Below are 72,089 nucleotides of genomic sequence, written 5' to 3' on the forward strand. Positions count from 1 at the left end.
ACTGGCTGTCTGAAGAATCAGGAAAGCTGCTGTCAGTGCCCCAGCTGGGGGCCAATGTCCTGGAAAATTGACCCTGTGAGCTGGCATTGTGGTCAACATCACTGTGGAGTTTCTTAGATTCCTCCTCAGGCTGCAAAGGTCGATCAAAATACACTCAACAAGCACACACACACACACACACACACACACACACACACACACAGACACCCCTAGCAGCCCTGCACTGCCTGTGCTCCAGGGTTATCAGGCTTTGGGTCTGCAAGGCGGTCTGGGGCTGAGCTCTGACAGCCAGATCTACCATCAATTTACCTTCTGCTGCCCCAGCTTCCCATTTAGCTTTTAACGTCAAATCCTACATTTTTGTCGGCTCCGGCCTGTCTAGAGCGCTTGTGATTTCGCTGCAGGAGTGATTGCTCTTAACAAAATGGCAGCAGCCACATTATCCAAGCAATTAAAACAGAGGCTTTTTAGCCAGCCCCATATGCAGGAGGTTGGAAAGTTTTGTTGTTTTTTTTAAGCAAAGAAAAGGAGTCAAAAGAGAAAGAAGTGTGCAGAAGAGCAAGGCATAGAATCACAGAAGGAATGCCAGCCTAATTTGCTTCCCTGGACACTGACCACATGAAACACTGACTCATGCTTCTAGGTAGCAGGAAGCATTGAGGTGGTTGGCATCTAGGGGTTGAATGAGGTAAAGGATATTTCGAGGTGTTCTGGTGACCCCAAAGTGTTACCCAGTTAGACTGTATCTAGATAGGTTTGGCCCTCAGGTGTGGAAGCATTTGGAGCTTGTGGCTGATCAGATACAGGGTTCTGCTATGTTTCTGGTCAATTGGAGCTTCTGGCAGGTTCCAATAGCACAACACATGAGACACCAGAGCCTGATGCTGCTAGCTTGGTAGGAAGCAGAAGCCAGCAGAAGAGACAGTTTTAGTACCTTGGCCACAGTAAGACAAAGAAAGCTGAGAGTCTGGAGCTCTGAAGGCATGGGTAATATTGGGCTGCTACACAACAACCATGCACTAGGGTCTTTGGTTCCCTTCTGCTTGTGTAAACCAGAGAAAGCATTACACCCACAGCAGTATAGTTAAGGCCCAGATGAGAAGACCGGCTACCTAAGGAATGTACCAGTATACGGGCATGGCAATGATAACTCCTCTCTGGCTCACGCATTTAAACCCACAAGCATTCATTCATTCATCACTCTGGTAGTATTCCTTTCTTCCACCCCTAGAATGTTAAGTCCTTCTCGTGGGATAAAAATATAGACCCAGGAGGAGATTTGTAGCAAAAGGAAGAGGGAGCCATTTGGTTCATCAGACCAGGATCTCCAGAGTATCAGAAAACCAGGGCGCGCCTCCCCCACTCCCCAGTGCTATAAACAAAGGCAAGTGTCTGTAAACACAGCTCCCAGCCCACCAGGTTGGCTCAGTGCTGGGTGACCTGAAGGGAGAAAGTTCAGATCGCTTTGGCCGAGTTGTTCTAACCCCTGGCCCTCGCGTTGTTAGATGCTCGCAGAAGTCCTAACGCCACTCACACATCCCTCCCAGAGACACTTGCAAATTTGCCCACACTGGCCTGTTTGGTCCTACTGTAAGCCACCTGGTCAAAGTTGGCACCATCGGGACATCACAGGAAGCTCCATGCCCACAGGCAAGGTGAAAACATCACCCAGAGGATGGGATCCAAGATGAAAACCCTCTGGCAAGCTTCTCAATATCAGATTTTATATACGTGGCATTTCATGAAACAAATGGTTTATTATTTTTTAAAATGAGGTTCACCTTTCTTCCACCGCCCCCTCCGATTCCTTCTCTCCTCCTCCTACGCCACCTCCTCCTCCTCCTCCCATCTTGCAGTGAATTCTTTATGGCATTTCAGTTTCTCTGGTTTCTAGAGTAGAAATTCAAGCTCTAGCCAAGCGCGCAGGAGAAGGAGGCTGCAGGGACTTTCTTCCGGGATATTATGATATTATAGGACTCCAGGAGGCCAGAACTCCCTATGGGGTGAGTTCCCTGTCGGTTGGTGGCGTAGGGAGAGCGCCTCCGGTTCCCCTGGGCTTCGGGGCCAGGAAGACTACAGACATTGCACAGTTAATATTGAGTTCCTTGTAGCTCCTTGTAAATCTAACCCTCCCTTTAAATCTGTGGTCTTGTTCACGATTTCTTACTTGACGTAAAATTCTTTGTTACCTCATCATAGACTTCCCCCCCCCCCCCACACCAAGCACTCTCACATCCCCAAACTGAGCGTGCTCAAAGGAGAGTCTTCTGGTCTAGACTACAAGCAAAAGGATTTTTTCCCTTTCCCCTCTTCTCCCCACTCCTTGGATGAAGGCCATATATATGCATATATATTACTAAACACTGTAGATGATTTTCTACATCCATAACAATGCTTGTGATCCTCCCGACACCTCTTTCAACAAAAACTCATTCCCCAAACACAGCCCCTGCCCCACGGATGTCATCTGGTTGACTTCAGGAAAACAAGAACACCTTTGCATCTTCAGAGCCAACTGCCAGCCTTTCTCCCACCCAGACTCATCTTCTAAGGACCACCAGAAGGGTTTCCAACACTCTACAGAGTCTCAGCCCTCAGGCCCCATTTTCACCAAGGACCTTCTCTTTAAAGCAACCTCCACAAGCTCCTGGACCTCAGTCACATGGATTGATAGGAAGCACTTAAAATAAATAAAGTTACAAGCAATTCTGATAATTTAGTTTACTTCTGAATATTTTAAATATTATGAAAACAAGTATAACAGCTTTGTTTTCAAAACTTTTGAGGTATCAACCATTAAAAGATTAGGGTTTTTGTAAAAAAAACACACACAGTGGTTTATTGAATACTTACAACGTTTACACCTTCAATATTAATTAAATTCCACATAGTTTTAGAGGACGGAAGTGCACAAAACAAGTACGGTTGGAAACATTTTCGAATAAAGAACCACCACTTAGGAAAAAACAGCACTAGATATCAACCCCAACTGAAATGCTAGCGGTCCGGTTTTCTGCTTTGAAATAAAACTTTATAATTCCCAGGAATATTTATACCCAATGGCCAAGTTTTAAAGATACATTTCACATATACACAAGTGTCCGCTGTTTTTCTCTGGAAGGAGCTGGGTCAGGGGTGAGGGGGTAACGCTGGTGACTACACAGCCAAGAGGCAACATTCACGCACACAGAATCTACAATGGGATTCCTTACCCACTCGGTAGTGTCCTCTTCATATTAAAATATGGAATGCTTTTCTTCAAATATCCACTTTTTTTGGAGGGGGAGGTGGGATACCTCAAGGTGGAGGGCGGTCAAAGAGATGGGGAAGGAAATTGCACATAAATAAACTGCATGATCCAACTGCAAGAAGTTCCCAAGCAGAGTCCGAGGGTTTGCCAGGGGTCCTGGTTCTTCATCTGGCGTCGGGGCCCCAGGCCCGATCACTCTCTTTCTCTCTCTCCTCTTTCCCCAAATCATCACTGCTTGAGCTCCAGAGCCCAGACGTGCTGGGGCCAGCCCGTCCGCCCTTTGGTTTTCTTGTCGTTGGTACTCACTGTGCTTTTCAAGATTTCATTCTGGACAGAGAGGAAGGCGAGAGTGAGAAAAATGGAGAAGAGAAATTCAGAGAGAATGCATGGTCTCAGGATACTCTGGTACTTTCTAGAAGAGCTACTGTGCAAGGGGAGGGAGGAAAGGCTGAAGAGGTGGTCGTGGAGTTGGGGGTGGTTTTAGGTCCCAGCCTTTGCCGAGAGGTTCTGCAGGTTTGTATACCAGCGCTACTGCCCAGGCCTCTGAGCAGCGAGGCTCAACTACCAGATCGGCAAGTTTATAAACAACTGCCTGAGATCCAGCCGTTTATGGAGGACCGGGGGTCTTTTTCTGGATCCAGATGTAGGGGAGGTAGTGGGGGTCGGCGCTAAATCTGCCTTCTGTTTTCAACAGCAATCCCAGATCCTTGCTCTGGGAAAAAAATGGGGGTGAAAGGCGCCTCAGCATTGGCCTGGGCCTCTCTGCTTTGTCCCCCCCCCCCCCCCACACACACACACCAGCCTCCAGCTCAGTAGCATCACTCCACCAAAAAAAAAAAAAAATCGACCTCTGAAATCTTTGGTTATTTGGGAGGTCACTCGATTAAGAAGCGGTCAAAGAACCGAAGGCCCCAAAGGAGGGAGAAAATCCTGGGGACAAATGGAATCATTTTTCACACCCTCCATGCCCATAGGCCTGGCCCAAACACCACTCCGCTATAGGCACTTGGTAGAAACCTGACAATATATTTTTAAACCATATTTTTACTGGGTTCACTATAACATTGTTAAGAACAATGACCACAACAATATGGACTCCTTTTGGTCTTAAAATGAATACTCTCCTTCAAATAAAGCCAATAATACCTGTGGAGTGGATGCATGTTAGATATCACATTTTTAATGTCATAGCCAAAGAGGAAAACCTCTTTATTTTGAAGTTAAAAACACTTAATATTTACCTTTATGTCTTTCATCTCCCAGTAATTAGAGTAACCATAAAACTTTCTTAAGAGTTCAGAGTCACTGGCAACCTTCTTTTTGGAGGGGAAAATATGAACAGCAATGAAATAATTGGAAGAGAGTTTAGGGGGTAACTTATGTAAGAAAAAAAAAAGAAGAAGAAATCGAGGTGGGATCCGAGGCCAAATGAAGCCTCTAACGAATGCATACGGAGGGGGGTTCCGGGCCAGTGTGACGGGCTGAGGGAGGTGGATCTGGACCAAAAGTTCGGCACGACTATCCTAAGTGTTGGGGGAGGGAGGGGATCAGCGACAATCCTTAGAAGATCAGAAGCCTGAGGCGTCTGAACCGTTCTCTTAAGAACAGCTTCTCCTCCTCTCTCTGATATCCTTCCCCAACTCCGCACCTTTTTCCTACCACGACCGGGTTGCAAACAACCTACACGTAGGACCATGCAACTAAAGGATGCACAATTAGAAACACCGAGGGAGCAGCCATGCCAGAGCGAACCCCACCATCCCCAACCTCCTTCCGCCCCAGGTACTGACCAACTCCTTCTTCCTCTTCTCCTCTTTCACGTCTGTCTTCTTGATCTCCGCTTTGAAGGCCTCCGCCTCGCCGTTCTGGTCATCCTTGGCCAGCAGGTCCATGAGGTAGGCGATGTAGCTGGTGGCCAGGCGCAGCGTCTTGATCTTGGAGAGTTTGGTGTCGGCGGGCACGTTGGGGATGCACTCACGCAGTTCGGCGAAGGCGCTGTTGATGCTCTGAGTCCTGCGCCGCTCCTTGCGGTTGGCGGTCCCTCTGCGCTTCACCGGGCGCGGCCCCCCCAGGCCCGGGGGCCCCGCGCCGGGCGGCACTCCCCCATAATGGGAGTGGTCCAGGCCAGCGCCGCCGCTGGCATACTCGGGGCTGTAGGACAGGGCCATGCTGTAGTCGGGGGGCGACATCTCCGGGTGGCCGATGAGCCAGCCGTGGAAGTAGGGGTTCTCCTCGTGGCTGCAGCGGCTGGCGGCGGCGGCGGCGGCAGCGGCGGCGGCGGCGGCGAACGGATAGCCCTCATGGTGCACCACCGGGTGGTGGGGAAAGCCCCCCACTAGACTCATGTCGCCCTCCGCGCCCCTCCAAGCGCCCCAGCGCGCGCGCAGCCCGGCCGCGCTCTCCGCGTGGGCCCCGGCTTCGGCGATCGGCGCCCTTCCCCACCCCCCACCCCCCAACCCCCGGGCCCCGGGGCCGGCCCGGCAGCCGCAGAGGGGGCTGCTGCAGCCCGGGCCCCGGCCCCCCGCCTGGCCAGCCGGGCCTGCCTCAGCCTCGCTGCGGCCGCCGGCTCCCCATGGGGCGCGGCGAGCTGGTCCCGGCACGGTGCGCCCCTGCCCGCCGCCGCCGCTGCGGGGTCCCGCCTGGCTCTACCGCTCGCGCACCGGCTCCCGCTCCCCGGGTGGCTGCCGAGTGCAGGCACAATCCTCTGGTGCTCATGCAAAAGAGCCCGGGCTTCCGCGAGGTGGTGGCGCCGAGTCGGGGGACTCCGCGCTCGGGCCGCGCTCTGGGCTCCGAGGCTAACCAGGAATCCGAGGGCGAGTCCGAGCCCAGGCTGGAGGAGCCGGCCGGGCTCTGCGGGGAGGCGGCGGGGTCGGCGGCTGGCGGCGAGGCTACCTCGGTGCCGTGCGACCCTCCCCTTCCCGCCTCCTCCCCTCCCCCCACCAGTTCCAGCTGGGTTCTTGGGCGCTTATTGTTTTAATGAAATTGTTTGGTGGTTGCAGTTTTGGTTCTTGGATGTGATTGTTAGCTGCGAGTGACTTGTCCTCGCTTCTCTCGGGGTCTGTCGGAGAGTTTGTTTTCACAGAGGTCTCAGTGCATCCATTTTTTTTCCCCCCTCAGATCCTCTCCTTTGAGGGCCACAATCGGAGGCCCTGCAGGCGCCTAGGACCTCGCAGGCGGCGGCTTGAGTTCTCCGGGCGGTGGCCGAGGGAGCTCCGGGGTGACGGCAGCGGTTCTCCTGGACTGGACGCCGGGAGGGGAGCAAGCGGGTTTCCCCAGCAGGATCTCCACGGACAGCCACATCTTCAGGGCCGCTCGGGTTAATATATGTCGTCAGAGGCCCCTCACGCCAATCCGGGGGCGGCGTGGGCGGCGCCTCGCGCGCAAGGCAATAAAACTTTTTGATGTTCGCGTTGCTAATTGCCGGGGTCCTCTTCTAGGATTGGCTGTTCGCTCATAACCATAAGGTAATTAAAACAAGGGAAAGGGGGCAGGGTTAATTTTTTTTTTTAACCAGCCAGAGGTTAATTCAAGTGTTTAACAGATGCTTCACTATTAAAAAAAAAATCCCCCTCCCCCTTCAAGTCTCAAATATTGAAGAATCTCAAACCAGGTATAATATCACTGCACTTTCTTTTCTAGACCTCTGTATGTGTGTGTTGCCCAAAGCAGGAAGGCAGATACAGCTTTTCCAAGGATTTTCCAAGGGAGCCAATCGAGGCAGGAAAAGGAACAGGCGGCCTGGTGCGGTTTTGCGTGAGAGCCTATTGGCACAGAAGGGCGGCTGGGAGCGGGCGCACGCGTCGGGCCGAGTTGGGTACCCGGTGCGGCTGGGGAAGGGTGGTCCTTTGACCTGGCACAGGCTGGAGGCGCCTGTCTCGATGGTTCTTTGCTTTCTCACTCACTCATTTCCATCAGTTTGGGGGTGACTCAGGTTGTTGTGACAACTTGTAGTGATCGCATTTGAGACCACCTCCCCCCTCCAACCCTGGGGGACGAACAGTCCAAACTGGTTGCAAATGCTTTCATTTCCTTGTTGTGTAGGAATGCCAAGCATCAATCGAAGACTCTGGACGTCCACTTTCAAAGTGCGGTGAGACTCTGCGGTGTGGCCAGTATTGGTGTTCCCTTGGTTAACAAGCCTGTTTGGTAAGTAACTGAATATTTTTTACAGCGTGTTCAGAGCTTATTTTCCAGTTTTTATGAACAAACATATAAATATATCTCTGCATTCCTGCCTCCCCATAAAAGCGGGCATCTGTGGAAAGCAGGTTTAGTTATCGGAGGGGAACTATTAAACGCCACTTTAAGAGGCAGGCCGGGAGGACGGCTCGTGGATGTTTAGACTGCAGGCCAGTGGTGATCTTGAACGCACTTTGATGGAAAATGGATCTCCATCTGTAAGTCACTGGGCACTCGGACAGAGGCGCCCGCCTGGTGTGAGAGTCCTGGGAAAGATTTTTCCTCGGTGAGGGTTGGGATGGTTCAGGGGTAGGAGTTAAAGTCATCGTGGAGTCGTGGACTCCCCCTCGGGGAGAGGCTGGTGTGTATGCAAAAGGATTTAGCCCACCGGTGGAGTTCGGTGTGGAAAAAGAGTGTCAACAGGAGCTCGCGGGCTGTAAATTAAACACATGGAGCGCAGGGTGTGTGGAAGCCGAAGCGGCCAACGCCGCCTTGGACCAGGCCGGTGTCAGCCTAGGGAGGCCAGTGTGACTCCACGGGTCTCAAGCGCTGCCCTTCCGAGGCAGGCAGAGACCAGATCCCGCAGAAGGGAGCCCAGGTCAGGGACTCGGGACCGACTTTGTGGCTAAGGGGCTCCTAAGGGGTCAGTTCCAAGGGAGGACACAGGGCGCGGTGGTGCTTTGGAGTTCGGGTTGAGTTTCTACCCTTCACTATCTCTGGAGCCCCGGACAACAGCACCACGAAAACTAAAATTAAAGGCATATTGTTCCTGGGCGGTCGGAGAAGGGAGGAAACAGGGATGAGAAAAGCTTGGCTGGAAGTCCAAACCGATCTATGCTTCCGCTCCCTTAGGGGTCTCTGCACACCCCGGCAGAAGGTAGAGCAAAAGGAGTAGCTGAATCCAAATTTGTTGACTAGCATTAGGGGCTTGCATTTGGTAGCAGAACAAAGTAGCGGCCTACAGCTAGACCTCTCAGCGTGAGTGGGTGCGCAGTTTGGGACACAAGGAGACTGTTTTTAGGAACTGGGACACAAGGAGACTGTTTTTAGGAATTTCGTAAAGGCAAGAATACAAGTAGTGTGGCAGGATTCTGTTTACATATCACCAGGAGGCATCCCCTAAATGTGTAAATACTGGTAGTTCAATCCTCCGACATTTGTACATGAAAAAATCTGTTTATAAAATATCACATTTAGGCCTTGGGTTCGGGTAGACTGACTAGGACTGAGTAGGTTACTCTTGATCTAGGGACCCATAAAAAAATTTAGGGAAAGTATTTGTTTGGTTGTCTTCAGGAAACAGCATTTAGGAGATTAAAAGAAGAAAGAATCCTGACGATCTGGGTCGGGCATGGACAAGCTACCCACTAGAGGGGTGGGGGTTCAGTTGTGAAGGGTCAGAACTTATCACATGTAGCCTTTCCCAAGCCTTTAAAATGGAAACAACAACAAAATGAGTGAATGGATTCGATTCATGGCCCCAGATAGTCTCATGGCAAGTGATAAAAGAAATGGACAACTTGGAACAGAAAAGGCTCGTAAATGATGCTAATCTGAACATCACTCCTCACTGACAGCATCATTATCAGTTAATTACTACGATCCAGGGATCGAAAGCGCTGTGTATCTCAGAAACCAAAGCCCCAGCAGTTAGCGCTTTAGAAAGACAGCAGAACATTGGTGGCTTGAAAATAGGGGACAAGTGGGTAAGTTCTAGGGGTGTCCCCTACTGTAGCAAGTGATTCGACGAAGCCAGACTGGTCCTGAATGCACCACAAAATGCACTCATTGGTTTCTTTTCTTGTCATCTGGTTCGTGTTTGATCCAAGAATCCCAGGGTGTTCATCTGCTGCTGTGGAAAGCTGTGAGACGAAGGTGTCATCTTAAATTTGTCCCCAATGTAAGTGGCCTGGGATGGTAGTGACAGAGTTAACTGTAATGGTAGTGATAGAAAGAGTGTAGTCTCAGCTTAGATGTCAGCCTGAAGACCCCAACTCTTGAGTTGAGCTAGAATGGCCTCTGGTATACACTGCCCCCCAAAGGATACATATTGAGAACTCCGAGGAGCCAGAAAAGTGTGATGATGCACACTCGGGAGCTATTCTGGGTGCCCTGGGAGAAAGCCAGGGATAGTAGGAAGAAAAGCAAACTTCCTCTCCAACTCCTCGCAGGCTGAAGGCTGAGGGTCCTGGGTCTGGAGACCAGTCGCAGGGAGGGGAGGGAGCCCAGGTTCAGAGGAGTGTTGGTGATTCTGTGACCACAGTCTTGGTCTTAGTTGATGATGTACCTCCAGTGCTGTATATTACGTTTGCCTCCAGCCAGACTAACAGAGCTGGCTGGCTTCAATCATATACTTTGTGCCGCAGCCTCTGGTCTCCTTCCCTTTACTAGCACAGCTTTCCCTGGAAAAGATTCAAAGAATACTAGAAAGACTGAACACTCCATTGCAAATGATTTTAGTGTTGTGAGATATTATGTTTAAAATCAATCTGGTTTAAACTAAAATATTTTTCTTTGAACTTTCGCCTGTTTCTTTTTTAGGGGAAAATACAGATATTTTAGAGATATTTATTATTTCAATGGCAAGGGCAGTTTGGCATCTTGTGTTTTGTTCATGAGAACTCAAAATAAACTGGACCTAAAAGAGACCAGGTCATAAGGTCATAAGTACACATTTTATATTTACAGGAGTTATGACTCAAATTCTTCATTTGTTTTTCAAAATACTTTTTTTACCTTGTTTTCTTAACCAAAGCAGTAGAAATAATTTTTGAGCATGCTTCTAAATCTCTCTAGCAAGGTAAACTCCAGATCATGCCAAGAACTCAAGAAAGAATAGGAAACCCAGAAAGTGGCAGGAAAACCAGTATGATTTTGAAGATTCTGCCTCAGCCTGCCCTATCTGCTCCAAAGACTGCCTTTTGTGGCTCTCTGGGTGGCTCTCAATCCTTTCTAGAAAGGGACTGCATCGTTTTACGTGTTAGGCATTCACTCCTACAACGTTTAAAACATCCAGAACATGGTATATGGGGTGCGAGGCTCTCCCCTTAACTGGAGTTTTGTAGTTCTTCCTCTTGGGAAACTGATGTCTGTAAAGTTGGCAAAAAACAAACAAACAACAACCCCCCACCCCCAAACCTTATGCACACATCTACAAAGTAGCAGTAACTCCAATCAGAATTTTTTGACTTCTTAAAAAATGAAGTGTATGAAAAGATGCCTTGACATTTATATGGCTTTATTTCCTCTGGACAATTTCTTCTTAAGTTCTTTTTTAAAATTTAAATGGAGGAAGGGCAGTGTATTTGAGGAGTAGACCCTCTTCTCTCTGTCCTGTTTCCAGAGCAGATCTGTGGACCTGGAGCAGGGAGGGGCTAGTCCAGTTTAAATGATGATGGAGGGGATGATTGCTCATGAACTTTTCAGTTCAGTTTTGGTTAGGAAACAGTTATATCAGTGGAGAAAGTCAGGGCTTGCTAAGTGCCTGTACATTTCTCCTTTTTGCTCTCCAATTTCTCTCTGTTTCCTTCCTCATCTCCCATAAATGTACCCTCCAGCTGTGTTTGGATTTGTAAGATTAAAATTTTATTTATTTAGATTTTTTGAAAATTTAAAATTATTATTATTATTTTGCCTATGATGGATGCCGAGGCTAGTATGTAAAAATAAACTGTTGGTTTATTGTTAAATTCTTTAGGGAAAATTCAGCTATCTGGAATTACAGGCAGGAGAGCTTTCATTTTCTCCATATAATCCACGACCAGATCCCCGTATTAACCAGAAGACATGTTGCTGCTTTAGAGTGTTTTCACTGATAAAGAAGGACTAACCACTTTGACAGGTAGCCAAGTCTGTCCATAAGACAAAAATGCTTATTCAGGATAAAGGCAGCATAAGATAAAAGGGCCTTACAAGACATAGCTGCATACATATGGCAAGGGTGTGATTAGCCCTAAGAAGTATGAGAAATCAGATCTTTGCTAATCTTTACTACTCTGTAGTAAAACACAGGACTTACAGCAAAAGTCACATAAGAAATTACATTATTTCATGTAAATCCATGCACAGAATTTACATCAAATACTTGCTCAATGATTGTTTTAAGCAAATTACATACACCTAGAAATATTCTTGGGGAAGTAGCATATATGTCTATGCTTAAGGCTCCGAGTTCCATCTCCAGCACTGCCCCCAAAAAATGCTTCAATAAATTAAAAAATTAAATAAAATAAAAAATGAAACAAGGTATTTTCTTCTAAGTTGGAAAGAAACCATTTGCAACACAGATGAAGAAGTAAATGTGATTTTGCATACCTGCACTACTGAAATGTAATAGACTTTAAATGGTGTTCACTGTTGCCTGGGGTTCCAAGTAAAATATGAATGAAATTAACAACTTAAAATGTGAGGCTTTGGAGAAATCATTTATGTGACTCAAAGCTTTGTTTGTGACTCAAAGCCAGGACTTTGCCTGTGCCTTTGCAGTTTCAACTTCTGTGATTCGGCTTTCCAAGGAAAGTCCTATTTTGTAGCTTCTTTCGTAAATCCATTTGCAAGTCCATATAGATGGATTTCTTTAGGTCTGATAGTTCCTTCTGAACCTGGGCTACATTTTTCCCCCCTAAGGTTCTTGCTTATAGACAAGGGACTTGAGCCAGAATGGTTAGGTTTCAGGTTAACAAAAAGAAACACTTTTATTGTCAATATTAATGGCAAACCTCGATTTTTACAAGGGTTGGGTTGAGCTGCGTGAGCAGATCAAAAGCAGCTTGGCTCTATTTCTCAATATTCTCTGGAGCTTAGACAATTAACTGCAATTTTGCCTCTAACGAATCAATGCAGAAAGTTAGTCATAAAAATGTTAAAGTTAGTCTTTCAGGAGAGATTTTTTTCTTTTTACTTGTGCACAACTTCTCACAATAGAATACATTTGTCCACTCAACTGGACTTGAGTTTTGGAGGAAAATTCCTTAAGAAAATGCGTGTGAGCCGAGTGTGCAATGCCACAAGCCTGTCTCAGTGTGCGCATTCCATACTTGCCTTCCTGGCGGGATAAGGATCCGGTGGACTGAGGTCTCCCTGGTAATTTGGGTACACCGAGTCTCCAGTTAATGATAGATAATCAGCGTTTGGGTCATTCGGTCATTCTCTTATTACAAACCCCTTCTGCTCTCTCTGATCTCCTTTCAAACTAAATTTCACACAAACAAATAAAGCAAGGCAGGGACAAAGTTCTTAAAAAAAACAGGGGGAAATATTAGAAACTTGTGATACAGAACTCTAAACAAGAAAAGGCAAGCTAAAAGAGAATTGGAAAGAACATCTTATCAAAATGAACATGTTGTGTACAAAACATTAAAAGGAAAGGTTCTGGTTTCTGTTAAAGTGACAGAAAATTAAAATAAAAATAATTGCAGGCAGCAAAGTTAAAATATAAACAGAGAAGGCAGGACTTGCTGGATATGCACAGCATTGGAAGGCTAATTTGTTGGTACAGATTATAATATGTCTGCACTGTGATTGGAGAAGCGCTACTTTGTTCCATTTTCCAGGAGAGAATGGTCTTCTTTTTTAGTACTTGTGTGAGTGCCCATTTAAGTTAATACAGGCCAAACCCTCGAGGAACAAAAACTGGAATTGCATTCTGCTTGCAAAGCATCCAACTTCAAACGAAGAAATTGGTTGTGCACAGAAACAGGAGAATTCCATTCAGAATACACTTAGAGACTTCAATAAATGGGTGTGACTGATTTTTTTTTCTCCCTAACGGAAAGAGCAGTTCATTCTTAGGGAAGTACAACCAAAACCAGTCCTCCCTACCCTCCTGGGGGTCTGCCCTTTTCAGTGACTTCAGAAGGAAACTTCCAGATTGGTCAAGATACATCTCAGATGAGATGTATCTGCAGAAAGTGCAGGAATGCGTGACGCTAGTAGTTGGATGCCTTGGGAGAGCGCCCCTAGTGCTGTTTCCCCATTCCTGCCCTTTATAAAGTCCTTTTGATATTAGTACTATCAAAGAATACCCACTAGTTTTGCCTCCAAGCTTTAGGTTTCGCTCCTAAGGACTGGAGATCACCGTGCAGTTGTTCTAGTCAGAGGGGCAGTTGGGAGATGGATGCAGATGGTGGAGGTGTGACTTCCACATTGTCGAAACTGTGGATCTGCTACCTCTTGAGTGAGCCAGCACCTTTGCCAGGCAGCTTATCTCTCTCACATGTTGGACATTCCAAACCTCTTTGTGACTTCTAGGTTCAAGCTAAATGACACCTCCTCTGGGAAGCCTTTCTGGATAGTACTTCCTTTTTCTCTTCCCCAAATCACAGCTGCTCCCCTCCTTTGAACTCCTTTCTGGTGACACAACTCATATTCTCTGGTAGTTTTCTGGAACTCTATCACTTTTGGTGACCTGTGGATTTCTTAACAGGCAGATTGATACACTCCACCAAAGATGCTTAGGCAGCCGGTGGAAAAGAGATTTAGAGAATCTGGTGGATTTGCAGTGGGATTGGTTCCTTTATTTTGAAAGATATTAGAGCTGGTAGAGGAGTTGGGAATGGTTCATTAGGGAAAAGGCCACCACTCCCAAGGTTTTAGGAGGCCTGGTGGAAGTGTGGTCTGCTTCAGCACTAGCCCTAGCCTGGCTCCTCTGGCACCCAGAGTTTAAGACTTGGCAGGGTCACCTCTGGCTCTCCAGCATTGAACAATCTTCGTGTCACTGGGACCCTAAGTATCTGAAATAACAGGGACCTAGGGATGTGGGAGCTATATGAAATAAAGATTAAAACCCTGGCGAGACACCCACGAGATGCTCAATAATTATTCATGTATATTCTCTTCTTATTTTGTCCACCCCCCCCCTCCCGTGCTCCTCTTCTTCCAGATACCTGATGACCCAGCCCAACCCTGATGGGGGCCACAGGACCAGGTGTGCCCTTCCAGCGCTCTCCACCCGGGGCCTCTCCGTACAGTACAGATTCCCTGCCCTCGAGGAACGTAACGCCGATCAGGGATCGCCCAGGCCTCACCCTCTCAGGATGGTGGGCACCGGGCACGGAGATGCGGAGATGCGGGGTCGAGGCCTGGAGAACGCTGTGGGGGTGGGGGGCTGGAGGTGCCGCTTGCTCTGTCTTTCGGGATTTAGACTTCCTACTGTTCTGCCCGTGCTGGGCTGTGCTGATCGACCTGGTTAAATTCTCTGGGTTTCCGAAGCTGAAGAGGGCTGTGCACCTTGGTCCAGGCCAAGAGAGGTCACTGCTTTGGGAGAGGCGGAGCCCCAACTTCCCCCAGCCCATCTGCTGGGACATTTCGTTGGAGGCGGGCAGGAAGGGGTTAACCTAGGCTTCCCCCCCCCCCCTTTTTTTTTCCTTTCCTTTTCTTTCTTTCTCCGGGTCTCCCATCCAGGTCTCGAGGCCCCCGGTGCTGGGCGCCGGCCGTCCCCTTTCCCTCTTGAGGTCTCATTAGGGAAACTCTCACCGCTATTTTCAACATTTCCTCAATCAAGTGCCTTTAAATAGAGCTGCACCAACAAATTGGCGGCAAACGCGTAGATCTTGTCACGATGGAGACCCATCCAATATTTCAGCCTTGTTTGCTTTGCAATTACGGCTCGGCTCGCGGCTTGAGCGCCGCGGGGCGACTCGGCGGCCGGGCGCGCGTTCAGCTCTGCACCCCAGGCGGGTGGAGGCAGCGCAGTGCGGGGCGAGGCGCGGGGAGCGCGGCGGGGGAGCCCTGCCCACGACCCCCCAGCAGAAGGCGCTGGGCAGCGTGACGGGAGACGGACTTCCCAGGCTCCTGACCGAGCCTCTGACTTTGAATATTGCAACCTAATAAAGTGCACTTCACAAATGGAGCTCAGTGTCCTGTTCTTACCAGTGTGCCTTCTCTGCCCTCCCCTTTCCTCCTTTCTTCCATCCTCCTTCCATTCTTGCGCAGTCTCTATGTTAGTGGTTCCTCCGTTTCCCTTTCTCCTTCGCTGCATCGCGGGCTGGCATGATTTGGGATCGTTTCCGTACTCTCGTTTGCATGTGTGCACAGAGTCGCTCGGATTCTGCGGCTGGGAGGCAGTGGCAGGCCCTTGGGTCCGGGCTGCTAGGGGTAAGTGGCCGTGTGCAGCCTGTTTGGAATTCTTTCCGGACGCATCGGCCTCTGGAGGAAGCTCACCACGCCGGGAGCTCAGCCTCCATCAGCACAAATAGTAGTTCAATCAAGTCCTAAGCCTGGTATTTCACAGACAATTACATCTTGGCTACTGTTGAACAAAATTGTAATATTTACTCTGCTCTAAACTGAAGAGCACTTGTAGGGTAGAAAGAAAGCACACACAGAGAAATATAGGGTAAAGAAAATAAAACATGATAGTAAATCTATTTTTATAGATCCTCTGCACAAGCGGAGGCACCGTGATTTCAATTTCCAGCAACGCCACACACCGTTTAGGACACACGTTTTTCTTCTGGGAAGTGGGGACACACCAGCATCAGGTCCATTTCGTTGACTTTGATGGTTTTACTCCCCCACTCCCATAATATGTAACAAGGATTATTAAGCAGTATATTCTCCAATAGGAAGTTTGCCTCACGCATTCAAGAAGGAGGTGTGGCTTGGATAATTATTTTATGATTTCATTTGAGATTGAAATGTTTACCTGTTTTCCTCTCGTGCAGACTTTGGATGGAGAGGGGAAGTTGAGGCAGAGAATTTTTTTTTTTATAAAACTGAAGTGCATGATAAAATGTAGTTCATTAAGGCTTTGTAAAGTACAGATGTATAAATTACTGTCTTGGTGGTCATAAACTTAATTCATAAACACCCTAAAGCAATCCCTTTCTAATTATTATTATTATTATTATTATATTTGGTTTATAATCCCACCTGAAATGTATCTTCACTATCCTGTATCACTCTCTTATTGTAATATTTTGGTTCTCACTTATTAAAATCAAATCTTGGAGAGGATGGTTTCATAAAATTGCACAGGGACAAAGCCACAGAATATTTGAAGTCCCAATCATGTATATCACAAATCATTTTCTAGATAGTCGATTACTATACTATTTCGTGCAAAACAAAGGAGTAACTAGGAAAGGTACTATTTCATAACAATTCTGTTCTCACCAAGAGAATTGGTCTGACATATGATCCAGAGAACAAATTATACTATTATTTTCAGGTGTGTTAATCTGTTTGGTATTAAAACTGCTAGAGTGTCTTAACCAGTCACATGTTTTACTACGTCATTTTCAAATGGGTGATCCCAGATAATTACAAAATCCCACATAAAGTGACCAAGGATGAAAATAACCTTAAGGCACTACTATTCTCATATAATTGCCAACAAACAAAATAGTAGAGGGAACATAATTACTTTTTATCTGACTTATCCTATAAAGATGTGGCTGCATTCATGTCTTTTAAAATCAGAGCAGATTTCAATTCCTTTTAAATCTTTTCTTTCAACATTTTTGCAATTCCTATAAACCACAGAAACTGACAGACATGCATTTTCCACATTATTATTCATTAGCTTCTTTGCAAAGTCATTATGATAATATTCAAGAATAATTAAAATAATATTCAAAAGATCACCAAATAAGGAGCAATGATTAGATTCTATGTATTTATTTAGGTAAGCCAATGTTATGAAAATTAAAAACATGTGCCTGGCACAAAAATACTTTTTTAAAAAAACGGAATTCTTTTTTGGATGCACAATTATTATTTTTTAAGCAGACTCAGATTTCCAAATAGTGAGTTTTCACTCTTGAACAGGCATTGCATTGTTTTAAACAGTAGCTCCTGGAACAATATTGTCCTTAGTATTTTAGAGTTTCAAACAATTGGAATTGGATAAATGCTTTCAGCTGGGAGCACTTTCCTAATACTTTTGTAAGTAATAGGATTCTCTATTCACACTGGGTACAAACAGACAGTGCCCTGGACAGACTTCCTACCTTTTGCAGAATCTACCAGAACACTTGTTTTTTTCTCTATGATATTGCTTGTGATCCATCTAAAACATTTCTCTTTTAGATGTGAAGTGAAATCAGGGAATTCAGAACAAGCACCTTTCTACTTAAATGCATGGAATGATAGCTTAGAGGAATAGAAGTACAACAGGAAGAATGCAGAAACCCAAAATCTGAAAAAAAAAGAAAGTTTGCTTAGGCAAGTTCTGATTCGATTTTATTTTAAATAGGAAAATGAGGAGTGAATTCACTTCACCCAATAGACTGAATTCTGTTTCCTTCAGTTTAGCTATATCCTGGCTTCTCTAGTAACCACTGATTTGGAAAATTGTTTTTCAATGGATGATGAAGCCCAACCAAAGAAGTATATGTAAATTATATGTGTGTATGTATATATATATGTACGCATATATGTATACACACACAGGAAGATGCTAGCTTACTGTAATTTTTAATATTAAGTTAAATGTAAAGATTTTTAATGACAATACTGTTGCTGTCTCTAAATAATTGTGTAGTACAACATTTGGTATCCAGTAGTGTTATTTTTGTTTTTTCAAATGGGGTTTAAGTGGAATAATAAATTGTATTCATGAGATGATTTCCATAAACTCCAACTTGTTGAGACAAAAAAGGAAGTGAAAAAGCTTTTTTTTTTTCTTGGAAGAAACTAGGCAACATAACTCTTCCTAATATGCAGTAAATAAAACAGGAAACAACCTTCTTACATTCATAGTAATTATTTTTGCTTTCCTAAACATTGTTAGCTTCTATGCATCTTGTGCTGTTCAAGTAGAGATTATGTCTATAATCAAATTACAAAATCAAATCAAGTGATTATTTTTGCCTTATTACAAATTAATGTATCATATTAGACTCTTGAATTGCTTAGTAGTTTGAATGCTGAATTTTTCTTTATTCAGATAGAGTGACATTTAATATCACGTATAAAGTCACTTATAAAGACAAGTATGATGGCTTATCAAAGATAAAATAGTCACAGTAATGAAGTAACATTTGAATCTATGTATTGTGTTTTATCTATGTGCTTTGTTAATTATACTGCTTTTAAAATTATGACCCAGGTATTTGTAGTGGGGACATCCGAGAAGAGAAACTTGAGTCCTCAATTTGCACAGCAAAGGACACAGAATCATATAAAGTAACTTGCTCTCAGAAACATTTCTTTATAGATCTTGCTATTTATTTCTTTCTCCCACCCCCCTGCTTCTTTCTGTGTTTTATTAGAAAGTTACAGAATCAGGGATGCTTGTTGTAATTTATTGCAGGGCTTTTCTCTGCTAAAATACCTTCATATTACTTGATATCAAATCACTACATTAATGATTGAAAAGTTTTTGCAGCTGTCCTTGTACCTCCTCCCTGTCCTTCCCTACCCTTCCTGTCCTCCCAGCCTCCTGGCCTTTCTCCCTCCCTCTACCCTTCGCTTCCCTCTCCTTTCTCTTTCTCATTTCTTAACTATCTGAATATCTGGAAATAGCTGGATCACAAACTCTCTTTTTCTCATTATCTTGAGTGCTAATGCTTTTAACTGACAGCCTATACAATCAACTAAACAGTAAGCCGTATACATTTTATTGTGTTGTTATTTATGGTCTTCTTAGTGTCAGAAAGGATTTTTAAGCAGTTGTTATAACCGAGTGAAGGCAAAGATTCTGTTGTCTTTAGAGGCCCCAGGCAGATATGGGGAGATGGTCTAATATGGAGAGATGATGTCAGAATAGGTGGTTGCTGGTGACTCATACCTGTAACCCTAGCTACTCAGGAGGCGAAATCTGGAAGACTGAGATTTGAAGTCAGCTGGGGAAAGAAAAGTCTGAGAGATTCCCATTTTCAAAATAACAAGCAAAAAGCTGGACTGAGGCATGGCTCAAATTAGTAGATCACCAGCCATGACCAATCAAAACAAGCAAGCACTTCAAACTGCAGTATATGACCAAGTGATTATTTTTACTTAATTACAAAGTTTATATATCATATTGAGGTGTTAGATTACTTCGTTGTTTGAATGCTGAATTTTTATATTTAGGATCAACTACAATCTAATATCACCAAATAGTCCAAACTACTTATGGATATCTAGTTTTATGCCATTTTCATCAAATGTAGAGTAGTCTGTTAGTGCTTGCCATGTAAGTCTACTGTGGAAAGTAAAACCTTAGAGAAATAAAACAGGTTAGTTTGACAATGATTTCTAATTTTATTTTGAACCCCACCAGCAAATTGTTTTTTTTTTTTTTTTTTTTTTTTGGCCAGTCCTGGGCCTTGGACTCAGGGCCTGAGCACTGTCCCTGGCTTCTTCCCGCTCAAGGCTAGCACTCTGCCACTTGAGCCACAGCGCCGCTTCTGGCCGTTTTCTGTATATGTGGTGCTGGGGAATCGAACCTAGGGCCTGGTGTATCCAAGGCAGGCACTCTTGCCACTAGGCTATATCCCCAGCCCCCCAGCAAATTGTTTTAATTACATTCATTTGCCAATTATATAGCTACATTTCCTTACTGATACATTATATATATTATAAACCCATAAAAATAAACTAACAGGAGAATGTAAAGAAGACTTAGACAAGAAGTCTAAATATTTTAAGGTAAGGTTCAACGTCATCAATAATGAGTACAAATTCACACTTGAAATAGCCTTGTCTGCTTACAAATACTTGAGCTGATTTGCTGTTGGACTCACATCATTAGTTTCTGCATTGTTTGTGGCTGGCAAAAACTCTTCACTAACGAGGAGGAGGAGCAAGGTCAGGTTTACCATTCTTTTGTTGATGGTTCCTGCCTGCCTTCTTTGAATGGTGCTTAGATGGGAGAATCTTTGCAGGAATCTTTTAAAGTTTCTTGTTTATGATAAAGGCTTGTTTAGTTAAAATTGGATGATATAATCACTTTTTACCTAACTCAGCCAGGTAATCTGTAACATATCACAGGCTCTCTACTTGTAAGGCCCACTGGCAGCACATCTGGGTGATTTCCCTTTCCCTGAGGATAACCCACTCTGCTGAGACTCTGCTGGACACAGAAGCCTGTGTGGATATAGGTGTTCTTAGGAAAATGAGTAGGAAAGGAATTTCTAGCATAGCCCTTCCTTCTTTCTTTCTTTCTTTCCTTTCTTCCTTCTTTCCTTCCTTTCTTCCTTCCTTCCTTCCTTCCTTTCTTTCTTCCTTCGTTCTTTCCTTCCTTCCTTCCTTCCTTCCTTTCTTCCTAACTTCCTTCCTTCCTTCCTTTCTTCCTTCCTTCCTTCCTTCCTTCCTTCCTTCCTTCCTTCCTTCCTTCCTTCCTTCCTTCCTTCCTTCCTTCCTTCCTTCCTTCCTTCCTTCTTTCCTTCCTTTCTTCTTTCTCTGTTTCTTCTTATCTTTTCTCTCCCTCTCCTTCTCCCTCCCTCCCTCTCTCTCCTGCTTTCCCTTCCTTCCCCCCTCTCTTTCCTTTCTTCCTTCCCTTTTTCTTTCTTTTTCCTTTGGGCTCAAATTCCAGACCACAAAGTGGGGCTTGGGTTTTTTTTCTTCATAGTTGGCACTCTACCACATGAGCCTCACCTCCACTTCCAGCTACCTTGCTGGTTAATTGGAGAAAAGGGTCTCAATGACTTGTCTACCCCCACTGGCTTTGAACCTTTCCCCTTAGATCTCAGCCTCCTGAGTCACTAGGATTATAGGCATGAGACATCAGCACTTGGCTCATCAGTACTGTAGATTCAGAAATCACATGGTTCCTGCTGTTTCTTTACCTTGGTATTCAGAGGAAAAATGAGAAAGCCACTCAGGTAAGCTGGACTTTCTTTTTTATAACTTTGCTTTATGCTATTTTCCAATAGTAGTGTCGCTTTCTACTGTTTACAAAGCACTCAGACTGGTAAAATAAGACTTATTCTTCTTGATTTGACAATGGAAAAGATCAGCTAAAAGTGGTGTTGAGATGTCAAATAATTGCCCAAATTAAGCCAGCTGGTAAGTAGAACAGCTGGGTTAATTTTTTGGCAAAAACATTATTATGCTGCTTCTGTTCTATCATGTTAATGATAGCCTCTGGAAGATAGTTTGGCAGTTTCTTAAAAATCTAAACAGAATTGTATTTCTGAACATGTAGCTTGAATGGATATATGAAGACTTATGTTTACAAAGGGTGCTTACAGAAAGTTTATTCATAATAGGCATCAACTGGAAACAGCCCAGATATCCTTCAATGGGTAAACAAGCTTAATCATTCTACTACAGACCATGAAGCATGGTACATCTATACTATGCAATATACTCAGCAACAAGAAGAAACAATTTATTGATGAGTGTGTAAAATGGAATGATTCTTTAGGAAATTAAGCTGGGTGAATAAAAGTAAGCCCTGATAGATTGTGTGTTATATCGTTCTATTTATTAAGCATTCTGGAAATAAAATTAGGAAGTAGCGAAAAAATTGATGGCTACCATGACCTATGGAGCAGTGGGGTGGATAGGAAGTGGGTATAGTAATAGGGAAGCGAAAGAATTGAAGTCATAATGGAAATATTCTATTTCTTTCCTTAATACATCTATGCTAGACCTTTTTATATTTATTTAGTAATTGTTTGGTTTTAGAGACATACTGTAAAGTCTCTGACCAAACATGTGGAAATACCATTTGAAAAGAAGTTTGTCATTTAGCAGACATTTCTTAACTTTATCAGTGGTCATATTGTATCACTGGGAAAGGTGGATTTCTATTATTTCTTACAACTGCATGAGTATTTAGAATTGCAAAATAAAATATAAATAAAAGAGGTCAATACACCTTTAAAGGCCTCAAATACATCCCTTCCAGGACTGATCTGAGACTAGGTATAGGATAAGATTGAAAATAGGTGTGAATTTTAAGAATAATTCTCAGCCTCCTGAGGTGATAGAATGTAGTACATTCTTACTCCTATCTTGGAGAAGAAAAAAATTCCACCTCTGTGAGGAGGAGACTCTGCATAGGATTTTAAAATCCATCAGCTCATCGGTTTATGCATTAGAAGATGAAGCTAGATGGCATGAGGTCTGGTGGCCACCATCTGTTTTTGAGGTCATTAAGAAACTTTTATAAAGGGGCTGGGAGTATGGCCTAGTGGTAGAGTGCTTGCCTTGTATACAGGAGGCTCTGGGTTTGATTCCTCAGTACCACATATATAGAAAAAACCAGAAGTGGCCCTGTGGCTCAAGTGGTAGAGTGCTAGCCTTGAGCAAAAAGAAGCCAGGGACAGGCTGAGGCTCTGAGTTCAAGCCCCAGGACTGGCAAAAACAAACAAACAAACAAAACTTTTATAAAATTATTTTTCATCTCTTTCCAACTTTCAATTGTTTCTTTTCATCTCTTATTCTCTTCTATTTGAATCCCTGTTTTCTCATAATCTAGCCTTTAATCTAGAAGCTAGTAAGCGTCCTTCTTTGTTCTTTGAAGCATGTACCATTATGCAGCTCAGGCTGGCCTTGAACTTGTGATATTCCTGCTTCAGCTTCCTGTGTGCTTAGATCATATCTACCTAGAATAAGCTTTCTTATTGTTGGTTAAACTATTAACACCTTTCATAAAATGAGGATATATTGAGTAGCCACACATTGTCATATGCTTGCAATATGCTTCAGTGTTCTTATTTTTGTTATTATTTTTGAAGAGTAGTAGTAGAAAAATCTAAAGGCCTTAGCCAGATGCGAACTGGTGGTTCATGCCTGTAATCTTAGCTACTCACGAAGATGAGATCTGAGGATTAATTAGGGTTTGAAGCCAGCTTGGGCAGAAACTTCATGATACTCTTATTTCCAATAAACTAAAAAAGCCAGAAGTGGTACTGTGTCTCAAGTGGTAGAGACTAGCCTTGAGCAAAAGAATCTCAGGGACAGAGTTCAGGACCAGAGTTCAAGCCCCAGGACCAGCAAAAAGAAAAAAAAAGTTTACTTGGGGCATGTTGGGAAGATCAAGTCATAGCAATAGCACAGGGGTTGGTGTCTTGTTTCCAGGCCACCAGTGCAGAGATGGAGCCATCTGCAGACACACCTGCTGGTGCTGGAGAATGAGTTAGCCATTGTAGGGGAGCTGCCGGCATGATAAATAGGGGTTAAATTGTGAGAATTTCAGGACGTATTTTGGGCAAGGATTAAATAAATCAGGGGACTTGGTGACAGCATATAGTATCTTTGAGTGGCTTGATTTGAAACACAGAGTCAGAGAATTGAGATGAATCCCAGGTGGTCTTTGGGAGCTGGAAAAAGTCTCAATGAGTTGGTAGACTGTTCAGCTTCATCTCAGTATCTTGAAATAATCTTTATGAGATAGCTTATTAGTTGTTCTCTAAGAAAAGATTATGCCCAATACAATGGTAGAATATATATGTATATATATGCATATATATATATATATAATCTAGGAAGCACTTCATTTGGATGGTTTCTTTAATGAGAGGGTTAGAAGGCTCTACACTTAAGATACATTAAGTTCCTTTTCAAATTTTTTAATTTTGGTTTTATGGATCAGATCTAGAGTCCTGTGTATGTTTCAGCTACTACTTGGAACAATGTTCGAAGCCCTCACCTTAAAATTTTAACTGATAGAACAAAAATGTGAAATTTTAAAGTCCAAAATTGCATTTGAACTGTTATTGTCTTACAATAGTGATGGATACATCTTATTTAGGGGGACATTGGTGGTCCTGAGGACAAAGCATTTTCACTGCTTGCATTGGAATGAGAGGTGATTGGAAAGGAGATTGGTAGCACAGAGAGGGAAAAAAGTATTGCAGCACACATGGCTAGTTCCAGATGTTTACCAAGAGGAAGTGACATGGAGGGCAGGGTGAATTCTATAAATACTGGGGAAGAAACACTCAACTCAGTCCATTGAGGAGAATTCATGGCAAGGCCCTCACTATTTCCCAGGGTGAATAGGCAAAGTAAAAAACCAACCTCCTATCTAACTAAAAACCAATTAAATTCCTAAAATTCCTAACAATACAACCAAAACGTTCATACAAAACCAAGCAAAATATGGACTGAATTTATGAGATCAAGTTGATGTCAGGAAAAGAATGAGGAGCTTTTGAGAGGAAGGAGATCATCAAAGCTAAGAGAAGCTCAAAGTGGGGTTTAATAGCAGCTATCATATTGCACCTGAGTCTTGGCCACTGATGCAGCTGTTTCGTTTTAAGATGTTCGCACTCTTATTCCATTCACACATCCTCCAGTGACCTAGGAGTACAAACCCAGGCGCACAGACCTCTCAAGCTAACTGGAAACTCCTCAGAGAGGTACAACTATGGCTGGGAAAATGAATGTGTTTAAGTCCAATATAATATTTAGCTGGATTATTGTCTGATGGTAAACCCAGCAAACAATTAACAATATTCGTCTAATCTGTGAAAATCGCAAGAACTGTATTTTGTACAAATTGTGTGTGTGATAGATAGATAGATGAAGTTATTTTTAATGTTTAATAGTAATAGGAATTGGGTAGTAGATTAAACATAACTTCAATTTAAAAAATGCTTAAGATAAGAGTGGTGCTAACATTGGAGCATTACTAAACATTATGGCTTTTGAAGAATTAATTTTATTGAGTGGTGAGGTGAGTTTTGTCTTTTCATTCATAAAAAGAAGATGATTAATTATCCAGACTCGCATGAGCGGGTGTAGTAAAGCATGAAGCTCTGAAAGTTGTTCAAAACTTGCACTACCTTATACCACAAATTAGAATCATTATGACCACTAGTAATACTGGCATTTGCTATATGCTAAGCCTGTTCTAAGTGTGTTTTTTGTATTACCTCATTTACTTAAAAAAAGAATTACCCACAAAGCTTCTGTTATTGTCCTTTTGCATATGAATAACTGAGATATAAAATTACCAGTCAGCTATGAGACCTGTGGCTCCTTTGTATGTTCTCCACTGTCATTCATAATATATTATTGAGCATCTACTATATAAAAGGCATTAGAATTTTGTAGTTAAAGAGTTAGTTAAACTGAATAGGTAGATGTCTCTGCTTTGTTTGAGTTTATAGCTTATTGGACATTCAGACCAGTGGCCCACTGTATATAGAAGTTGATGTCATGATAAATTATTAGTCATGTTAGTTGGTATGTTGAGTTTGATAAAGCCAGGGAACTGACTTTACAAAGCCAGGGAACCTCATTCTGCTTTCCAGTCTGAGAAGTTCAGAGGGCTGGCCCCTGGTGATATGAATCTTAGCCTTCTTCTTTCTGCTGGTGTGTCAGGTTATAAGTTACAGGAGCAGGTCTATCCGGCTGTGATTGTGTCACAGGAAACCAGTGTCACTGTGTGTAGGGAAGTGTCTGGAGGGGCAGGAGTTGGGTTGTTAATTCCCCCTTGATTTGTTTTCTTGTATAATTGTTTGATTCTGTAGTATGACTGAGCCCATGAACTCAAGGGTGACTTCCGGAGGGGAACTCGAAGATGGCCCCAAAGCTTTCTTCATTTATTCAAAGGAAAATCTAAGTTGTTTCTATTAAAGAGAGAGCCATATCATCTTTGGCCACTTCTTAGCCAATTTTGTGTTGCTTTTTTTAAGATGTATAAACTACTTCCTTCTTTGACTTAGACCCAGAATGATGTGGAATCAGTCACAAAAGGCAGATATGAGCTCTGTGTGTGTGTGTGTGTGTGTGTGTGTGTGTGTGTGTTGCTAATATTGGGGCTTGAACTCAAGACCAAGTTACTATTGCTTAGTTTTTTTTGGTCAAGGCTGGCACTTTACCACTTGAGTTACAGTTTCCCCTCCAGTTTTTTTTTTTTTTGGTGACTAATTGGAGATAAGAGTCTCACAGACTTTCCTGTACCAGCTGGTTTTGAACCATGATCCTTGGCTGTCAGCCTCTTGAATAGCTAGAATTGCAGCATAAGCCATGGCTGTGCTTAGTTTTTAAGACTTCTATCTTGAATTGTATCTGGGATTTTCTCTAGGATAATCTCTTTATAGTTGAGTTCCCTAGTTAATTTGATTGATATTCATTCATCAATAGATCTTTCCTGAGACCTAGAATAAAGCAAACTTGAAATCCTGGAGTTCATTTGTATTTCCTCCCTCCCTCTTTTTATTTTATTTTATTATTATTATTTTTTTTTTGCGCCAGTCCTGGGCCTTGGACTCAGGGCCTGAGCACTGTCCCTGGCTTCTTCCCGCTCAAGGCTAGCACTCTGCCACTTGAGCCACAGCGCCGCTTCTGGCTGTTTTCCGTATATGTGGTGCTGGGGAATCAAACCTAGGGCCTCGTGTATCCGAGGCAGGCACTCTTGCCACTAGGCCATATCCCCAGCCCTCCCCTCCCTCCCTCTTTCTCCTTCCTTCCTTCCTTCCTTCCTTCCTTCCTTCCTTCCTTCCTTCCTTCCTTCCTTCCTTCCTTCCTTCCTTCCTTCCTTCCTTCTTCCTTCCTTCCTTCCTTCCTCAGGTAAAATTCAAGATTTCATGAAATCTAAGCTGGTATTCTATAACTGAGCTGTATCTTCAGTCCTCAATGAATTACTTAAAAAGTCTAAAAGGTAAAATGGTAATTTTAGATTCACATTAGTATTTATGAAAAGAAAGGAAAAGAAGTAATTCAAAGGTTGTTTAGGAAAAATTTTCGTGATTTCTTTTAATCTGGAGGAGAGTACTCACACTGAAATGTACAAAGGTGGTAATGAAACAATGTTATTTTTTTTCCTCTGCCAGTTCTGGACGGTGGACTCAGGGCCTGGGCACTGTCCCTGGCTTCTTTTTGCTCAAGGCTAGCACTCGGCCACTTGAGCCACAGTGCCACTTCTGGCCGTTTTCTGTATATGTGGTGCTGGGGAATTGAACCCAGGGCTTCATGTATTTAAGCCCGCGAGACAATGTAATTTTTGTGAAGACATATCCATCAACAAATACTGAGATTCAAATCTGGCCTCTTTAAATATGCAAATGTGATATCAGTATTCATACTGATGATAATGGGAGTGGCCTGTGTACAGAGTGAGTCTGCAGTTGAAGGTTCAGCTGATAAGGAGCCTGTGGTTCTTACTGCTTGTATGTGAACAGAACAAGGTTTCCCCCAGGTATTGGTTCATGAAGAAAACTATTAAAGTGATATTGAATTAATGACCTAGTTTCTCAAAAGGAGAGACTGTTGGCCTAACACCTTTCTAACTTGTAGCTGTCATCATGTGTAGCTTGTTTCTAATAGGAGCTTCTCTGGAGAAGGAAAGAAAAGAAGTTTTGTAGGGAAGGCCGTGTGATATTAATAAGAACCACATTCTGTTTGATGTTTTCTCAAATTATATGTTTCTTTATCTTACTGAGAAGTTGAAGCATTCAGAAAGAATAAATCCTTCTTTTCTATGGCCCACAAATGATCAACATTTTGGATGATCAAAACAATTTTGTCTTAAAGATATCCCCACTTTGAGCCCAGCTTTAGCTGTTGGTGCTGATTTATAGCTGAAAGCACCACTTCATATTTTTTTCTAAGCATCAAAGTCATAATGTGTTTTACAAATACTCTGAAGTGCTTAAAATCCACAACCCTCTGTATTCCTATTTTTTTCATTCTCCTCTAAGTACGTATTTAAATTGGTTAAACAGATGGTTTTCTATTTTTGAAAAAAAAAACTGCTAAGCATATTTACCTCAAGATGGAGCAGTCCTGGGTTAGATTTCATTCTGGAGTGTACTTTTACAACCATGTAATTAACCTTTGAAAATGAGGGTATGTGAAGGACCAGGAAAATCTTAAGATGATTTTACTAACACTGCTGGGGTAGACTTCTCAGAAGCAGAAATGCTCTAGGAGTTTAATACAGACTTTGACTATTTATATATTCATATATATATGTGTAAGAATATAATAAATAGAATGTGTGTATATCTTTATTGTATACGTGTGTGCTAGACAAGTACTCTACTAATGAACTACACTCCCAGCCCCAGTATTTAAAATATTTAAATACCTAAAATATTTAAATATTTTAAATATATAAAAAGCACATTAGCTTTTAAAGCATTCTAGTTTTCTCATTTTATTTCAATAAGCAAGGAGAAAAACACTTGAGGTGTGCTTTTTTTTTTTATAGAAAAAGGAGTTTGCAAAGCTTGGGGTGTTGTACCTCAGTGGTAGAGCACTAGCCTAATGTGTATGAGGTCCTGGGTCCAACATGTAGCACTAAAGAAATAAGGAATAGGCACCAAAATTTCTGGTAAGGAGATGGGAATAGCAACATAAATTAGTAAGTATGTTTTTTGTTGGGAACTTACTATAGTCTGCAGTCTTCTCCATACTATCGAAATTTATAGCCTGTAGAATCTAGCCTGAGTGAACTTCTAACTTAGAGAGGCTAGATTAATAAAAACGTTAAAAGGGGAACATAGAAAAACACAATAGGGGAGTGTTGAGCTGATTCATGATTACTTATCTGAGACACTGAGTTAAGAATGCTAAGCTAAAAAATGAAAGACCAGGCTAGGGGCTGGTGGCTCACACTTATAATCCTAGTTACTCAGGAGGCTGAGATCTGAAGACAGTGGTTCAAATCCAACCTGGGCAGGAGAGTCTGTAAGACTCTTGTCTCTAACCAAAAAGCCAGAAGTGGAGCTCTGGCTCAAGTGGTAGCCTTGAGAAAAAGAAGCTCAGCTACAGCATGCAGGCCCTGAGTTGAAGTGCCCCAGAACTGGGGGAAAAAAAAGAAAAGAAGAAAGGACAACAACTATGGGACAGAATGAGAAGACTTTATGACTCATACTTATAATCCTTACAAGTCTGAGATCTGGAGGGTTGAGGTTTGAAGCCAGCTCAGGTAGAAAAGACCGAGAGTCTTTATTAACAAAATTTACCAGCCAAAAGCAGGACTGGAGGTGTGACTCAAGTGGCAAAACGCCTGCCAGAAATAAACAAGCTGAGAGATCTCAATGCCCCGAGTTCAAACCCCAGTATTGTTAAAAAAAAAATTCACTTCTTTGAAATTTTCACTAAATCTTGAGAACAGACTAGTTTTGGAAAGGCAGATTTGGGAGACATGAAGAGGGAAGAATTCCAAGAAGTGTATTGACTCTAGACAGATATGAATTCAAATCTTGGCTCTGTTGTTCACTAGCCCTGTAATCTAGGGAAGTTATCTTTTCTGGGATTCTTCTGTGAAGTAGAATAAGAGCAACTATTTTTTTAGAATCAAGGTATATATTTATATTTATATATGGACATATATGTATATATGTAATATAATAATATGATATATGTACTCAGGAGTATGCTTTAAATACTCAGGAAATGTTAGTATTGTCAGATGGACACAATGAGAAGATTATTATAATCAGAAGGAAGGATTAATAAGAGAAATCAGGGAATGTGAAAAATAAATTGAGATTTTATTCAGTCATTCATCCATTTCTTCATTTAATAAGTTATTGAGCTCCTTTATGTGTGAAGTATGGCTAGGTGTAGCAATAAATACGAAGAAGACTTTGCCTTCAACTTCTGTTCATGTTAGTGAAAGAAACTGGAAAATTAGTCTGTGGACAATTTTTCTTTCAAGAGGGGAGGAGCTTGAAAGTGGTAGTTTTAAATTCTTAACACGGAATATCATTTTCATAACCCAAGATTCGAAAAACAGTTGCTATCTTTGGAAGTTGGACTTGAATGTTATGTCAAGGTATGTTACCAAAATTTTGTTGTAGCTCATTACTAGGTCAGAGGATCCATTCCAAGGAACGAGGAAGAGATAGTAGCCAAATTTCATCATATCATTTCAAGGAAAATTTTCCTCCTCCTCCTCCTCCTCCTCCTCCTCCTCCTCCTCCTCCTCCTCCTCCTCCCCCTCCCCCTCCCCCTCCCCCTCCCCCTCCCCCTCCCCTCTTCCTCCTCCCAGAAACTTTCCTTCAGTCTTCCAAATTCTTTAATTACGGGTATGTCCCACCATGACTACCTAAATGTTGGCTTTGAAATTATTACTATGATACTTGAAGTTAAATTACTTAGCTACTCAGGGATTTTTCATAGACAGTGAGTAAATGCTAAGTCTATATTTTTGGTGGTCCTTAGGGGTTGGATGAAGAATGACTGCCCAGAGGTAGGAAGAAACTTGGGATTCTCAGCTTCTGGTTGTCTTAGACTTTCTCCATGATCATGTGTTCTATGGAGTCCCTTCCTGTTGGCAGAATTCTATAACCAGACATATAAAACATATTGGAGGGCTGGGAATATGGCCTAGTGATAAAGTGCTTGCCTCATATACATGAAGCCCTGGGTTCGATTCCTCAGCACCACATATATAAAAAAGCTGGAAGTGGTGCTGTGGCTTAAGTGGTAGAGTGCTAGCCTTGAGCAAAAAGAAGCCAGGGACAGTGCTCAGGCCCTGAGTTCAAGCCCCAGAACTGGCAAAAAACAACAAAAAACCCCAAAATATATTGGATACACAGCAGAAGTTCAAGAAGGACTTAGAGTACATAGCTGGGGACTGCCTTCCTTCCTTCCTTCCTTCCTTCCTTCCTTCCTTCCTTCCTTCCTTCCTTCCTTCCTTCCTTCCTTCTTTCCTTCCTTCCATGTATCTTTCCTTGGATAGAGTCTGGCTCTTCAATCCACTTTACCTCTAACTACTGTTTTTCTCTGTACTTAGCATTTTTTCCCCCCAAGGCTCAGTAGAACTCAGGTGAAAGAGTGATTTTCAGGTTTGTGCTGGCCAACTACTTATTTCAATGGCCCATTTCTTTATTTCATAGTTGGCAACGTATTGAATTATTTTTCTGAACCGAGGTCAAATTACTTTTTAAGATGATCATATTTTAATAATCAGCTTAGAAAATGACACTAGAGGTGGGGACACAGACATATATGAGGGACCTAAACATGAACTAATGTCTATATCTATATCTCATTTTCTACCTGGCTTCGATACTCCCACACAGGCATCTATCTACACTGGATTCAATTTATCCTTTTTGATTTTTGTGACTATTTAGTTCAGGTGGCTAGGGCACTGAGCTAATGAGAACGAGGTCACAGGTTCAATCTTTGTGTGGGCCAGCAAGGTTAGCTTTGTTCAGTGGCCACAGACCTGGTCTAGCCAGCTGTCTAGCATATGTCTGCCCCAGGTCATAAGAGGACAGGCAGGAGTGTGTGGATGGACAAGAGCAAATCCCTCACCACCATTAGGAAAAGCCAAGCTGAGCACATGTCCTACTAATGGGGGTCACTAATGTCTCATTTAAATGAGGTTGACATTTTATTACCTCTTGCTGAGAACGTCTTTTGAACACAAAAATTAAACATAGTTTTTTTTTCTGTATGTGTGTGTGTATTCGTTTCTAATATGTGAAAAAGAGTATGAGATCCAAGATGATTGCAGGTTCCAAAATGCAAATTAATGACTTAAATATTTAAAAAGGTGATTTAGTGTAAAAAAATGGCAGGTCAGTATGGTCATTCACTTACCTTCTGGAAAAAATTCTTTTAGGCTTGTGTAATGGAAACTTCATTCCTTTTGCTAATGCTTGATAACTGTTGTTCTTACTTAAGAATTAAATCATTATATTTGTTTCTCTCTTTTAAAACAATTTTGTTTATGTGGTACCAAGGAATTGAACTCAGGGCCTCATGCATGCTAGGCAAACACTCTACCACTAAGCCACAGTCCCAGGCTTGTTTCCTTTTTTGTTTGCTTGCAATGCTAGGAAATCTAAATCAGGGCTTCCTGCATAGTCAGCCAAAGAATGAAAATATTTTAATTAAGCTTTCCCAAAATCAGACTATTAAATCTGCAAGAAGCAGGTACAGTAAGTTCCACACTCTCCAAGATTTTGGCAGTTACAGTACTCAGTCAATACCTACTGGTTTTCATTTCTAGGCCATCAGGTTTCCGTACTGATTTGATTATTTAGCATCAAGTCTGGTTAGATTTCACTTTGGGTCCCACACCAACTCCATTCTGCAGGGCTCTGCCTCTGCTTTTCCCCTAAGATGCTCTGTGTGCATGCTGAAAAACCATTCATTGTAGAAGGGAGGGCGTAGAGAACATAAAGAAAATCTGACTAGACAATAATACACTGAGAATTCTTGTAAAGTTTACCTATTAAATGAACATTACAGCCTCAATTATGGAAATGTATATTTGAAGATTCTTCAAGAGGCAATACATTTATAAAGGTAGACATTAAAAATATAAGGTATGTTGTGAAGTTTTGCTTTATTTCTTGTCTCACAAATATTCAATTTTACCTTCCTTCTATTGCCATTTTATTCATTTCTTATGTATTTGACAGAACTTCTTCATGCCAAATATTCTAAATCTCCTCCCCCTCCCCCTCCTCCTCCTCCTCCTCCCCCTCCTCTCCCTCCTCCTCCTTCCCTTCTTCCTCCTTTGTTGGGACCAGGGCTTGAATTCAGGGCCTCACAGTCTTGCTAGGCTTGCTTTCTCATGGCTGGAGCTCTACCATTTGAGTCACACCTCCAGGTTTTTTTTTTTTCTGGTTAATTTGAAGATGGAGTAACATGAACTTTTCTGCCTTAGCTGACCTTCAATGCAGTCCTCTAGGTCTCCAGCTTTTTGAGTAGCTAGATTACAGGCCTGGTGCCTGATCCTTCCCTCTCTTAATAAAAGAGCTAACACCAAAAATATTGTTTTTAATTGAGCCTTATCTATGAAATAATGTGTCTTACAGGTTTTTTTTTCATGTAAGCAGGGTAGCTTCATTGTTTTCATATATGCATACTGTTCTACTATGTTGATGGACTATACAAGTTATCTAGTTCCCTAATGATGGACCTTAGTATCTTTTCCATTACAGACAAAATTATAATTAATTACTTTAGATTACAGTATGTAGAACACATCCTTATCAATTTTTAACATTTGAATATCATATTTTGAGTCGCTATAGTATAATTGACTTATTTGTTCCTCTGCTGATGGTTGTTAAGTTTCCAATCATTTATTTTTACGGACAATATCATATGTAAAGACATATGTATTATAGGTGCAAATAAATATATAGAATTCATTTTTTGAAGTCATATTTTCAAGTAATCACTTAGTAAACACTTTTTACATTACACAATGTAATTGCTTCATCTCTTAGCTTCCCTAGTGCCTAAGTTGTATCTTTTCCTGATTATAAAACATAAAATAATTTTCTTTTTTCCCTTAATATATGGACAAACATTTGAAAGGTATGAATTCTTAAGTTTAAATGAAAATTTAAAAAATAAGGAGAAACAAAACCAGGAAACATCAGTGTAGTTTGAGAGGTAATAATTGTTCGGGGGTGGGGGCGGTCAGAGCCATACAACAAATTTATAATTGGAAAGGCCTATATAGTTTAGTTATAATGATAAAAACTTACATATGAGCATATTATGATAACCAATTCAGCTACATATTTGGCTGTGAGTAATATTTTTAAGTTACAAATAAACTTCAGACATATTGATTATTTGCTTTCCAGAAACATGGGGAGAGACCCTGTGTCACTAAGTTAGAAATCTTATGAGTGTTGGTGGCTTGAACCTGTAATCCTAGCTACTTAGGAGGCTAAATTGGAGGGTTGTGGTTTGAGGCCAACCTGGGTAGGAAAGTCTGTGAGACTTTTATCTGAAATCAGCCAACAAAAAGCCAGAAGTGGGGTCAAGTGTTAGAGCACCATCCTAGAGTCAAAAAACTAAAGGACAACACCCAGTTCCTGAGTTCAAGTCCCAATACCAGCATGCACACACATATACACACACACACACACACACACACACAGAGAAAATCTTCTGAAAACATAAATGATTAATAATAATTTTATTATGTATAATTATAAATTGATAATATTGACATGTACAATTAACAGTTGCCACATACAATTTTATTTGTACTTAATTAAATAGAACATCAACAATAATAACAATTATGTTAAACGAAGATTCAATAAGTAGAAAACAAAATATAAGTCAGAGAATGTCATCCAAAACACCATTTCTTAGTAGTTTTCGATTTGCTCTATATATCAACAATATTTTCTTGTAGTTAACTTTGCTGCTGGACATTTGTGGTTATGCATGGCTTGGATGACACTTCATTTTAAATAAAGGGGTTTAAGTAAGTCATGAATGAAAGATTGGGATAAGGTAGGACACTGTAAGCCTAGCAGCTTATTTTGGGGGTTTTGGTCTAGTCATCTATTCATTCATAAATGAATTCATTTATTTGACTCATTGATTAATCCATTTCTTTTCAGATCTCATAGATCCATCAGCTGCACATCTTTCCTTGGAGCTAGGGGCTGACACTTTGGGTGCTGCCATAATCTGGTTCTGTGTCATTTACCATGGTTGGACGTGTTGTCAGAAGAGGATACATACAAGGGACATATTTCCTCAGCTTTGCTTTTTTTTTTTAATGGGTTGTGTGTAGCCTCAGTTTAAGTGCACAAGACATGGGGAAATAGCGCAATAGAGCTGGCCTACAGAATGCCCATGGGATTGGTGGATCTTCAGCTTGTCGTTTTCAACTTCCTGGTGTAATCCTAATGCTTGTTGCTCTGTGTTTCTAAGGAAAAGGAGTATTTGTATAATTTTGAAAAATATACACATTACATTTGTTCTATGTGAATTATAAGAACTATCAAACTGCTGATGCAATGACAATAGTGTGCTTACTTAATGTGAATTGGATCTGTTGGCATATGATTTAAAAAGACAGCTATAGAATTGAAGATATCAGTCTAGACTAGATCTTTCCAGTTAAACTCTTGGCAGTAATAAAGATTTTCCTTACCTCTTGTCCAATACAGTAATTTATCACTCATCACAGGTAACTATTGAGCACTTGAAATGTGGCTAAGGCAAAAAAATAGCTGAAGTTTAAGTTTTGTTTGTTTCATTATTTTACAATTCAATTTAGTTGGCGAGCTGGGGGGACTATACTGGACAGAATAGCTCTAAACAAGGTCTGGAAATGTGGAATCGCGGCATTTAAGACCTGAAGTAGAGTGTCAAGTTTGCTTCCTCTGACACTATGACTTTACAAAGCCTAGAGAGTAACATCTTTTCTGGAGGGACTCAGTAGACTCTGGCATTACAAAGTCCTCACTCCCAGCCTGATGGATTTCTTTTTTTTTTTTTTTTTTGAATAGTTATTTATTGTCAAAGCTATGTACAGAGGGGTTACAGTTTCATACGTAAGGCATCGGGTACATTTCTTGTACAATTTTTTTGATGGATTTCTTTTTTTTTTTTTTTTTTTTTGGCCATTCCTGGGCCTTGGACTCAGGTCCTGAGCACTGTCCCTGGCTTCTTTCCGCTCAAGGCTAGCACTCTGCCACTTGAGCCACAGCACCGCTTCTGGCTGTTTTCTATATATGTGGTGCTGGGGAATCGAACCTAGGGCCTCGTGTATCCGAGGCAGGCACTCTTGCCACTAGGCTATATCCCCAGCCCCTTGATGGATTTCTTGATCATGCTATGCTTCTCTTTAGTTATGCCAGTACTGCTGTGGCTAGATCAAGTTAGAAAAATTACCTGGTAGACAGAGAAAGTAAGACTAAGCTTTGATCTTCCTATCAACTAACCAAGAGATGTTTGATAGATAATTCTAGGCTCTGAGGTAAGGAATGGGTTATTGTAAGGGGAGGGGCTGCAAAATGACATGAAGAACCCACAATCTTTAGCCTGGTACAAGGTAGACCAGATGCTCCAGAGGAGCAAACTCCAGAAAGGGCTACAGAAATTTAAAGAGATCACAGTGGGTAAGTAGGGAAAACTTCAGGGCTTTTTTTTGTTTGTTTGTTTTTGCTGGTCCTAGAGCTTGTACTCTGGGCCTTTTAGCTTAAGACCACTTTAGTCACAGCATCACTTTCAGAATTTTCTGTGATTAATTGGAGAAAAGAGTCTCATGGACTTTCTGCCTGGGCTGGCTTCAAACAGTGATCTTCAGATCTCAGCCTCCTGTGTAGCTACAATTACAGGTATGAGCCACCACCACCTGGCTCTCATTTGTTATTTTATTGTGGTTTTTGGGATTGATACAAGAACCATACTCTTACCTCCATTAGAATATCTAATATAGGAGAAAGAAGATGATACTAACAGCAATCGTGGCTATGATACAATAGTCTGTTCCACATTTTATTTTGTATTCATTTATCCCTTACAACCAATTTGTTCCAGAATTTTTTTCCTGTAGGATGGCAATTGAATAAAATTGTGTTGTTTGGTCATAGAAGGTAACAATCATGTTAGATCTTAGGTTGAAATCTGGAGAGAAAGTATTAGGTAAGTATCCTGTAAGTATAGCTATCACAAAAAACATACCAATTAAAAAATCTTTCTTAACTTCACACATGACCTTTGTTATTCTTTCCTTTTCCCCTTCGTAAACAGCTACTTTTAAACGTATAGACAGTTAATATTATCCAGAGCTCTGTATAGTGGGATTTTTTGTGTGGTGACATTTTTTTTAAGGCAAAATCTTTACTAGAGAAGCCCATGAAAGATGGGAAAGCCACTTACCGTTTTCTGCTTCTGTAGTTCTTTAAGGGTGACAGTAAATTATTTTCTGTAATCAGTTGTTAATGAATCCCAAAAGTTCCTCTGTGTGCTTTGGTAAGGAGATAAAATAATTTAGTTTGGTACCTGATTTGACCACTCATGATTGATTTGAACTGCACATCAGTCTGTGTCAAGAACTTCATGTGTCCCTACCTGAGTGGTGGTAGTTCAGAAGACTTTGAGCAGCAGTGGGCAGAAGCAAGAACTCCCATGTTATTGGCTTGCGTGTAGAGACTGAATTGGTTTGCATTGCAGGTCTTCTGGTGTAGACTTGCAGCATTATCTTCCCTTTCCAATGAAGCAAAAGTTTGTAATCATGCTGTAGTTGTGTAGACATTCTACACAACCTATAAAGGGCTGAAAGGGACTTTGGGTGCTTCTGTGTTTTGTTTAAGATGTCTGGTTTGAAAATTTGGTAATTTCTTTGGTGTTTGCTTCTGTTGCAAATGGCCTATTCAAAATATTGCCAGCCATATTTGATCCAACTTGGATAGACTGAATGATACTTAGTTCTTATTAATCTTAAAGTTTATAAATCAGTTTCTCATCCTCAGAGGAATTTTTTAAAGGATGTTGTTTCCTGCACAATTATGGCCTCCTTTGATCTCACACTACATTTGGTCTTTCAGATAAGGCAGGCCAATAACTCCTTAGCTGTAACTTCAGCAACATAGATAGCGATCATGCGTTGTGTGACATGCAATTCATTATTCAGTGGTAAATAACCTTTTCGGTCCTATATTAAATGTTTTACAGCTCATCTCTTTGTGGTTCACTGAGTTAATACAGCACTTATGGCTATGTTTGTGTTCTACAGGGCTAAATTTTTTTGAATTGTTTAATGGCATACAATATTTAAACTAAATATGTTAAGCTAGCTTTGTGGGAGAAAAATCACCATAGTGAAGTAGTTCTACGTAGATAGTTTATTTTATTTTATTTTCTCCAGTAAAGAACCCAGTTCTTTGATGTGCCTATCAATGCTCATTATTGCCTTTTTGGGTAAAGGGGGGTGAATGTAAGGAAGCAAGCTTTAGTCTTCATAAATCTCACCAGTATTTACTGCCATTCCACCATGCCTCCCTTATCCATCTTCTAAAGTACAGTTGAGTTATTTGGCCTACATAAAGACTTCTTTGGAATGCAGTGGAAAATAAAAGATTGCTTCAAGATCTGATCACATACTTTACAGACAATCTTTCTACAGTTTTCAGTTCACAAAATAAAGTGGTCTGGATATGGATGGAAGAGAAATTTCCTAATTTTGAGGCTTTGGCAAGCTGAAATTCCACCTGCTAAAAATACTAACAGTGTAGAGATTGTTGTCCAGTGGATTTTTTTTTGCAACTTTCTGTTTGGTGCTCAATAAAGCAGATTGTATTACTCTATGGGAAAAAAAATTAACTTGCTGTTGATTTGAGTATTAATCTATCAAAATATTTCCTGGACTTATTTTATAAACTAACAAAAGAGCTATTATACACTTACCATTAGAAAGTTCTTAGTTCATATTGATATTTTAAATGTCTTAATTGAGTAGCTCTATTTCCTAGCTTAATGTAGACATCACTTTCAGATTATTAGTGAAGTAAGAAAAGATTAATTTGTAACTTGAATTGGATTTTTGTTACAAACTGAAAAGCCTTTTTGTGGCCTAAGAGCTTATTTTTATCTGGTCTATGTTTTTCCTTACCATTGCTCCCTCGGTACCCACAATCCTCAAGTGAGAGCTCCCCATTACTTCATTTCTACTTTTCACCGGTAAAGCAACTACTCTGTGCAATGGTGTATATTCACTAATTCTTTATTTCCCATTCACATTGGGATACATATAAATGTTTAATATAATAATATATAATACAAATATAATATAATAATACAAATGTTTAATGAAAAAACTCACAACTTTAGCTATATGCATCAGAATAAAAGTCTGGTGAGGTACAACATAAATTCACCTCTTGCTCAAAAACATTTTGTGTGTGTGTGTGTGTGTGTGTGTGTGTGTGTGTGTGTGTGTGTGTGTTTATGGAAACGATTCAGGCTGAGCATGGTGGTACATACTTACAGTCTCAGCAACTCAGGGGGCTGAGGCAGAATTGCTTTGAGTCTAGAAATTTGAGGCTACTGTGCACAACATACCAAGAATGAATCTCAAACAAAGAAAAATATTCAAATGCTAAGATTTAGTAAGTTTTAAAAAATATTCATAGCCAGGGTAAAAAATTCAGATCAAAGACTTAAAAAACTTTTTCCCTGTGTGTTGTTTCTGTTGTTTTTGCCTCTTTGAGTAATATTTTTTAAGCTGGAGAGGTCTAAAGTTTGCTGAAACTTGGAAACTAATTAAACCAAAAAGCTAGTTTGAATGGATTCCATTCTAAAAACACAAAATGACAGTTGGCCTTCAATTTTACTCTCCTTTCTTGTGCTTGTTCAAATTCAATTAGATTTTTTTGTTGTGTGTTAATGTTTGTATGAATTCATGAACTATTAAAAACCAGACTTTATTGAGAATTATTGCAATGAATAATCCCAGATTAGCAGATAAACTTAGACTATACGGTATGAGCTGATGTTTATTCTTCAGTGCTTCTGCAATGATTAAAAAATGTAAACCTTTACCCTTCTATGTACACTCTGAGTGTAGATACTGAATACTAATAATTTCAGCAACTTACACCTACTCAGGTGAAGCTTTGTCAGAATGAAATCTATGCCTAATAAGGATCTTTCAATAAACCTTTTTTTGCAACTGTTTCGTGGACCATTTGCTGAGCTATCAGGATGCTCAAATAAAAACAAGAATTTTGTTTCTTTTTTGAGACCAGAGTTTCTCTCTGTAGTTCAGGCTGGCCTCAAATCTTCTATGTGGTCCAGGCTGACTTAAACTTGCTGCCCTTTCTGCATCAGCCTCTGAAACACTAGGATTGTACAGATCTGCCCCTATGCTTGGCTTTAGAACAAAAAGTTTAGAATTAGAAGATCTAAGTGCAGTGATGATTACTTATAAGGTTTTGTAGCTTCCTTCTGACATATTTCTTCTTTCAAAAGAGATAAGGGCTGTATGAGCAAAAAATGACATTCTATATATAAAAATAACCTAATAATGCATAGTAGTTAGTATATTTTACATTTACAGTATAAAAAGGATTTGTTATTACTATGAAATACAACTTTTTTTCCAGTGTGGTATGGATTTACTGTGATTTTGCAATATCTCATTAGTGGTCACATGATCTATGTTACTGTTTATGCCATCTGAGTAAGTGGTCACCTAAAACTTCATGGAGAAGGGCCTACCTGTCTTATGTTCTCTTTCTGGAGATCTCCATGGGTGTCTAATTCTTTACCTTGTCAGGGCTATTTACTCCATTATTTTTATTGTGGACTTTCTCACATAGACTTCCCATACCACCAGCACTTACAATCCCCTGCAAAACCAGCAGTTCATTTCCTTTCTGCAGTTACAGTGAATCACGGAGTCTGGAGGGATAGGAAGAAATGGTGTGGACAAATGGTTACTTGACCCCTACCCCCTTCACTTGGCTGGTATTTTCTACTCTCAGGTACTTTTAGGAAGTTCTCAGATTGCTCTCCATGTACTTCTTGGTCACCTTATGTGAATTTCAGCTTTCTCTTGATTATTTAAGATAGGCATCATAATCTCTAATTCACCTAACTCTGTGAACATTGAGGTCAGATGCTGTTTCTAATACCTGGCACATCTCTTTTTTTTGTTTTGTTTTTGGCCAGTCCGGAGGGCTTGGAACTCAGGGCCTGAGTGCTGACCCTGGCTTCATTTTGCTCAAGGCTAGCACTCTACCTCTTGAGCCACAGCACCACTTCTGGCCTTTTCTGTTTATGTGGTGCTAAGGAATCGAACCCAGGCATTCATGCATGCTAGGCAAGCACTCTGCTGCTATGCCACATTCCCAGCCCACATCTCTTTTTTTATTATTACTTATTATAAAGTATTAGAACAGCTTTGACATCATGTATATTTTGCCTTTTCGAGCAAAGGCAAAGGGTGCTGATGGAGAGGCAGAGCAAATTTCTCTGTCCTAATTCTGCTGGTGTTTCTGGCTGATCTTACACCTGTTCTGTGGTTTCAGCCACTGGTGACTCTGATAATTGCAGGGAAAGCCAGCTTTGGAAAGGCTGCTGAAAGTGGTGAGGTTTTCTCCACTGGTTTCTCAATGAGCCATAACTCTTTCAGATTCACTGTTCACACATGGCCTCCAAGCAGATCTGGCAGTTTCCATCTACAATGCAGGCTGGGAAAAGTAGGGTCTGGAAAACTCATAAAAGCAGACAGAGTGGTAAAGGAAAATCAATCTTCTCCTGCTTTGGACCAAGTTGATGAGAATCATTCTCCCTGATTCTCCATAAATTGGAACAAGGCTTAGGACGCTAATCCTACTGTAATACCATTTGAAGACGAACACTGACATTTGTGACATTTAAATAACAGTTGAGGTCTGCTATTAAACCAGGGCCTCCAACTGTTTAACCTTTGCCCTTGTGTACTATTACCCTTGGTCCAGTACATGCAAATGTGTTTATTAATGCATTTCAGCTTTCTGATACCACATGCTTATTGAGTTTGGCTGGATGTGCTTAATATGAACTGAGCACCAAACACAAAATTTGCTTAAAAACTTGTAAATGCACTACATTCCAAAGCTCTTTGTCAGGCTGTTTTTATATAGTTATAGCTAAATAAAAGTTGAATCAATTATCCAAAAATGTCCCTGTGGGTGAGAAGAGTATTTCCTTGAACTAAATTGAACTACATACAGACAGCCAAAGCCATTCTATTTATTTAACAAATTTTCCTAAGGACTTTCTACATAGTATTTATGTAATAGATTCAAAATACAGAAGATGTGCTCTTGGTCTTAAATATGTGCAGCTGTCTGGTAAGACCACTGGCTCAGGCCTGTTATTCTAGCTAGTCAGGAGGCTGAGATTGCAGTTTGAAGCTAGCCTGGGCAAAAAGTTCATGAGATTCTCAATGGAAATGGATCTCAATGGAAATATGATGGTCATGGTCATGTATGCTTGTCATCTCAGATAGAATAGGAAGTGTCAATAGGATGATTGTGGTTTATCCTGGCCTGGGCAGAAAGTGAGACCCTATCTCCAAAATAACCAAAGCAAAGCAAAGCAAAGCAAAGCAAAACAAAACCCTGGAGCTGTGGTTTCAGTGGTTCAAACCTTAGTACTGCCAAAAATGTGAGGAGGGAAGAAGGGAGGGGAAAAGGAGGGAGAGAGCGGAGAGGAAGGGACCATGCCTGGCTCCTCACTGCTCTAATCCTCATCACTGATGCCATTTCCTGAACATCAGAAAAATGTTCTCTGCATCTGACAGAGTTGTTCAGAACTGAGTTTTTAATTTGGCTCTTCATTAACTGAATCCTAGCTTCTGATGGCACTTGATAGACAGCCAACCCTTGAGATGGCTAAGTAGTTTTTTTTTTACCAGCTCCTAGATGGGTAAAACACAATGAGTTTCTTAACTGTCACAAACCTTGGTTTCCTCATCGCTAAGATGGTTGAATGATACTTTGCTGAGGTATTAGAAAGAACAGCAGAAAAAAATATCTGTGAAGATAGCTGACCAAAATAAAGCTGGGCATGCTATATCCCTTGATCTCCTCATACATAAAGAGCTTCCATTCCTTACCACTAGCCTTTCTGTAGTCTAATCTTTATTATAGCACAAGCTATTCTCTTCTAGTTTCCTGGCTCTAAACTGGGAACATTAGTCAGTGTCCTGAGCCTGCTCTGTTGATTACATCTAGGGGAAGGTGGTAGTGTTAGGGCTTGGTAGAGTCTAAGGATGCTACTAAGCATTCTAGAATGCATAGAAAACCTGACTCCTTTCTCTGCAGTAGGTGACACATTCAGTGCAAAATATCCACTATCTACATCGTGCTTGTGATCCTAGGACTCTGAAAAAATAGACTTTCTTTTCCTTCAAATAGTCCTTTTCTGGGCTTTGTGCTTCTCATTCGTGGCCCGATGAGTGTTTGAGTAGTATGAGGAAAAGCTTGTATGTGTGGGATGGGGGTAATCACATGCTTGCATGAGCCTCTTTTCAAATACCAGAAGCTGAAGTAGAGAGACAGGGGTATGGCACGAGTGCCAGCTTTCTCCTGCCACCATGTTACAAGGCAGAACTTCAAGAAATCTGAGAATTCAGCATCCTAATCTGGCTTTCCAAGCTGTGATGAAGGTATGTTTAAGATCACTGACTAAAGCATTGTATGTTTAGTTTGATTTTTAATGTTAAATATGAAGATGCATTATATGGGCCTTTGCACATTTTTCTGGGCCCTACAAATATTTGAATGGGTGTTTGCCAATTCAATTTCCAAAACTGTGTGGTTCCCTCCCTATGGCCGAGATTATGTGGAGTTCATCTTTTAGAAGAGCTCAGCTTCAGGCAGGTGGTGGTTCTGTGGCCATCTGTTTCATGGGCTGAGCCTCAGCACCAGTTTGTTTGGGTTTCTACTTCATTCCAGAGTTTTTGATCTTTGCAGTTGAAGCATTAGTGGTGGGAAGCCTCATGATGATGTCTTTTCTCTGAGACCTTGGCCTATAACTCAGGCTTAGGCCTTCAGGCATGTTAGAACCATTTGATGCACAGAGAGGCCTTCAGAATCTCTTCCAGGTTATTTGGAACTGAGGTATAGACTCAATTGTTGAAAGTGGCTATAAATGTAAGAATTGCAGTTGAATAGCCCAGAAAGGGGGGTGGGGGTAGGGTACAAGGAAGGGAGAGAGAGAGAAACTTGCTTGAATTACTAAAATTTTTTTTCAACTGAGGGTTGAACCCAGGACCCTGAGAAAGTTAAAGAACACACTCTGCCACTGAGCTACACGGCTGTAGATTTTTTTTTTGTCTTTCCAACAGAGTCTTCAGTTCCTTCCAAAAATTCCCGTGTGCTTAAGTTGTTTCAATTGGTTACTGATAGATGGAACCACAGGGGTCTTTCCAGTTCCATTTCTGATAACTTGTCTCAAAGCTCTGTGCCTTGTTTTCATTGAGGTCTGGCCTTGCCCATGCCAAGGTACAGTGCTTGAAACCCCTGCTGGATGTTACATGTCTTCCAGTGGCTTCTCTCCCTTGTCATCTGCAGTAGGGTCCTGATTCTATTCTAGGAACTGTGCAACATTAATAAGTAGGTTTGGTACTGGGCATTAATCTTTTTGTTGCAAGAAAATAGTGTGATTTCAGATATGGTTTTCAGTGTAGTATGTTCTGTTTTGTAGAACTTTGCAGTTTAAGCTGTGCTTATACACTTCCAAACATCCAGGTACCATTCCTCCCCCGCCCCCAACAAAGGGAACTAACTGTATTTAAGGACTATATGAGTAATAGATAATGAAAAAACTTTACTTGAGATGTAGTTTATCAGATAGAATCATGACTAGTCATAATTGCAGCCTAGGTTTTAGGAGATTGTACAAAAGAGTGTAGTATGGTGGCCCAAAAGAGCAGGAGTGGAATGGAATCATTATTTCCAGTTGTACAAATAAGAAAGCCAAAGCTCCTGCTAATGATGGACATGAAGTTTGAATTCACGTCTCTGATTTCTAAAGCACGAGGGAAGTCTAAGGAACTTGAATTGATAAATGTGTAAACCAGTACATTAAAAAGAACAAAACCAGGGCTGGGAATATGGCCTAGTGGCAAGAGCGCTTGCCTCCTACACATGAAGCTCTCGGTTTGATTCCCCAGCACCACATATATGGAAAACGGCCAGAAGGGGCGCTGTGGCTTAGGTGGCATAGTGCTAGCCTTGAGCTGGAAGAAGCCAGGGACAGTGCTCAGGCCCTGAGTCCAAGGCCCAGGACTGGCCAAAAAAACAACAACAACAAAAAAACAAAACAAAAAAAATCCCTTTGTTTCCATATCTTGGAGTTCCTTTTGATTATAGCATCATTTTATATGGTCATATGTACATAGATATTGAGCTATTGTGATCCTCTGCTAGGATTCTCCTATACATATATTAATTATCTCCTGTTGTCACTGTTTTTATTTTTGTACCCTGTGTCTTGTAGATATCTTTATCTGATTTGGGGATGGGAAGGGGAGTAACAAAATGGTGAGACAAAGGACAAAGGTATTCACATACACTATGTTGGAAATGAATTCTACAACTTGATTGGGGTGACTCAGGAGGAGGGAAAGTGAGAAAAATGAGGGATGGGGTAACAATATTTGACAAGAAATGTAACTGTTACCTCTCCATACATCACCTTTATAATAAAGTAAAATTAAAAAAATGTAAACATGGTAACTAGTGAAAATGTTGGAAATGGCTAATTCCTTCCTTCCTTCCTTCCTTCCTTCCTTCCTTCCTTCCTTCCTTCCTTCCTTCCTTCCTTCCTTCCTTCCTTCCTTCTTTCCTTCCTTCCTTCCTTCCTTCCTGCCTGCCTGCCTGCCTGCCTGCCTGCCTGCCTTCCTTCCTTCCTTTTCCTTCTTTCCTCCTTTCCTTTTTGGTTTATGTCATACCAAAAAAATAGGTCTCCTAGAAATTCTGCTGTTATTTAACAAGAGTAGCTCACAGTGTCATTGGAGATACTTCTTTTTTCTCTCTCATTTACCTGAAGCATTTAAGAGAGCCTGCAGTGTCAGGAACATAGTTAAGTTTGGTTAAAGGCCTGGGGATAGGCAAGAGTGCCTGCCTCATATATATGAAGCCCTGGGTTCAATTCCCCAGCACCACATATACAGAAAACAGCCAGAAGAGGCGCTGTGGCTCAAGTGGTAGAGTGCTAGCCTTGAGCAAAAAGAAGCCAGGGACAGTGCTCAGGCCCAGGACTGGCAAAAAAAAAAAAAAAAAAGTTTGGTTAAGGAAAACAAAGTCAAAGTGACAATCCATTGGTTAGGCCACTCACTGGCCATTCTGTCACTGCAGATTTTTTTTTTTTAATTTTTCCCCCTCTTGTCTTTTTCTTTTTCTCATCTTTTCCCAGGCTACTCCCTCACTGTCTACCAGCTGATTTGGTTTTATTTGTCTGAGTTTTCTTACATCTCAATTTAGGATTGTTGTCTGGCTCATTGTATCATCCACACAAATACTGTTGTTAAACTGACTTAAAAAAGTAAACAAAATACAAAAATCATTTTTTGACCTCCTAAATATTATATTCATATGTTTTCAGGCTTATGCTGGCCACAACCTTACGTTTAAGCACTGAATCTAATTACAGATCCATGGACCAAAATAAAAAAAGAGACATTTTAAAGTTATGATAAAGAGAATTCTATGCCAACAATTTTATGGCTTAGTTTTGTTTATTCCTAAGATTCCCAGTCTAATGAGCACATCCAGGATCTCATCAAATAGGGAAATTTAAAAGCATGGTTGTTAAGTAATTATATTTGTTTCAAGTTACTTTACCATGTGTTTTCATCTATAAGTAGCAACACTGAAGTCTGTATAAACTCTTAGCTATAGGAAAAAAGTAAAGGACTAAGAAAAGACTTGTGTCCACAGTAGAAAAAAAATGATGAATCTTTTCATCACTCAACAGGGTAGGGATGCTCCAAATATATTGGTTTTCCCTCTCTACTTTGGAGTTATTTATAGGCCAGAGGGGAGGGTGAGCAAAACTTCTTTTGAAGTTAAACATCTTGCTTGGATGAGCAGATATGTTGCCTCAAATCAAAGTAATAAAAAGACAAAATGCTTTATTAAATCTTCTTTATCACTATATTTGTGCTCCAATGGGATGATCTAATTAAAGACACGGTTGATCCTCTTTCCACTTGAAAAGGAGTTCACAGGATTTCATTATTATTAGGTTTGCACAAACACGAATAAATTTGTGTATTGCTCCCAAGTCTCCCAGTGGGATCTCTTTCCTGCTTTTCTCTAATTGTCATGAATGTCTTGGCTGCTACTTCATGCTTGCTACTAATTAGTTCTTTTCATCTTCAAAGTACCTGGAATAAGACACTAGGATGATTAATATTCATAGTACCATTCTGAGGTAGGCACTGGAAGCAGTAACTTCTTTTCAAAGATATGGAAACAAAAGAAAGGCATTTGAAACCGGGATTCCAATGTTGATGAACACTTTGCTTTCATGTTCTGAGCTCTCGAATGCCTAAGCTGATATTTTACTTCTATGCTCTTCCCTCTCAACCCCACTCAGGAATTGCCAGTTCATATTGCCTATCTGGACACCTCTTTTAGTAGGCAAACCAATCACCACCATCATCAGTTAAAAAAATATATATAAAAAAATATATATATATAAAATTTAGAGAAAACTTGACTAATGATTGCCCCTCCATTGGACTTTTTTTTTCTTCAGTACTAGGGATCGAAGTCAAGGTCCCTGGAGCCATGCCTCCCAATTATTTTGCTTTTAGTTAGTTTTTGTTTTTGGTTTTTACACAGGGTCCATCTAACTTTTTGCCAGGGCAGCCTTGAACTTCGATCCTCCTATCACTACCTCTCAAATAGCTGGAATTTCAGGTGTGCCTCATCTCACCTGTTAGATTATTTGTAGATCTTTTTGATAGGATTCTTGACAAATCCCTTTGATTTAGAAATTATCACTATGTATGGAATCACATTTCCACTTAGTTCCGGAAAAATATCATCTTACCTAGAACTTTGTTCTGGGTGGACTTCATTCTGGGGTTCAAAAATAGCTTCTTCATGGACCGTAGACCTAAATATCTTCCATTGAGTTATACAGGTGATTGTGTGTAGTATTTGTTACCTGTGTCACTAAGTCATGTGAGTCTGGTGAATTAATTAGAGAGGGAAGCACTAACAGTTCTTTCCAAACCAGGGAAAGTTTGGTTAAATAGCACAATTGGAAAATTGTTGACATTTTTGACATGATCATCTCTTTGCTTCTCCTAAAAAATCTTAACCTTTTTTTTCTGTCAAAATCTTATTCTTTAATTGCATTTAACATTCTCAAAGGCAAGTAATCTAACAAAGGAATCCACACTGAATTGTAAATGACTCTGCCAGCTCCTTGTCTGGAGCTCTGGCATCTGCCAAACTAATGGAGATTTTTTTGAGGGGTGGGGGAGAAGTAGAAGGTGGGGGGTATATCTGTTTTTTTTTTTTTTTTGGCTTTGTGACCTATTCCAAAATATTACATGATTGTGATTATTGGCTTTTATACTTTGTACATATAAGACATCCTGAACTTAGGTTCAGAATTCGATGTCAGAATCTAGAAAATTAGAAGATATTAAAAAGTAAATGTTTAAAAAACTAAGCATGGAACTTTATGTGCTTAGACTTCTCTGCATTAAAACACCCCAAATCTCATACGGAAGAGAATGTTATGCAGTAGAGAACAAAGAAACTGAGGCAGAACCTGTTACTTTTTATTTCCATTCTGATTTGGATGCCAACCATTCTGGACCTGGAAATCTTATGCAGATAGAAGAAAAAATTACCAGTCACAATGAGGGATATCAGTCAAAGGAGACAGTTGGGAAACAGCTGCAACAAGTGAAAATCCTTAACTATTCCTGTCCTGACCAGTTCCAGAATGTATTTGCATGGGTGAAAATACAAAGCCTCACTATCTTCCCTTGTTCCCTGGACATCTTCACTGTCCATCACCTCTAGGTCAACTTTAATTAAATCAACTCAAGTCCACTAAGGCTCAAGAAGCATAAAAGTTAAGTTTCTGAGCCAGGTGTTGGTGGCTCACTATTATAATCCCAGCTATGCAGGAGGCTGAGATCTGAGGATCTTGTTTTGAAGTCAGCTCAGGCAGGAAAGTCCATAAAACTCTCCCTCTTATGTGGCCACCAAAAAAAGTAGAAGTGTGGCTCAAATGGTAGAGAGCTAGTCTTGAGCAGAAAAGCTCAGGGACAGTTTCAGGCTCTGAGTTAAAGTCCCAGGACTGGCACCAAAAAAAAAAAAAAAAAAAAACCAAAACAAAATAAAATAAATAAGTTATTTCCTGGGACACATGCATCTCAGTTAATTTTTTTGGCTTTCCCTTTTTTAATTTGTACAGGTATTTGGGCTTTAGTTGAACAATAATTTGTGATCAAGGTTGAATGAAAGTTTATTTTACTTGTAATGACATTTTTACAACAAGTTTGAACTTAGGTCTCTCCTTGAAGAAACATTTACTAAGAAACACCATCAAATTCATGGTATAAATGCCATTCTATTCAACTATGTAAACAACAGCCAAGATAGAAAATAAAACACTGGTAGAATGTAAACATCACTTTTATTTCAGTAGTTCTGAATATAGGCTGCAATACCATAATGAATACAGTAACTGATGGAGAAAGAAAGAAATTGTAATAGGGCCCAATAACTCTAGTGCATTTAGGAATCTTTTTAGTTAATTATTGGTCTTCCAGTACTGTTTGTTCTGGTTCATGAAACACATGCATTTGTTTTCTTATCAGTGGTCCATGTGAGACTTCTTCATGGGTACTTCAATGCACAATTCAGTGCACAATAAGGACTTGGTTTACAGAGGAAGCTTTTCTTTGGCTGAAAATTGGATGTCTTTCTAGACTTCTTCATTCCCTTAGGCCATTAAGAATGTATACTTGATATCCCAGAGCATTACATCATGCTTATCTGTTTCTGCACAGTTGCCCTTCACATCTGTAAGCTCTGTATTGACAGATTCAACAAACCATGGACTGAAAACAGGATGAAAATTGTGCTGTATTGAACATGTACTAATTTTCATTTCTTGTCATCATTCCCTGAATAGTACAGTGTAGCTATTGATATGATATTTGCAGTTGTGAATAATCTAGAGATGATTTGAAATATATGAGAGTGCTGTACAGTTTAGAAGCTGATATTGTGTCTTCTATAGAAAACTTGAATAACTGCAGATTCCGGTTTCCTTGTGGTGGATCTGGGAACCAGATAAAGTAATAGACAGCATGGTGTATGGAGCAACCTTAGTACCCTAAGCAATATCCTACCAGGTTATACCTTGAAACTCACATACTTAGGTATGGGCTGAGGAATGGATAATGACTTTAGGAATGGTGTTCTAAATGTATCTAGATTTGGAGGAAGGTGGTCCTCTGCTCAAGACTGATCATCTACAATGTGGAGATGAAATTGTAACAGCTTTTGATCCATACTTTGGAGTACATAGAGGATTGTTTCAGTGACCCCACCCACCAATGATTATATAATTTATCTTTAAATTACCTGAATGGGAGAGCTTCCATTATTTTACTTGAAAAAACTGTAAAGTAATTATGGCTAAATGTAACTTAGTATGAAGGGCATAGATGTGGAGTTGAACCTTTTGGTTTAGTGATGAAACCTTTGGCAAGTTACTTAAGAGTATGACTCCTCAGCTTTCTCACTAGTAAGATGAGTGTAAGAATAATACCTAGAGTCCATGTTTCTTTGGGTCTGGCTCACTTCACTTAGTATATAATTAGTACAGGTTTAGGCAAGCCATAGCAGAGCATCACAAGGCCCAATAGCTATACCCTTAGAAACACATAAGATGATGCTAATTGAAATGAACTCCATGTTATGGAAACAAGTGATATATCACAGTTGTAACTACTTTCAACGTCCTATGTGTATGTGTAGTTTCTATTATTGATAATGTTTTGTATCACCTTCCTATGTTTGTACCTACACTATCTCTGTAATCTTATCTGAGTATATTGGAAACCGTGTTTACTGGTATTGGAAGTAGGAAATTCAAAGGGAATACCAAATTCGAGAGACACAGGGTAAAAAAAAGAGAAATAACTACAAAAGCAATACTTGCAAAACTGTTTGGTGTAAGTGAACTGAACACCTGGGGGGGGAGGGAAAGGGGGGAGGGAGGGGGGCATTTGGGACAAGGCAACAAACAGTAAAAGAAATGTATCCAATGCCCAACGTATGATACTGTAACCTCTCTGTACGGCAGTTTGATAATAAAAATTTGAGAAAAAAAAAAGAAAAGAAAACACAAGATATTAGGATGCTATGTAAAAGGGATGCTCAAAATAAAAAATAAATAAATAAAAGTCAAAACTTGAAAAAAAAAAGAATAATACCTAGTTCACTGTGAGGATTAAGTGATGTGATATATATATATATGTGATATATATGTATATATATATCTATACGGTGCCTAGCCTGATTAACATGATATAAATGTAATTGTTATTCATTTAATGGGTAAATATTTATTAGTAATTTTGTAACTAAAATGTATCATCTTTCTAAGTTACTATTACTATTGAGTGAGGCAATTCTTTAAGCAGGTGAGTCTGATTTTAAGTCTCTCCTACTTCTTTCTCACAGTAATGATCACTTTTTACTGATTCAGAACCTGATGAAAATGTTTCTCAGGACTTGCAAAATTCCTAGTGTGAACTCTTCATTAAAAAAAAAATTATAGGGCAGCATCTGGACCTTAGCATGCAAACATACAATAAAGTATTATTCTGACCTTTTAAAAAGTTGATCTTTTTTTATTCAAATGGTAAAGGTATCATAAAGAATACAGTTCCAAGTTGAATTTCTTTTCTCATCAACACTTAGTGAAATGTTTATATGCAAATGATGCTTTTAAATTTCATATCATATGCAAGAAAAAAGTATTAGATAGTTGGAATCATCTAAAGTGAAAAATTAAGTGAGTAAGATTGGACTTACACTCACTGATCAATGGAATCCATCCTGAAATGGGGTGTGTGTGTGTGTGTGTGTGTGTGTGTGTGTGTGTGTGTGTTGGTCTTGGGACTTAAACTCAGGAACTGGGCTCTGTCCCTGTTTTATACTCAAAGCTAGTTCTCTATCACTTGAGTTATAGCTCTACTTCCAGTTTTTGGGTGTTTAATTTGAGTTGAGTCTGAAGGATTTTTTTTCCTGCCTGGGCTGGCTTGGAACCACAATGATCCTTGGGCCTCAGCCTGAGTAGCAAGGATTACACTAGAATTGCAGATGTGAGTTATTGGTGCCTAGGCTGAAGCTACTCTTCTTAAGCTGGTAAATGACTGAATCTTGTTTTCTGCTTTAAGGGTCAAAGATGTCAGGACAGAATATTTTGCTTTTTCTTATAGCCACATCTTTATAATTGGCGTTAAGCAAAAAGAAAATAAAAAACAAAAACAACAAACAAAAACAGTGATCATTTTCTGACCTCACTTGCTGTAGCAAAGAGAGTAAGTAGCATGAATCACTGTTATGTTTGCTTTCCATCCAAGGCCTGGAATCTGTGAATCTAACAGTGGGCTTTCTTTGAAATACAACATTATTTCCCTAAGTCAAAGTCTTTTCCACAATGAAAGAAACCAACACTTAAATCAATTTATTGTCAAAGTGATGTACACAGGGATTAAAGTTTAATATGTAAGGCAGTGAGTACATTTCTTATCAAAGTTTTTACCACCTCCCTCCTTTTTCTCCCACCTGCCCTCCACACTGCCCCCGAGTTGTACAGTTGGTTTATAGCTTATTGTCTTCTAAGTATTGCTGTTGCATTGGTTCAACTTTTACCCTTTATCTCTTCATTTTGATGTTTCCCTTCCCTTCCTTAGTTCTGATAAACGTATATACAATACCCAGAGTGCCAATATCAGTTACAGTGACATCAGGGGGTAAAACCATGGGGAGGAAAGACAAAAGAAAAAAGCATAATTTCACATGATACATCGAGTATAATAGCAACAATGGGGCTGGGAATATGGCCTAGTGGTAAAAGGACTCGCCCTGGGTTTGATTCCTTAGCACCACATATATAGAAAAAGCTGGAAGTGGTACTGTGGCTCAAGTGGCAGAGTGCTAGCCTTGAGCAAAAAGAAGCCCGGAACAGTGCTCAGGCCCTGAGTTCAAGCCTCAGGACTGGCAAAAAAAAACAAAACAAAAGAATAGCAACAATGATAAACCACTTATTTCTATAACTTGGAGTTCATTTTACTTAGCATCATCTTATGTATTCATATACATAGCTATTGAGCTATTGTGATCTGTTAGGACTATCCTAGACATGTACTAATTATTACTAGTGAGGAAAACATACAGTCTATGTTTCTTTGGGTCTGGCTTACTTCACTTAGTATGACTTTTTCCAAGTCTTTTCATTTCCTTATGAATGGGGCAATGTCATTCTTTCTGATAGAAGCATAGAATTCTATTGTGTATATGTACCAGATTTTCTTGATCTATTCATCTACCAAGGGGCATCTAGGTTGGTTCCATATTTTAGCAATAGTAAATTGTGCTGTGATGAACATAGTTGTGCTGGTAGCATTAGTGTGGTCTTGCTTGTAATCCTTTGGGTAAATGCCCAAAAGTGGGGTTACTATGTTTAGCCTTCTGAGGAACCTCTGGACTGCTCTCCAGAGTGGTTGAACAAGTTTACACTTCCACCAACAGTGTAGTAGGGTTCCCTTTTGGCCACATCCTTGCCAGCATCTGTTATTAGTTTTCTTGATAATGGCCATTCTTACTGAGGTAAGGTAGAATCTCAGTGTAGTTTTTTTTTTTCACTTTTTAAGGAATTTGATTAAAGCAAGAATTTTATAATCCAAATTACGTTTCCTCACACAGTTATCAATTCTGTTACTTAGAATTGACAACCTGAGCTATTCCACAGTAAATAATTACAAAATTAAAGAAAGGAATGATTTAAATTTTTGTCCTTTGCTCAGTGTAGTTTTGCTTTGCATTTTTTAAAATGAAACCAACACTTTTGTAGTAAGCTTTTGGTGTGTGTGTATGTGTGTGGTGTGTGTGTGTGTGTGCACAAATGAGAGAGAGTGAAAGAGAGGAAGAGAGAGGGGGGAGGGAGGGAGAGCAAAAAACAGATTCCATTTTCACTAGTCTCTATTCCCCTTTTGGTAATGAAGCCCTACTATGTAGAACCTTGGGGGAAGGAAACAACTGGCAAAATGGTCCAGCTGCTCCAATCTCTTGCCAAAAATGGTCATGTGTTTCAGGAGCAGATGATCACCTATTCCCTTGGGACTTTGAATCTTAGATAAGTAGCAAGGAGGCTAGAGATGGGCAGAGGACAGATTTAGAGCAGCTGGAGGTGCTGGGATTGGAATAGAGAGTTTACCCTGCCTTGATCCCTGAGCTTTCAACCAGTTTCTCAGCTTGATCTTCCCGATTTCCCAGCATTCTGCAGGCCTCAATATGCTGCTATTCACTCCCTCCTCACTTGGTTTTTCCTCACAATAATCAGACTTTTATTTCTTACCAATAAGTATTTTCACTGATTCACCAAATATCAGAGTTTGGGTAGCAAATAAATGTTAATATTTTACACAGAATTATCAATCAATCCAATAGTAACCAGTTTTCATGAAAATTAACACTGTGAACAATGTTTTATTTGAAGCTTTTAGCTATTGGAAAATGGTATCAGTTACATGTTTCTGGAGTTTCACTAATGAAATCTTCCCAAATGTATTTTGGTTTTGGTAGCCATCTCTATATAATCAGTGATGGAATACAGTGCAGCTTGGTTCTGTTGCTGTTTTGTTGCTGTTTCAGAATTAGAATCTTGCCATCATTGGAGCGAGCCATTCTAATGTCTTAGGGGGTAGGAGAAGGCAAATTAACAAACACATAACTGTGCTTTTCAAAAGTGAAATGTCTGTAATGGCATTATTAGCTGAGATACTGTAGATAGTTTTACATGTCAGAAACAATTAACATGTGTCCTGTGGGTCTGATTACTAGCATTAAGGAAGTTCTGCTCTATATAAACCCCCAAGAAAAACCTCCAGGAAAGTTAAAGGTCCCTGTTCTACTATTAAAATGGGAAAGTAATGTGCCCTTTTTTGATTGACTATAAACTTTGTCTCATGGGACTTTGTTCTCAAAGGTGAAGACAAACATGAGTACCAGACAAGTTGTTTTCTTTGAAAATAATTAAACCTTTACTTGAAAACTTTTATCAGAAAATTTCTTAAAATCTATACCCATATTATATTATGAATATCATAGAAAATAAATAAGTAATAATCGAAGTATATATATTCCTTCACTTTCAGCACAAAAGATATTTTGCATGTTTAGAACATTGCCCAGAAGAGTGATAAACCTGATATTTGATATGTGAAGCATTGTAGGCACTGCATGAGAGAGAACTTGTAATTCTAAAAGATTTTAGGAGTAATGAAATGATTGAAAGTGAATTTATGAGAAATCCTGGTTATTACATAGCATAGACCTTTGAAATACAAATGTAATTAGGTGAGATTCACACAGACACAGTAAATTAATTGTATTGCTAGTAATGTAGGTCCTTCATTATATGTAAGTAGAAAGTCAAGTTGCAAACCTGACCTTACTTCACTTAAATGCTTCACAAGTAAGGAATCTGAGGTCATTTTTCCCCAACTGGTAAAGTGAAACATAGATTCTAAGAGTTTAAGCTCCCATCAGCTCTGTAATTCCATAGTCCTAAGTATAATATTTGAATATGATTAATCTCTTGTGTAATTATTTAAATATATTTCTCTTCTCTTAGCACAGAACAGAAAATAAGGTGATAGCAAGGATCAATTGTAATCCAAAGTTCCTAGGGTCTGAATGGGTTTGGGCATGCTGAAATCTCATTCTTTTCTGTGCAGACACAACAGGTGAGAGTCAATATTCCTATAATGACCATCACTCAAGGCAATGAACAAGTATCTTACAGAAATAGCTTACAGAAATCCCGGTATAAAGTAGAAAGTGCTAGACTGATGAGGTGGTTTGTGTACGTGTCACAAAGAGCTTCATAGCTGTGGACAAATTATGTAACCCTAGTGAGCTTGTTTATGAGGAAGTAGGCCGAACTTCAAAGTTCTTTCAAGCTCTTATAGTCTTTGATTTAATGGAGCTGTGTTTGGGGAATAAAGATTCAATTTGTCTAGTAAACTGAGATTAAATTTTGCTCTTTTGTCTAACATATCTTTCCAAGTTATAAAGTAGAGGTGGTTTCAAAATGGGCATTTGAAACTATCAGGAGTGAATTTGGGAGTTTTCCTTGAAGAAAGGAAATAAAAGAACTAGCCACATAGTCAGGCAAACTGTTAAGTTGTGAGAAGATAGAGAGATTAGACATCTTTTTTCTACCAAAGGCAAAAGAGTTGTAAGAGGAAAGGTTTTTTTTTTTTTTTTTTTTTTTAAGCCCAAGAGTCAAAGTGGGGGAGGAAGAAGGAAATAGAGTAAGTGCAGCCCCTCCTGTGCTGCAGGTCTTTGAAGTGACGCCAGACTACAGCAAAGCATTGTGGGATGGGAGGTCAAGAGAAAAAAACGTGGATAGAAACTCTTTGTTCAAAAGGTTAATAGTTATGTGTCAGAAGTGCTTTATCAGAGCAAGATGCCATGTGAGTTTTTGCATACTTTTTAGAGGAATACACCAATTCTGTAATAGCTTTGTAAGAGTCTTCTAAGAGTTCCATAGTTTACAACCTACCCCGAAACGATAGTCTGCAATCTGTTTTAATTAAAAATAACAACACAACAACAACAAACTATGTGAGAGGCTTGATGTTTTATGTTTAAAATTATTCAAAGCAAACTATCTTTATTTTGTGGTACATAGGTGAGGGGGTGAAGAAGCTGATAGGCTTCTCTGGGGAGGTTTTTATAATTTACCATCACCTGCGTTGTTCTGTGTCATGCAGCTCTATACATTTGGAATGGCAAATATGATCGCTGGTCTTAGATATTCTGAGGCCCAAAGAATCCAGCCAAAGGTGAAAGCCAAGGTAGGTTTAAATTTGACTAAGCAAAATCTATTTCCTTATTCCATTCACTGAGTAGATGATTGGAAGTGAAATTAACAGTGGTTGCTATAGAAACATGAGGGAAGTTAGTAACCTCACTGGTGTTTTTCTTCAGTAAGTTATCCAAAGTGCTTCAAATCAGCAAATTCCAGGAGGGCATTTTTTTTTTCCTTTTTAAAGAAAAATCAACATTTTCCTTTATATTTGGCAGGTTTCTTTGTGTGGAAGTGATGTGGTCCAGTTTTTATTTGTATAGCTTTCCTCAAACGTGCAGCCATACAGCAAGTTGGATGATTAACAGAGCTCACAGGAAACCTCCACCTCTGACTGTTTAATTTACCAGGACTTTTTAAAGCAAGGCTGATAAAATTCATAAATTTATCACATCTCTGGCAGTTGGTGACACTCATCAAGTCCCTTTCTAAAAATCTCTTTGGCCCAGGTCACTGATGACAAACTGGAGGCAGAACAATCAAGTCATAACTAACTTTTAAGTGTTTCCTTGAAGGTTAAGACCGGAGGACCTGAAAAAAAGAGTAGCAGAATCCTTGCTCTGATCTTTGCTGACATTTCCCAAATCCACAAGGCAGAGGGCATGGCACTGGATGGGAGCAAAGATGTCTCTACTCCAAGCTGTCCCTTATGGCAAGTTGGACTTTGTAGGCAAAGAAAGGAATATATACATAGATTATGCAATTGATACTTGATTTAACTCTGACTTCATTTTTCATCAGCTTCTAAACATTCTTATCTGCAGAGAAAATTTAAGAGCACAATTGTAATAAACAACCTTAATATGCCAAGTTGCAAATTTTTGTTGATGTAGCTTAAAAAAATCTCATTCTTTCAGACTGTTCTAGCACAGTTTTATCCAGCCACTGATTTGATATTATTTTAAGATTATGTAAATGGGTGGAAATTGGTTAATTCAAATAGAATGTGATGTCAAGCAAGCTAAATGTTTCTCACAGGATGGCTGGTTTTCTTCGCATAACCAAGTGTTGTTCTCTGAAAAAGCAAATCAAGTAATGCTAGACTTAGTAATAGCTGTGGGTACTTTGAGCACCTGTCAATTCAGTAGTGACATAGGTAGCCCGATAGCAATTTATGAACCATGATCCTCTTGGGAAACATATTTCAAAGGCTAAATTCATCTAAACTGTGTGTTAGCTAAGCTTGCTCAAATGTATGAAGTGTCAAAAAGTTTTTTTGACATCAGGCTTGTTATTGGCCTGTGATTTATGTACTCAAGCAAAATGTAGTAAATAAAAAGATTGTTTGGTGGTTTGGTATTTTGAAGAAATGATTAGAAACATTTGCCAATGCTATTCATTTTATATAGTCTTTTTTTCCTTTCCAAATTAAAAAAAAGGATTTTTCCTCCAAGAAATGACTTCACAGTATGGAAATATAATCATTATAGTATGCAGAAATGTCCATGAAGTTGATATGAAGTATTCAGAAATTCTGATATAGTTTTAATAATGATCATATATAATAATTTGTACAATGTTCAAATATACTTCTACTTGAATTTTGCATGGCCAGAAATCTACAAGATATTCCATTCACAGTCTGAGGTACATTTATGGTGGTAAATTTGACATCATTAAAAACACAACTATATGTCTTAGTCTTTCTTTTGTTACTAGAAAGTTCTTATGGAAAATACAAAAGCTATTTTATTTGAAAAGCCTCTTATGTATAAGGCACTTTTATTAACTCAGGAATAGGAATAACAACTGCAGCTTTGGGGATATTATAAAGCCATAAAATACATCCAAGCACAAATAGATGCGTGAATGAGGAAGACGATGGAAGGGGTGACTGCCGAAGATGCATGAATGCATGTAAAATTGAAACCCCTTGGACAACAATTTGAAGATAAAGAAGAAAAAAAAGGACAAACTATAGGACAAATCCTTTGAAAAAGATTTCATTTAGATATTTTAGTCCAGAATTAATTTTAACTGGAGTCTTTCTATTTTTGTGATTAGTTAATTAGATTTCATATCAGGTAACTTTAAAACTCTTCTCTCTCTTTCTCTCTCTCTCTCTCCATATGATATATATATATATACTAATATATCATATGTATATATATAGAGAGATACATATACATATATAGAGACACATACCTATGTCTCATACATATGTATAAGAAAATTCCAAGGGATTGCATTATGAGTTAGTTAGAATTATAATTATAACTTATAATTGATATTATAATTATAATTGATATTATAATGATCAATTCTTTAATTGATAAACACGGATTCAAATAGAATTCACTAGCACATCGAAGGGCAATAAGAATCTTAATGGAGACAGATACATTTTAATTCAAGAGTTGCTTAAGTAAGGACTATTTCTGTTTCCAGTCTATCTTTTTCAGAGTATAACAGAGTATAACATCATAAGAAAGGCACAGATATAAAAGGACAAATGAGTAGACAGATATCTGCACCAGTATTGTTAACTTGTTAGTGAATCTGTTTCCTTGAAAACAAGATACAGTGAATTTGTGTATATTTAATGGAAAGTGGCTGCATTTACTGGGGAACTAGGAGAAAACAACTCCCTGATGGAGTCAGAAATTCTCATCTGCTATCCTTCAAATAAAGCCTGTTTCCTAGGCTGGCCAATATTCTTATGGAGCAACTTATGCCTATTGATAAGTTATCGAATTCCTCTCCGGAATCAGCTGGTCAGGAAGGATACAGAGGGGAGGGAGCAGGACGGAGAAGGGACTCTGATAAATGGCTTTGTAATATCGCCAAGGTAGGCGGGGGGGGGGGGGGGGGGGAGGGGGGGGCGCGACTGAGAAAGGAAGAATAGGAGAGGTGAAGATAGGAGGGGGAGCGCAGAGGAAAAATCAAGGGAAGCAAATCAAAACAAAGTAAGGAGATGTCAGCAAGATAGAAAAAAAAAAAAAGCATGCTTGTGAGTGTTGTGAGTGAACAGCATTCCAGCCCTTTAGGCACTTTTGAATGGGGATTCCTAAGTGGGATTTCATGGACATCCCAAATCTATGGAAATTAAGTGCATGTATTTTGAGCATATATTATGTGTGGTTTAGTTTTTATCTGGGGGAAAGCATTGTATCTTTTATTTTATTTTTTGATTCTCCAAGGGCATCCAAGAGTCAATAAAAGTTAACAATTATTATTTTGGTTGGATCAAACATCCAACTTTTAGGACCACTGTCTTTAAATGAGTCATTGAATACTTAGAATTGATTGTAGACAGTCCAAGAATATTATCTCCAAGTATTAAAGTGTATACTCAAAGAAGATTATCCATTCTTTTGGATTCAGCATCCTAGTTATTCAGCCAAATACTATCCACTGACTATTTGAATTCACCTGGTGCCCTGGAGAGTAGAGAAATAGTGTGGTACAGGGAAAACGACATTATTTAGAACACAAATACTGTTTGTAATATTAACTAATGGTATGAAATTGGGCATGTTACATTGTCTCTTGTCTTCTGCCTTCCTGGTTTAGTAGGTTGTTGCTGCTATGACAGACACTTCAGAAAACATATTAAGAAGCAAAGATTCACTTTGGCTGGTGATTTCAGGAGGTTTAGCACACAGTGGCTTGCCTTATTGCTTTGGGTCTAGGATGAGGTAGAGTCTCATGACAGCGAAAGTATGTGTGTAGCAAAGTGGCGCTTCTCTTGGTGGCCAGGAAATAGAGAGATGGAGAGAGGCTGAGAACTGCCATGACCTACTTCCTCCAGTTAGGCCCACCTTCCAGGGATTAATCCACTGATTAAGTTCAGGTCCTCAGGATCTTATTCATGTTTTGATCCACTGCCTTGGGACTAAGTCTTCCATACATGAGCCCTTTGGGTGCTATTTATATAGAAACTTCAATTCCTCCCCTGTAAGTGAAAATGATGCTGATTACTTTATAGGGCTATCATAGAGATGAACAGAAATTCAATACTGACCCATAGTTATTGGGTGCTTTCTGTTTTACATGTAGCATGACATGCATTTTATATGTGTTATGTAACTCATCGTTCCCCTAATTTTGTAAATTTGAATGATGTTCATTTCCATTTAATAGATGGAGAGAAGTCATTACATAGATGCAGAGAAACAGTTAAATTTACGCAGTCTTGCAATAATAAATAGTGAAACTGGAATATGAGCACTGGTCATGTGATCCCAGAGCTCATGTTCTTGAAATGTGAGTTGGGACTAGCAATGGCCTGGGTAGGGCAGGCATTTAACTGCTGGTGTTGCTGCTGCTGATGTTGGAGAGGGTCCTGTTACATGGAAAGTTTGCCATGGCTGAAGTTGCCACTGTTTCTGAATCATGTATCATGGTTTTTACTTCCCTCCATGTTGAACATCACATATTCTTCTGTTCTTGGCAGTTCTCTCCTCCCTTTCTAGATGGCTGCATGGGTTTTTGTAGCTTTGGGGAAGGAAGGATGATTAAGAGTCTCACTAAGAATATCATAATACAATTTACTTTCTATCAGCGATACCAAGTTATCTTGTGGAAGTTCCAGAAGAAATTGTATTTTCCTGTGTAGTTGTATTGTTTTTCTTCTCAGAATGAGCTCTAGTGTTGTTGAAGTTTATTTTCAGCTAGTTGAGACCCCCTCCACAATCTATACCATCATTAAACCCTAGAGATGCCACAAGTTTTAGCTAGTAATTTCCTGTGGACAATTGTATACTGTAAGTAGGTATTATTAGTACTTGGTAATTTTTATTCAAAGACAGTTTAGGATTTTTCCTCTTTCCTGTTGTCTTATTCTTTCTCTCAGAGGGTATTCATTGATGTGCTTAGTGTATTTAAATATTAGATAAGCACCATATTAGAATGTAGCCTTCTTTTCCTGATTATTAAACTTCCTTTCCCTTTTGTTATCTCTCAGTGCAGTTTGTCCAGCATTGAGCTTATGAAAAATCTTATTATTATCTTTAAGTAGTTGTACAAAGGAGTTGACATTTAATAAAGCAGCTTATGAATACAATATATCTTGACCAGGGTCAACTCTTTCAACATTCTATGTAGATTTTCTGTAAGTTTGAGAAGATACATTACTGTTAACTTTTCTTTCTTCCAGGAAGAAAGGTTTCTTTCTTTAGGAAGAGCAAGGACACATATGGAAGGCCTTAGCTTATCTTTAGTGTCTCATATACCCATTCTGGAGTCCACAGAAAGGCCAGTGAATGGGATTAGGTCTTAGAGATAGGGTGTCTGTCATCATGAGGGATGAGCTAGAACATTCTTCAATTTTTAGTTTGGATCACATATAAGAAACAATTTACTACCATTTCCAAATGTCATTAACAGTGGGACAGGATAAAATTTTTATTGTTCATAGGTCACTGATTTTTGGTCTTTTCTCTTAAGTGACTTAAATGAAGGACCAGGGAAGAAAAAGTCAGTTTGTAGACCTCTTAAATGAGATTTCTCTTTCAATGATCTATTTTTTTAAGCTGACTTCCTCAATGCCCTGCTTTGATCTAATTTAAATAGTAATCAGAGTAACTTTTAAAAATAAAACTCAGAGAAAGATGTCAGTGACACTAATTTGAAAAAAACAATTGAGGGAATCTTTATTTCTCAATAATTGGTTAAACTAATTGAATTATTACAGTCCTACAACCTATAAGCCAACTAAAACCTGATAAACATTGTGAGGATTCTGAAATAAGACTTAGCTTATTGTTTCCATGAATATATACATATATATATTCTTAGCATTACCTTATTCATTTTTTCCATTTTTATTAGCCTATATTAGTTGTTTGAAGGAGCACTATTGTTATATTTCCATATATGCATAGGATGCACACAAATCAAATGTAAACCTCATCTTTCCCCCTTCATATTTTCTTAATATCAATTAGTTGTGGCAGAGGGTTTGATAAGTCTGTATATGTATACAATGCACCTTCAATAGACTCATTTTCTTGTCCATCACCATCTTTCACAAACCAATCACGCCAAGCTTCATTGTTCTATTTTTACACGTACATGAAGTATTTTGACCATATTCATCTTCCATTCACCTGACTCTACTAGTGCTCCTACTTCATAGGGCCTAGTTTACATTCTTGTGATTCTTTTTTTTCCCCAGTGTCTGCTAATTGTTCAAAGGGCATGCAATACATGCATCTGTAGTATTTTAATTTGATTGACTCCCTCATGGACATGATCTTTAAATCCAGGGAAATAAAGGTGCCTCACCACCGTCAAAACTTTTGGGTTCTCAAGTCAGAAAATTAAATACTCTTTAGAAAAGATTATACATATATATGTATATGTATATATATATGTATATATATACATATATATATATATATACAAGCTATTTGCCAGAAGCAAATTTAGTATATATTTCCCCATTTGAAACACTGCATTTATGATTCTTCCCCACCCCCATCCCCCAGGCTCCTGGCAGGCGAAGAGTAAAGTGTTTTTTTTTTTTTTTTGGAACTATTATTTCCCTAATATCTTCTCTCACTCTTCTCACTCCTTTTCAGAAGCAGTGTGAATGAATGGGGCTGCACAACTGGTTTTCACTGGTGCCTGGTAGAGCCTTAATTCCTCCCTGTCAGCACATCCCAAGTCCACTCTCATAGTTAGGATAAGGGAATGGATAAAGAGTTGAACTTCTGGGTACTTTTCCAAATAAAATTCAACCTCTGGACCTTTGGGGGTTTACCCATTCTTCCTCACTGCTTGAAGATGAGCTTGGAATGAATTTTCTCCTAATGGATTCTATTTGTGGGTGGAAGAAACAATGGCTGCCTTGCTCAGAGTTGTAAGCATAACTTCAAATAAGGGAAAAGAGCTATGTAGGAATGTGAGAATAGATGGGACTCTGAGGAAGGTGTGTCTGAGGAGGTGGTGGGAGATTCTGATCGGCTGTTGAATGGAGATACTGTGTATCTCACAAGACAGAAGTCACCTCCTGACATTAGGCTGTGTTTGAGTGGTGATTTAAAATAATAGAGCTGACAAAGAAATATGGAAGGCATTACAACACGACTCAGTGAAATGAATAGGCTACATTGAGATGAGTTACTGAGTACCGATTATCTGGGAGGAAAGTGATAAAATATTGAAAATAAAGTGCAGCGATAGCATCCTGGCTAGGTGGAACTATGCCTCTTGCTGGTTTGTTGAAAGGAATTCTTTTTGGGGACAAACCCTATTGTGAGTTGTGAATCTGGCTATAGGACTGTTAATGTTATGGAAATTGAGAGACAATATTTTATTTTAACTTATGTTAAGGTAGTTGTAAGAGAACTAGTTTAAAAACAAATACAGAAAAGAAAATCCTCAGTTTTGGTAGCTACTTTCATGAAAGTAAACTGCTCCCTCTTTGCTTATTGAGGTTCCTGATTTCACATTAGGGCTTTGAGCGATAGGGAAATGTGTGAAGTGCCTAGGCAATCTAGCCATAGAACTGTTTAACTTAATAATTGGTTTGATCACCAGGACATGTGTAAATATACTGCATGTTTGGGCAGCATTGAAAATAATGGAGAGAGCACATTAAAGATTGGCTGTCATATTCCTTGCATTAAGTCTATTCTTTGAAGACAGAACTTGTTCTCCATTGGCAGAAAAAATGTGACCCTACGAATTTCCATCAGCAAGAAACAAGTGGGCAGCAGCAGTGTGTGCATTGGTGAAGTTACTAGCAAGTACAAGATTCAGTTTTTATTTTTTCCTTCAGAAAGGTTATGGTGCACTCAGAATACATACAAATCAGATAGAAAGTAGAAGAACTTGGTACAGATAGCAGAGTAGGGGAAGTCGTTGCGTGATGTTGAGCTCCAGGAAGAGCAGGTAGCACTGAGGCAGGCAGTGGGAGAGAAATGGGACTTGAGTCACAGTTTGAACTACGAGCTCTGAAATGGGGATGGTGCTTCAGACCACAAGATAGATTGCTTTTGCTTGCAATTCTTCATTCTGTCTTTCCCTAAAGGGAAGCCTATGACTTTGCCAGAATTTGTAATGCATACTACTTAATGGGGAAGTATATTTTCTTGGCTCCTTAACAGTGGGTTTGCCTATGTATCTTGGTCTCGCCAATGAAATGGGAGGGAATCCTGACATAAGTCACACCACAGAAGAATCTTTACCTTGACTGCATGATTTGCTTCTGCCCTCTGCTAGGCATATCATATTATGTCCCTGGGAATGGCAGCTTCTTAAGATGAAGGTTCTAGAATGAAGTGACATCTTATTTAGAACAGAGTAAATTTATTGGGGCAGATAGCTACATGTTTGAGGGGCACTTAAATAATGAATTTAACTTAAACAAATGATTTGTGTAGTAGGAGAATAAACTCATGGGTTGGATTCCATTATGAAAACCTTGAGCAGCAGATGAAGAACTCTAATGGCAGGGTGAAAACTCTGAAAATTTAGAACACAGGACTAAAAGAATAAGGGTGGAATTTTGGGAACATTCTTCCAATAGCAGCATTAGAATGAAGTAGAAAGTAAGAAATAAACCAGTTAGGAGAAATATCTGGTTAGATTGGTGCATCAGAAATATCTTGCGAGAAATATCTTGGAGTTCACATATAAAAATTCAACAAAACAATGTGAAAGTAAAAAAAATGCATATAACTGTGGTAAAACACAGTCTACTGCGATGTGCACAATCTATAAGACCTTGGTATAAGTGTTCTTTTCTCACAAACATAAAGAGAGACATAGGTTGACATTAAGGGTGGGGGTATCAGATATGAAACTATGAACTCTTGCTTTTTATTTTGTTCAGTACTTCATCTGCATTATCATATCTAAGCAGGACAATGAGTTTACATAGATCTTAAGAACTCTTGTGTTTTCCTAAACAATGTACCATTTGAAAGATTAGTTCACAGGGAAAAGATCACAGAAGTTCATGCCAACAATACATAGCCAACCTAAATGTTACAGTTCTTATCCCTGTTCAGATAGGAATTTTCCATCTCCAATTCGTCATCTGAGTTTTCTCAATTGTAGTGACACCTTTTTATTTACGCTGAACACGGTGTTTGCCTTAAATCTCATAAAACCTGCCACATTACTATGTTTTGAAGCTTTGTGAGCAACACATTTAACAAACAGAGTATCTTTTTGCACACTGTGTTCACTTATAAAGGAGAAATCCTTCTAAATAGCTAAAGCTACAAAAATTCAATTGAGTTTATTTAGGAGGAAATGAGAGCCTTGTATTATAGGTGTGGAGTCTTACAATCTTTCAAACTGATAAAAGAATGGGGGATGGGCAGCACCTCATAGAAATGTTTCAGCTGCAGTTATTGTTTTGTGAGCACATTGTCAAACCCATGATCATGTTTTGATAAGAAAAATCCTTTCTCCACAAGTTCTCAGATCCTTTTCATTGCCCCCAGCCCCAAATTCTGGATCCCATGTCAGTCTATTACGTGGCTTAGTTCTTGGTGATATGTTTTCAATTTGAGTTGACTTGATGAGAGAAAAATTGCCAAAAAAGAAGTGGGAATGAGCTGTGAGGTGAATAGGATTTTCCTATCAAAGTGAAGGTATTTTTAAAAACATTTATTATGTTAAACTTAAACATTTATGGAAAGCCATGAGTGTGAAGTGTATGATTACCAGTTGTGGTTTTGCTTTATTGAAAAATTCAAGCTCATAGGAAATATTCACTGAGGCTCTGACTAGCAAGCAGTGTATTCAGGGGAACAACTTGATCCAAAGGAATCAGCATAAAACAATAGTTTACTATACATAATATTCAGAGGTAATTAGAGTTTATAGATGTTGGAATAACTAAAATATAACCTGGGGCTCTTAGATGTGGCCAATTCTGTTATAAAGAGTACAGAATTTAAATGCTACCCATATCTATGTGTCTCACACATGAAGTAAATGTTGAAGTCAGAAAACCACTCCTCCACTTTCAACATTTTATAAGTGCTGATGTAATATGGTTATATTTTTTCTATGTTAAAATAATGACAATCATTTCTGGTACTTTTTTTTCTCATAGTAAAGGGTATTTAACTAACAAGTGATAACATCTGTCTTGGACTATAAATTAAAGAGATATATAATAGATCAGTTTACTTTTTTAAGAAAGGTCAATGGAAATTTATTTAGGACACAGAATTCTTGTATGAATTCTGGAGATCTATGGGAAATAAATCCAATCACATTGAGGGAGAGAATTCCTTTTTGTAGGAGTTCTTACCAAGCTTACAGTATTTTTTCTTTATTATACTTTGTGGAATTCATCATATTACATTTGAATTATTCAATAAGAAGCAGGCTGTAAGCAGTATTTATGGTATATAATCCTACACAAAAGTTTACGTATGTGTGTATACATGTATGTAGAAAGAGATGTCATGAAGGATATTAATAGTTAACTCTCATGGTAGGTTTTGAGTAATTGTTATAATATTTGTTTGGATATTTATCATGCTAGAATTTCTTGTGTTATTGTGAAAGGTGACATATATTAGAAAGAAGAAGTACTCATAATTTAAAGAATAATAATGTAATGAATAATCACTGCTTGGTTAAAAACTTTACTCTATTTTAGAAGACAAAACTTTCATCTGCCCTGCTTCTGACAAGGAAGTAACTCTCTGGTGAATTTTGTGCCAATAATTTTTTTGTTTTCCTATATAGTTTAATCACCAATAAATCTCCCCATAAGTTATATAATTGTTTTACTTTTATTGCTTTTGCATTTTAAATAAATTAATTCATATTAAATGCATTATTCTGTGGTTTGTGACCCTTTCTTTTCTTTCCTTCCTTCCTTCCTTCCTTCCTTCCTTCCTTCCTTCCTTCCTTCCTTCCTTCCTTCTTTCCTTCCTTCCTTCCTTCCTTCCTTCCTTCCTTCCTTCCTTCCTTCCTTCCTTCCTTCCTTCCTTCCTTCCTTCCTTCCTCCCTCCCTCTTTTCTTCCTTCTTTCTTTCTCCCTTTCTCCATTTCCCTCTTTTTTCTTCTTTCTTCTTTCTGTTCTGCAGACGCATCTACGTAAGTATGAATCTGGTATTTTTCTTTTTTAAAATTTCGTTTAGATTTTTTTTTTTTGGGTCAGTCTTTGTTCCCGGGTGCTGTTCCTGAGCTTTTCTGCTCAAGTGTAACAGTCTACCACTTTAGCCACAGCTCCACTTCTGGTTTTTTGGTGGTTAATTGGAGATAAGTGTCTCATGGCTTTTCCCGCATGGGCTGGCTTCCAACCATGATCCTCAGATCTCAGCCTCCGGAATAGCTAGGATTACAGGGGTGAGCCACTAGTGCCTGGCCTGATTTTTCTTTGTAAGAAGAAAATATCGTTTTAATCACATACAAATGAATAAATGAAGTAATACTCATTTTGAATAAGGAGCCTCAAATGGAAATTTAAAATATTTATGAGTTGGAAAAGTGTTGAAATAACCATGCTCTTATTAGTAAAATGTATTTGTCCATGTTTTATGTGTTTACGGTTATCTGGCTGTCTGCAGAATGTGATTTTAGGAACCATTGGCTGTTTAACACATCAATGAAATGCTTCCCTTCTTGGCCTTGCCAGTTAGTCACAGTGTCTAAAATTTAACCATTAGCTAATTTTTCCCTGAGGATCTTGTCCAGATAGCTATTAGAAAGCACAAGCACACCAGCTACCAGGTGAGTTGGTACAAGCCTATAAGCAAAGCACTTGTGAGGCTGAAGCATAGGAGGATTATGAGTTTGAGGCTGGCTTGAGATGTAAAATGCAATTATGTCTCAACACACACACACACACACACACACACACACACACACGACAAAAGAAAAATCACTGTATGAAGCTTTTAATGAAAATGCAATATGTATGTCCAGTGACATTTAAAGGGTGAAGTGAGGGTAGTGGCCACAAAAGGAGGCAAACCCTTGCTACAAAGAAACAACATCTGCAGAGGCAGGAGACATGAGAGGATGGGGCTCCAGTGAACTAGTAGTAGGGCTGGAGTGTTGAGTGGGTCCACCATCAACCACTGAGGCCATCATTCTGCAATCTGTCCACCTGTTGAAAATCATGGCACACTGGGTTGTTTGTACGTAGCCTCAGCCCCCATCATTTTTTGTACTTTTCATACTATTTTCCTGAAATGACTGTTAGAACCACTCATTCCTCATCTATATGCATAGAGAACTACCTCAGGTCACCCAAACTCAACTTTCTGCTCTTCCACAGAGAACCTGATGAATGGATCTTTCTTTTCAGAAAAAACAAGATTTATTTTGAATTTCAAAGTTCTAGAAAAATCCCAGGTTCCTTTGAAAGCAGATGGGCTAACCATCAGAGAACTCCTGTCAATCAATCAACAAATATTTGATCCCTTACTGAGAACAAAACACTCGAGGATCATGCCATCCATGTTAGTTTTGTGTTGTTATGAACAAAAAGCTAAGAAAAACAACTTAAGGAAGGTTTTATCTCACAGTTTCTGATTGTTCTTTCTGTGATCTAGTTTTCTGTGTTTGAGACAAACATCACGGCAGTGTTGTTGTGAAGTGTCTTCACATTTTTCTTCAGACAGGAAGCAGTCAAAAAGGCAGGAAGGGGCGAAGGATATGATATCTTCAAGGACCTTCCCCCTCCTCCCAGTGGTCTACCTTTTCTAACCAGGTTCTGCCTCCTAAAGTTTCCAGAATCTTCCAAAAAAGCACCATCATCTGGGGACCAAGCATTCAATACCTGAAGTGGACATTTCATATTCAACCCCAAACATCTTGTTATTTATTACAAAATAATTTAACCTTGCATGTGGAATATTTTGCTGTTATTTACCTTAAATTTTATCAGTCTATTACAAGAATTTGCAAAGAAACTGTAGAAGGAATAATCTTATTGTACACGGTGGCCTCATAGGTTTCAGCAAAGTACAAATTCTTGTACTCAAGAATCGTATCAAGAAAACACATTCCTCTTTGAAATATTTCAAACTTGGGGACCAATAAATATTCACAAAAATATGAAAAGTGGGCTTTGAGGCATGGTTCAGGTAGTAGTGTGCCAGCCAATGAGTGAAAAAGTCAGACCAAGAGTTAGAATCTCAGTCTTGGCCCTCCAAATATATCAAAAGTATAAGAATCAAGTACACCTGTGATCTAGATAAAATCATTTTCTGGGTAATTCAATTAAATTTTATTTAGCAAATAATGGCTGGGAGTTTTATTAGGAATTCTGGAGGATACCATGCTGACTGTGACAGCCCCTTCTTTCCTCTAATTTGTGTACCATGACTGTATGGAATTTATAATCAAGAACAAGAGAATAGGAAATATCTCTTCCTCTTTCTACCCCCAATTCCCATCAACTATCTCTCTATCATTTGGGGCTTTCATGTAGGAAATTCATAGAAAGCCTATCTGCATTTAATTTAATCGGAACAAACTAAGAGCCAGTAAAATAATGATGATGCAGAGCCAGAGTCATCTAAAAATGTTGGAGTCCGCTTTACTCCAGAATGGTTAGATCTTTCCCTTCACTATTCTTTTCTAGGCATAGGCTTAATGCCATCAGTCTAGAGTACAAGTACTCAAGAGGAAATTTCCATGAATTATTATCATTGCCTGTGTCTCTTGGAGTTCGTTCTCTTTGCCTACCTTTGGGATCTGAATTGCAGCAAGCTTGTGTTTGAAATTCTCTCTCTGTTCCTTTCTAGGTCTTTATAGTATATAATGATTCTGGGGAACCAATGGAAACAGTAAAATCTCCATTCCTCCCATCTTGACCCAAGGTGTTTCTAGCTGGTTTCTCACTCATGTCTGCAATTCTGACTCATCAGGTATTCTCTTACTTAAGGTTATTTGTAATTGTTCCCTCTGCCCCGACCATTCTGGCTCATTTTCTCATGTGTTCAGTTCTGTATTCAAATGTCATATTCTCAATGAGGATTTTGTGACTGTTTTATGTGAAAGTGTAACTCCCAGTTCCTGTATTACCTATTCTGTCTTCTGATCTAATTTTTTGTCTTAAAACATAGAGTAAAAAATAAATTTTCTCTGTTATTTGTTGACATCTAGCATTCTTATCATCCTTCAGTGTATTTAAATTTTTACTTTATTTTCCCACTACTAGAATTGAAAGTTTGTGCAATTTCTGTTTTCACACCATTGTATTTATTTCTAATGCTTCAGTGACAATAGCCTTAAGTGCATAATTATATGTACTTGTTGAATGAATAAATGAATAAATATATAAGAAGGGGCTTATTTTTAGCTGATATTAGTTTTCTTAGAATATTCCAGGTCAAAATTTAGTTAGAATAACTCTTAGTTCTCACTTGAGTGAAGCAAAGCACATGCATTTCCTTGCTTTATAAAATAAGTTGAGCTTGAATTTTCTTCCTTTTCCAGTTGAGAAGAATAACAGTTGAGTACCAGTTTTGTAATTTCTGACTTTTCTTATAGCTCGAAGGCTCAGTAGAAAGTAAAAAAAAAATGTTTTTAAGCTTTCCAGAAATGTTTCTTTTTAGGAAACATTCAGAAACAGATTTTAACTATATATACTATATATGTGTGTATAAATACATGTATGTATATATATAATTTAAATTTCATTGTAACAGTGATGTATAGAGATGTTACAGTTACATAAGTCAGGTAATGAGTAAATTTCTTTTTGAACAGTATTAACCCTTCCCTTGATTTCTCCCACTTTTTCTCCTCCCTCCCCCTTCTCCCCAAAGTTGTTTATTTCCAAGATAAAGTCTAGTGAGTATCACCATTGAATTGTTTCACTCTTTGTCCCACTATTTCTGTGATTCCCCTTCTACTCTCTAAATCAAGTAAAATTATATAAGACAAAGTGTACAGAAAAAAGAACAATGACAAAAGGAAATAAACCAAAGGGAGAAAAAAGAAATAAATGCAAAGAGTTCAGTAAAAAAATACCCTCTTGTTTCCTTTCTGGAGTTATTATCTATATTTTTATGTGAAATACACAATCAAAGAGAACAAAAATATTTTAATGATATATCACTAGATTGAGCAGGATGTTTTAAAACGGAGATGTGTGATCATATAGTTGATAGAACATTGTCTCAGGTGCTCAGCAAGTAACTATATCTCCTTTTTCTTCTCTAACTAACAAGGGATTAAGAAAGATTCTTTTCCACCTATTGGAAGAAGGTGTCAACAAAGTTGTGTTGTCCTATGTTTTTGTAAAGAAAGTTTTATTGGAACACAATCAGGCCCATTTGGTTACATATGGTCTGTGGATATTTTCTACATTTGTTTTCAGAATAAAATGGCAGAATTGCAATAGGGACTATGCAGCTTTCAAAGCTTATAATGCTTACTGTCTGGTTATGTAAAAAAAAAACAACCAGTGGATTCCTGACAAATTATAATCAATTCAATTTAGAGAGATTAGCAACAGGCAGTTAGCATATCAAAGAGGACAAAACGAAGGTTTTGATAGTGCATGGAACAGTTCCTTAGTT

At 39.4% G+C, this 72,089-nt stretch overlaps 1 protein-coding gene and 1 long non-coding RNA gene across 2 annotated transcripts; one reads left to right on the top strand and one right to left on the bottom strand.

Annotated features, from left to right (window-relative positions):
• Positions 1 to 2,706: 2,706 nt before the first annotated feature.
• Positions 2,707 to 5,598, bottom strand: Hand2 (heart and neural crest derivatives expressed 2). The gene is made up of 2 exons (XM_048330711.1): positions 5,041 to 5,598; positions 2,707 to 3,577 (listed from the first exon to the last, which is right to left on the bottom strand). The coding sequence occupies exons 1-2, from the start codon at positions 5,593 to 5,595 to the stop codon at positions 3,479 to 3,481; spliced, it is 654 nt and encodes a 217-aa protein (XP_048186668.1). The 5' UTR covers positions 5,596 to 5,598; the 3' UTR covers positions 2,707 to 3,478.
• Positions 5,599 to 6,925: 1,327 nt separating this feature from the next.
• Positions 6,926 to 14,500, top strand: LOC125339680. Its single transcript, XR_007208585.1, has 4 exons — positions 6,926 to 6,991; positions 7,292 to 7,396; positions 9,259 to 9,329; positions 14,310 to 14,500. It is a non-coding gene; the product is annotated as an uncharacterized LOC125339680 (long non-coding RNA).
• The last annotated feature ends 57,589 nt before the right edge of the window (positions 14,501 to 72,089 follow it).

This window comes from Perognathus longimembris, chromosome 21 (genome assembly GCF_023159225.1).
Source record: "Perognathus longimembris pacificus isolate PPM17 chromosome 21, ASM2315922v1, whole genome shotgun sequence".
Classification (NCBI taxonomy): Eukaryota; Metazoa; Chordata; class Mammalia; order Rodentia; family Heteromyidae; genus Perognathus; species Perognathus longimembris.

Excerpts from the sequence above, each read along its gene's own strand:
- Hand2 (XM_048330711.1), bottom strand. The coding sequence starts at position 5,595 with ATGAGTCTAGTGGGGGGCTTTCCCCACCACCCGGTGGTGCACCATGAG. Across the intron at positions 3,578-5,040 it reads AGAAGAGGAAGAAGGAGTTG|AATGAAATCTTGAAAAGCAC; the intron begins GTCAGTACCTGG and ends CTCTCTGTCCAG.